The following is a 72,089-nucleotide window of genomic DNA, read 5'->3' as shown; positions in this document are numbered from 1 at the left end:
ACCGCATTATAGGAAGGATGTGGAAGCTATGGAAAGGGTGCAGAGGAGATTTACTAGGATGTCGCCTGGTATGGAGGGAAGGTCTTACGAGGAAAGGCTGAGGGACTTGAGGTTGTTTTCATTGGAGAGAAGGAGGAGGAGAGGTGACTTAATAGAGACATATAAGATAATCAGAGGGTTAGATCGGGTGGATAGTGAGACTCTTTTTCCTCGGATGGTGATGGCAAACACGAGGGGACATAGCTTCAAGTTGAGGGGTGATAGATATAGGACAGATGTGAGAGGTAGTTTCTTTACTCAGAGAGTATTAAGGGCGTGGAACGCCCTGCCTGCAGCAGTAGTAGATTCGCCAACTTTAAGGGCATTTAAGTGGTCATTGGATAGATATATGGATGAAAATGGAATAGTGTAGGTCAGATGGTTTCACAGGTCGGCACAACATCGAGGGCCGAAGGGCCTGTACTGCGCTGTAATGTTCTAATTCTAAAAAAATAACTCCTGCAGTGATGCCCTGGAGCTCAGATGATTGACCTCCAACAACCACAAGCATCTGCATTTGTGCTAGACATGACCCCACACAGCGGAGAGTTTTCCCCCGATTCCCATTGACGTCAGTTTTGCAAGGCTCCTTGATTCCATACTCGGTCAAATGCTGAGGATAGCTGTAGGCTGCAGGAAGATATTTATAACCTGTTCAGATGGGCAGAAAAGTGGAAAATAGAGTTCGGCTTGGAGAAGTGTGAGCTGATGCATTTGGGGATGTCAAACAAGGCAAAGAAATACTGGGAAAATGGAAAAATATTGAGAAGTGGCGAGGAAGTGAGAGACCTTGGAGTGAATGTCCACAGGTCCCTGTAGGTAGGAGGACAGTTCAATAAGTTGTTTAAGAAGGCAAATGGAATCCTTTCCTCTATTAGCCGAGGTATAGAATATAAAAGCGGGAGTTTATGCTGGAACTGTATAGCTCATTGGTTAGGCTACAACTTGAGTACTGTGTGCAGTTCTGGTCAACTCATTACAGAAAGGATGTCTTTGCACTCGAGAGGATACAAAAGAGATTTACGAGGATGTTGCCAGGACTTGAAAAATGCAGCTTTGAGGAAAGATTGGATAGGCTGGGTGGTTCTCCTTTGAACAGAGAAAGCTGAGACATATTAGAGGGGAGATTAGGAAGAACCTTTTACATCCAGAGGGTGGAGGAAGTCTGTAACTCACTACCTGAAAGTGACGTTGAACAGAAACCTCAACTCATTCAAAATAAATCTGGATATGTACCTCAAGAGCCATAATGTGCAGTACTACTGACCAAATGCTGCAGGGTGGCACTAGAATATTTGGATCGTTTTTCGTACGGCACAGACACGATAGTTCAAGTGGCCTCTTTCTGTGCCTTAACCTTTCTATGATTCCATGATTATATACACGGCACAAGTCAGGAGTGTGATGGAATACTCTCCACTTGCCTGGATGCATGAAGTTCCAACAACACTAAAGAAGCTCGACACCACCTCGGACAAAGCAACCTGCTTGTCTGGCATCCCATTCACCATCTTCAACATTCAACCTCTTCACCACTGATGCACAGTAGCAGTGTTTACCATCTGCAAGATGCACTGCAGCAACGCACCAAGGTTACTTAGACAGCACCTTCCAAACCCACGGCCTCCACCACCTAGATAGAACAAGGGCAGCAGATACATAGGAACACTACCACCTACAAGTTCCCATCCTGAGCTGGAACTATATCTCCATTCCTTCACTGTTGCTGTATCAAAATCCTGGAAATCCCTTCCGAACAGCACTGTGGGTGTACCTACACCCCAAAGACTGCAAAGGTTCAAGAAGACAGCTCGGTAACACCTTCTGAAGCACAGTTAGGGATGGACAATAATGCTGCCCTTCCCAGTGATGTCCACATTCCACAAACGAAGAAAACAAAATTCCCCTACCTTGCTGTGATTTAGTATTTTGCCTGCGTCTGCAAATGGAGCCATAAAAGTTGCAGGAGGCAATAGAATTCAGAAAACTTATGGATTGTTCAAAACTGATCACAATCACTTTGCCTCAGCTGATTGCTGAAGGGACTTCGATACACAAACAGATGTACATTGCTAAATTGCTGAGCCTGGGCAAAGAGCAAATAATTGTGTTCCTGGATCAAGCAGGAAACTGATTGTGTTACTGAGTCTTCGGATAAGTGATTGTCTTACTGGGTCAGATCGTGATTAATTTTGCTACCGTGTTCTGTGACAATTAATTGTGCTACTGTGGTCTTGACAGGCCTCGATCCACATGGAGACATTTGGGAAACAAGAACCCGGGAGGCGGTGGCGTAGTGGTATTATCACTGGACTAGGAACCCAGAAATCTAGGGTATTGAAGTTGCAATTTGAATTTAATTAATACAAATCTGGAATTAAAAGCTAGTCTAATTATGGCCATGAAACCATTTTCTATTGTTGTAAAAACCCATCTTGTTCATTAATGCCCCTTAGGGAAGGAAACCTGCTGGCCTTACCTGGTCTGGCCTACTTGTAAATCCTTACCCACAGCAATGTGGTTAACACTTATATGCCCTCTGAAATGGCCCAGCAAGCCGCTCAGTTGAACCTAACCGCTATGAAGTCAACAAAAAAGAATGAAGACGGACGGATCACCCGGTATGGACCTAGGCACTGGAAACAACAACGGCAAACCCAACCCTGTCGACCCTGCAAAGTCCTCCTTACTACGATCTGGGGGCTTGTACCAAAGTTGGGAGAGCTGTCCCACAGATTAGTCAAGCAACAGCCTGACATAGTCATACTCACGGAATCATACCTTCCAGACAATGTCCCAGACACTGCAGTCACTATCCCTAGGTATGTCCGGTCCCACCGGCAGGACAGACCCACCAAAGATGACGTGATCGTGGTATACAGTAGGTAGGGAGTTGCCCTGGGAGTCCTGGAGGTCTCATGGCATCAGGTCAAAAATGGGCAAGGTAACCTCCTACTGAGTACCACCTACTGCCCTCCCTCAGCTGATGACTCAGTACTCCTCCATGTTGCACACCACTTGGAGGAAGCACTGAGAGTGGCAAGGGCACAAAATGTACTCTGGGAAGGGGACTTCAATGTCCTTCACCAAGAGTGGCTCGGTAGCACCACTACTGACTGAGCTGGCCGAGTCCTAAATGATATAGCTGCAAGCCTGGGTCTGCGGCAGGTGGTGCGAAAACCAACAAGAGGGAAATACATGCTTGACCTTGTTCTCACCAATCTGCCTGCCGCAGATGCTTCTGTCCATGACAGTATTGGCTGGAGATACCACCGCACAGTGCTTGTGGAGACGAAGTCCCGCCTTCACATTGAGGAATCCGTCCATCGTGTTGTTTGGCACAACCACGTGCTAAATGGGATAGATTTCGAACAGATCTAGAAATGCAAAACTGGGCATATATGAGGCGCTGTGGGCCATCAGCAACAGCAGAATTGTACTCAACCACAATCTGTAACCTCATGAACAGGCATATCCCCCGTTCTACCATTACCATCAAGCCAGGAGACCAACCCTGGCTCAATGAAGAGTGCAGGAGGGCATGCCAGGAGCAGCACCAGGCATACCTCAAAATGAGGTGTCAAACTGGTGAAGCTGCAACTCAGGACTACTTGTATGCCAAACTGCATTAGCAGCATACAATAGACAGAGCTAAGGGATCCAATAACCAACGGATCAGATCTAAGCTCTGCAGTCCTGCCACATCCAGCCATGAATTGTGGTGGACAATTAAACAACTAACTGGAGGAGGTGGCTCCACAAATATCCCCATCCTCAAAGATGGGGGAGCCCAGCACATCAGTGCGAAAGATAAGGCTGAAGATTTTGCGACAATCTTCAGCCAGAAGTGCCGAGTTGATGAACAATCTTGGCCTCCTCCTGAAGTCCCCAGAATCACAGATGCCAGACTGCAGCCAATTCGATTTATTCCGCGTGATATCAAGAAACGACTGAAGGCACTGGATACTGCAAAAGCCATGGGTCCTGACAATATTTCAGCAATAATACTGAAGACCTGTGCTCCAGAACTTGCCGCGCCCCTAGCCAAGCTGCTCCAGTGTAGCTGCAACACTGGCATCTATCCGGCAATGTGGAAAATTGCCCCGGTATGTCCTGTACACAAAAAGCAGGACAAGTCCAAACCTGGCCAATTACCGCCCCATCAGTCTATTCTCAATCATCAGCAAAGTGATGGAAGGTGTCATAAACAGTGCCATCAAGGAGCACTTGCTTGCCAATAACCTGTTCAGAGATACCCAGTTTGAAATCCGACCGGGCCACTCAGCACCTGACCTCATTGCAGCCTTGGTTCAAACGTGGACAAAACAGTTGAACTCAAGAGGTCAGGTGAGAGTGACTGCCCTTGATATCAAGGCAGCATTTGACCGAATATGGAATCAAGGAGCCCTTGCAAAACTGGAGTCAATGGGAATCAGGGGGGAGATTCTCTGCAGGTTAGGCTTATACCTCGCGCAAAGGAAGATGGCTATGGTTGTTGGCGGTCAATCATCTGAGCTCCAGTACATCACTGCAGGAGTTCCTCAGGGTAGTGTCCTCGGCCCAGCCACCTTCAGCTGCTTCATAAATGACCTTTCAATCATAAGGTCAGAAGTGAGGATGTTCACTGATGATTGCCCAATGTTCAGCATCATTCGCGACTTCTCAAAAACTGAAGCAGTCCATGTAGAAATGCAACAAGACCTGGACAATATCCAGGCTTGGGCTGATAAGTGGCAAGTAACATTTGCGCCACACAGGTGACAGGCAATGACCATCTCCAACAAGAGCCAGAGAATCTAACCATCTGCCCTTGACATTTAATGGCATTTAATGGCGGCACAGTGGCGCAGTGGTTAGCACTGCAGCCTCACAGCTCCAGGGACCCGGGTTCGATTCCGGGTACTGCCTGTGTGGAGTTTGCAGGTTCTCCCTGTGTCTGCGTGGGTTTTCTCCGGGTACTCCGGTTTCCTCCCACAAGCCAAAAGACTTGCAGGTTGGAAGGTAAATTGGCTATTATAAATTGTCACTAGTATATGTAGGTGGTAGGGAAATATAGGGACAGGTGGGGATGTTTGGTAGGAATTTGGGATTAGTGTAGGATTAGTATAAATGGGTGGTTGATGGTCGGCACAGACTCGGTGGGCCGAAGGGCCTGTTTCAGTGCTGTATCTCTAATCTAATCTAATCTACCATCACTGAATCCCCCACTGTCAAGATCATAGGTGCTACCATTGACCAGAACCTGAACTGGAGCAGCCATATAAATTCAGTGTCTGCAAGAGCAGGTCAGATACTCGGAATCCTGAGGCGAGTAACTCACCTCCTGACTCCCCAAAGCTTGTCCACCATCTACAAGGCACAATTCAGGAGTGTGATGGAATACGCTCCACCTACCTGGATTGGTGCAGCTCAGCACTCAAGAAGCTCGACACCATCCAGGACAAAGCAGCCCGTTTGGTTGACACACCATCCACAAACATTCAGTCCCTCCACACCTGACGCACAGTGGCAGCCGTGTGTACCATGCACAAGATGCACTGCAGCAACGCACCAAGGCTCCAGAGACAGCACCTTCCAAACCCACAAACTCTCCCACTGCGAAGGACAAGAGCAGCAGATGAATAGGAACATCACCACCTGCAAGTTCCCTTCCACGTCACACAGTATCCTGACTTGGAACTATATTGCCGTTCCTTCACTTTCGCTGGGTCAAAATTATGGACCTCTCTTCCTAACAGCACTGTGGGTGTACCTACCTCACATGGACTGCAGCGGTTCAAGAAGGAAGCTCACCACCACCTTCTCAAGGGCAATTAGGGATGAGCAATAAAAGCAGGCATAGCCAGTGATGCACACTTCCCATGAATGAATAAAAAAAGGCAAAAAGCAATGTCGAAAACCAATGCTGTGATGATGCAACAAATACTTTATATAAGCTGGCCTCCTCACAAGCAAAAACACGGAGAAGAAACCAATGAGAAGACATCAAGAAGACATCAGGTCTGTGGACAAGTAGGAAGAGACATCAGGCTGGTCACCTATTGTCACAGAAATATCCCATCACCAGCAGACCGACTGAGTGTGTGGTAGATTTATATAAAATTAGATATCAATTGAACTAATGAAATCGGTGCAGTCACGATTTATTCCCCCGCATCTCAGCAGTACGTCTGGTGTACAAGAACAGCTGAGCTGTGTTGGCCTACAGCATGGAGCCAGAGGCCAGCCGGAGTGGGGCAAAACCATCTGCCTGGGAGCAGGGAGGAGCCGGTGTGAAAGGGATAGGAGCCAGGGCAGCTGTAGGGGCAGTCTGGGCAGGGGTGGGCATAACCCGGGGTGAAGCTGAGCTGCTGGAGTGATTCCTGGGGGTGCCAGGGGGAGCCAGGAGTGGTGCCGGGGGTGGGGCTGGTCAAGAATGGTGCCACAAGTGCTGGTGGGAGCCAGCGGGGTGTCGGGTGGTGGTTGTAATTGGCAGGAGGGTGTTACAAGTGTGCTGGGTGGAGCCAGGGAGGAGCCGGGTTAGTTAAATTGCTGGATTTGCAGGGGGGGAAGCAGGAGTGGGAGTTACGTGGCCGGGGTGGGGTCCAGGGAAATGGAGTTGCTGGGGGGCTGCCCAGAATGGGAGGAGCCAGGGGAACTGAAGGAATATTTCAACACTTCTGTTACTCTGTGTGTAAAAATGTACTCCAGAGCAGGTTCTGCACCGTCTGGTATCAACCCCAAAATATGAGTAACTGCCGGGCAATCAGTCCCAGTTCCTGATTTACTGGTACTTTCCCCTTTAGAACACGGCCCAGTGGAACGAACAGCGTGCTCTCCACCGAACCATTTGATACACACTGCAAGTTCCAGTTTTCAGCACCAGTGCAGTTTCTGGAATCTGTTGTGCCATTGTCGCACACATTAGTAGCAGAATTTTCAGCATTCACCACAATTGGGTCCACAAGATCCACATCAATATTTATTTGACATGTTTGTCAAGAGTAAGATGGTTCATTCTGCCCGGGAGCTCTCATTGACCGAGGAAGTGCAATCTTTCAGAAAGATCTTCATGAGTATGAAGAGAGGTCCAGGCAGCTGCTGGAAATCAGTAATACTTCAGAGACTGGGGACCAAGCAGACAATGGGGTGAGGAAAGGTGAGTGTCACCAGCAGCATGTTTAAACCATGTTTGAGCTTTCGAGCTTCCATGATATGACAACTGAGCATAACTCATGTAAATGTTTTCTTCTGAAAGGTGCACTGCTGTCAGTGGACACACCGGCTGGAGATGGTGGAGCGTCAGTGGCAGCAGCCGATGGTGTGGAAAGGGGACCTGGAGAAAGCAGTCAGCCGCAGGTCACAGAGGAAAATGAGGCATTAAATGAGACTGAGATGGAAGGAGAGGGGCATCCAGACGATCAGGACGGTGTGCACCATGGGTGAGAGGGCAGGTAATGTGGCACTGTTACACCTATCCTCACATTGCACCTTCAGGATGCTGTTGTGGGCGGCTGGGAACATGAGTCGATACTCAGACCATCACCTCTCCTTCCCCTGACACCCCTTGCTCTGAGAGTGCCATAGAGAAATGCTATCCAGGCAGTCATGAAGATCAGGCCCTGGGGTTACAGGGAGGATGTGTGATAGAGCAGTACATACTGTCAGGTGCTGAAGAAACTCCAAAAGTTCAAGCACTTATTTTCCAGTCTTCATAGACACTTGGAGCACATCAGACTCATTTTGAGATTTCAGAGTAAGATGGGTTCATTGCAGGAGTGAGGGAAGTACTGGAGTCTCAATATGACAGGCAGCTGGATTCTCTGGACTTGATCAGGCAGGAGATGACAAACCCGTGACAGGAGGTGAGGGACATGAAGACAGGTCTTTGTCAGGAGGGAAGGAGTTGAAACAAGGCTTTGTCAGGAGGTGAGGGTGTTGAAGACAAGGCATGTCAGGAGGTGAATGAGCTAAAGACAAGTCTTTGTCAGGAGGTGAGGGAGTTGAAGATAAGGCTTTGCCAGGAAGTGAAGGGGTAGAATACAAGTCTTTGTCAGAAATGTGAGGGAGTTGAAGACAAGGCTTTGTTAGGAAGTGAGGGAGTTGAAGACAAGGATTTGTCTAGAGGTGAGGGAGTTGAAGACAAGTCTTTGTCAGGAGTGAGGGATTTGAAGACAACGCTTTGTCAGGAGGTGAGGGAGTTGAAGACAAGGCTATGTCAGGAGGTGAATGAGTTGAAGACAAGTTTTTGTCGGGAGGTGAGGGAGTTGAAGACATGTCTTTGTCAGGAGGTGAGGTGCTGAAGACAAGGCTTTGTCAGGAGGTGAGGGAGTTGAAGACAAGGCTTTGTCAGGAGGTGAGGGAGTTGAAGACATGTCTTTGTCAGGAGGTGAGGTGCTGAAGGCAAGGCTTTGTCAGGAGGTGAGGGAGTTGAAGACAAGTCTTTGCCAGGAGGTGAATGAGTTGAAGACAGGTAATTGTCATGAGGTGAGGGATTGGAAGACAGGGCTTTGTCAGTCGGTGAGGGAGTTGAAGACACGCCAATGTCAGGAGGAGAATGAGTTGAAGCCAAGCCTTTGTCAGGAGGTGAGGGAGATGAAGACAAGTCTTTGACCGGAGGTGAGGGAGTTAAAGACAAGGCTTTGTCAGGAGTTGAGGAACCTGAAGACAAGTCTTTGTCAGGAGTTGAAGGAGTTGAATACAAGGCTTCATCTGGAGGTGAGGGAGATGAAGACGAGGCTTAGTCAGCAGGTGAGTTAGTTGAAAGCAAGGCTCAGTCAGAAGGTGAGGGAGTTGAAGACAAGGATTAGTCAGGAGGTGAGGGAATTGAAGACAATGCTTTGTCAGGAGGTGAGGGTGTTGAAGACAAGGCTTTGTCAGGAGGTGAAAGAGTTGAAGACAAATCTTTGTCAGGAGGAGAGGGAGTTTAAGACAAGTCTTTGTCAAGGGTGAGGGTATTGAAGACAACGCATTGTGAGGAGGTGAGGGTGTTGAAGACAAGTCTTTGCCAGGAGGTGTGGGATTTGAAGACAGGACTTTGTCAGGTGGTGAGGGAGTTGAAGACAAGTCTTTTCAGGAGGTGAGGGACTTGAAGACAAGGCTTTGTCTGGAAGTGAGGGAGTTGAAGACAAGGCTTTGTCAAAGGTGAGAGAATTGAAGACGAGGCATTCTGAGGAGGTGAGGGTGTTGAAGACAAGTCTTTGTCAGGAGGTGAGGTTGTTAAAGGCAAGGCATTGTCAGGAGGTGAGGGATTTGAAGACACAGCTTTGTCAGAGCCTTGGGGAGTTGAAGTCAAGCCTTGCAAGGAGGTGTGGGAGTTGAAGGCAAGCCTTTGTCAGGAAGAGAGGGAGTTGAAGGCAGCTCATTGTCAGAAGGTGAGGGAGTTGAAGACAATGTTGTCAGGAGGTGAGGGAGTTGGATACATGGATTTCTCTGGTGGTGAGGGAATTGAAGTCAAGTCTTTGTCAGGAGGTGAGGGAGGTGAAGACAAGGCTTTTTCAGGAGGTGAGGGAGTTGAAGACATGGCTTTGTTATGAGGTGAGGGAGTTGAAGACACGTCTTTGTCAGGAGGTGAGGTAGTTGAAGACAAGGCTTTGTCAGGCGGTGAAAGAGATGAAGCCAAGGATTTGTCTGGAGGTGAGGGAGTTGAAGATAAGGCTTTGTCATGAAGTGACGGACTTGAATACAAGGCTTTGTCTGGAGGTGAGGGAGTTGAAAACAAGGCTTTGTCAGAAGGTGAGGGAATAGAAGACAAGGCTATGTCAGGAGGTGAGGGAGTTGAAGACAAGTCTTTGTCAGAAAGGTGAGGGAGTTGAAGACAAGGGTTTGTTAGGAGCTGAGGGAGTTGAAGACAAGTCTTTGTCAGGAGGTGAGGGAGTTGAAGACCAGGATTTGTCTCGAGGTGAGGGAGTTGAAGACAAGTATTTCTCAGGAGGTGAATGGGCTGAAGACAAGTCTTTGTCAGGAGTTGAGGGATTTGAAGACAAGTCTTTGTCAGTAGGTGGGGGAGATGAAGGCAAGGCTTTGTCAGGAGGTGAGGGAGTTGAAGACAAGGCTGTGTCAGGAGGTGAATGAGTTGAAGACATGTCATTGTTGGGAGGTGAAGGAGTAGAAGACATGGCTTTGTCAGAAGGTCAGGGAGTTGAAGACAAGTCTTTGTCAGGAGGTGAGGCAGTTGAAGACATGTCTTTGTCAGGAACTGAGGTGCTGAAGACAAGGCTTTGTCAGGAGGTGAGAGAGTTGATGACAAGGCTTTGTCAGGAGGTGAGGGAGGTGAAGACAAGTCTTTGTCAGGAGGTGAGGACGTTGAAGACAAGGCTTTGTCAGGAGGTGAGGGAGATGAAGACAAGTCTTTGACCGGAGGTGAGGGAGGTCAAGACATGTCTTTGTCAGGAGGTAAATGATTTGAAGACAAAGCTTTGTCAGGAGGTGAGGGAGTTGAAGACGAGGCATTATCAGGAGGTGCGGGTGTTGAAGACAGGTCTTTGTCACGAGGTGAGGATGTTGAAGGCATGTCTTTGTCAGGAGGAGAATGAGTTGAAGACAAGGCTCTGTCAGGAGGTGAGTCAGTTGAAGACAAGTCTTTGTCAGGAGATGAGGGAGTTAAAGACAAGGCTTTGTTAGGAGTTGGGGAACATGAAGACAAGTCTTTGTCAGGAGGTGAATGAGTTGAAGACAAGTCTTTGTCAGGAGGTGAGGGAGTAGAAGACAAGGCTTTGTCAGAAGGTCAGGGAGTTGAAGACAAGTCTTTGTCAGGAGGTGGGGCAACTGAAGACATGTCTTTGTCAGGAGGTGAGGTGCTGAAGACAAGGCTTTGTCAGGAGGTGAGGGAGTTGAAGACAAGGCTTTATGAGGAGGTGAGGGAGTTGAAGACAAGTCTTTTTCAGGAGGTGAGGACGTTGAAGAAAAGGCTTGGTCAGGAGGTGTGGGAGTTGAAGACAAGTCTTTGCCAGGAGGTGAATGAGTTGAAGACAGGTAATTGTCATGAGGTGTGGGATTTGAAGACAGGGCTTTGTCAGTAGGTGAGGGAGTTGAAGACAAGTCAATGTCAGGAGGTGAATGAGTTGAAGACTGGCCTTTGTCAGGAGGTGAGGGCGATGAGGACATGTCTTTGTTAGGAGGTGAAGGAGTTGAAGGCAAGGCTTTATCTGAAGGTGAGGGAGTTGAAGACTAGGCTTTGTCAGCAGGTTAGGTAGTTGAAGGCCAGGCTTTGTCAGAAGGATTAGTCAGGAGGTGAGGGAGTTGAAGACAATGCTTTGTCAGGAGGTGAGGGTGTTAAAGACAAGGCTTTGTCAGGAGTTGGGGAACATGAAGACAAGTCTTTGTCAGGAGGTGAATGAGTTGAAGACAAGTCTTTGTTGGGAGGTGAGGGAGTAGAAGACAAGGCTTTGTCAGAAGGTCAGGGAGTTGAAGACATGTCTTTGTCAGGAGGAGAGGGTGTTGAAGACAAGTCTTTGTCAAAGGTGAGGGAATTGAAGCCAACGCATTGTGAGGAGGTGAGGGTGTTGAAGACAAGTCTTTGCCAGGAGGTGTGGGATTTGTAAACAGGGCTTTGTCAGGTGGTGAGGGAGTTGAAGCCAAGTCTTTGTCAGGAGTTGAGGGATTTGAAGACAAGTCTTTGTCAGTAGGTGAGGGGGTTGAAGACAAGGCTATGTCAGGAGGTGAATGAGTTGAAGACAACGCTTTGTCAGAAGGTGAGGGAGTTGAAGACAAGGATTTGTCAGGAGGTGAGGGAGTTGAAGACAAGGCATTGTCAGTCGGTGAAAGAGTCGAAGACAAGACTTGGTCAGGAGGTGAGGGAGTTGAAGACAAGGCTTTGTCAGGAAGTGATGGACTTGTATCCTAGGCTTTGTCTGGACGTGAGGGAGTTGAAGACAAGGCTTTGTCAGGAGTTGAGGTGGTTGAAAACAAGGCTTTGTCAGAAGGTGAGGAATTTGAAGGCAAGGCTTTGTCAGTAGGTGACGGTATAAAGACAAGGCTTTGTCAGGAGGTAAATGAGCTGAAGACAGGTAATTGCCATTCGGTGATGCATTTGAAGACAGGGCTTTGCAGGTAGGTGAGGGAGTTGAAGACAAGTCTTTTACAGGAGGTGAGGGAGTTGAAGACAAGGCTTTGTCAGGAGTTGAGGAACTTGTAGACAAGTCTTTGGCAGGAGAAAGGCGACCGACCTGACACTTCAACTATCCTTCTCTCGCCACAGATGCTGCCTGTCCTGCTGAGTATTTCTAGAATTTTCTGCTTTTATTTAAGAGTTGCTGCTGTAAGAGATGCATTGCTCCTTTAAGAAGAGCATTGCCACGAACAGAGGGGCTGCCACTAACAGAGGGGTGGACTAACTTGAGGAGGGGCGTTGCTTCTTTTTGAAGTGCATTGGCATTTTAAGAGGAACATTGCCGCATTAAGAGGAACTCAGGATGTTTGAGCGGGCCCCAGTATTTCTGGTGCAGCAATTATAGAGAAAGAGGAAGCGATAAGATATTGGGGTGAGAGTGAAATTGCTGTGTCTTTGTGTTTATTTTAAGCTGAATTCAGTACACATGAAGACTCCAGGAACCTGCCTGCACCTTCAGACTATCAGAGGATACATGGCACAGGGAGATGTTTAAACTCAGACACTACCCAATACTGCATAAGAAAGAGAAACTCATATTTCAGTCCCCGAAGAACAAAGACCTTTTCACCAGCCCTCTCACCCATTCCCCCATCAGGACATCCCAAAAACCCCCTCACCCCACTCGCCAGGATATCCCAAAGACTTTTTCACCAGACAGGCCCACACAGGATATTCCAATGATCCTTTCACCCTTCCTCCTCAGGGCATCACATAAATTCTTTAAGTGCACCCCTCAAAAGGGTAGCGCTCCCTCATTACTGCCCCTCCAGCAGTTCAGCACGATCTCAGTACCTCCCCTCGCCCCGAATGCACACCGCACCCAAGGTACTGCACCTCCGACAGTGCAACTCTCCCTCAGTTCACCCCCGATAATGCAGCGCTCCCTCAATGCTGCCTCTCTGACAGTGCAGCACTCTCTCAGTAGCACCACCCACCCCACCACCACTGACAGTGCAGCTGCCCCTCAGTCCTGGTAACTCGAGCCGGTGTTGGTGGAGGAGTGTGTGCTGGACAGGCGGGGCGTCTGTTTGGGATTTTGTACCTGGAACCCCCGAGCTGCTGATTCAGATGAGAGAGATCCCATACTTTGAAGTCGATCGATCTGGCTTCCATTTGCTCCCTGCACAGAGGGAGCTGATAACAATATTGTCGAACACGGAGACCAGGAAATGACTTGGCTCCATCCATCCAAGCAGACATAAAGAGAGATGCAAGAGAGAGAGTGGGATTGACCAAAGCGATCAGGTGGGGGAATAGGAGGGAGACAGACTCAATAAATTATCCCCCAAATTTAGTAAAATCATAATAATCAATTTGCACAAGACGACTTTCAGCATCTGAAGCATTTTACTTTTGTAAGAAGATTTTTTTTTCTTTCTCAGCAGATGTAAGGAACTGAGAACTGAACCAGTGGCAGTGGAGGAGATTTCTGTGGCTGCTGATTATTTCCCTGTCCTGCAGGGGCACACTGTCTCTCCTCCAGCCCCTCCCCCATTTCGGGGGATATTTTCGGATCCCCTGTGGTTCCTGGTGTTCTTGAGTTGATGGAAATCTGGGCAATAATATTACATTTACGAGCTGGAAGCATTGGAACGCGCCTCTGGGCTGCTCTCAATTGTTTCGTTTATTAATTAGTTGAATAATTGATTTAACCGGATACTTCACCACGATCTTGAATTGTTCTCTGAACTTGGACTGAGTTACCCCATAAATAAATGTGTTTGTGCAGCAACTTAAAACCTGCAGCAAATCTCCAACTTCTTCAAAAATATATTCAAAATCATTGTAATTCCCAGGATCTGCCCCTGTAATATTATAATATAAGAAATCTATAACAATAATCGACCACAGAAGTATGAAGCTGCCGGATATGGTGAAGAGTAAAATCACAGACTTTCTTCTGCTCTCCATCTCTGGGTCACTGCAATTCTCTCCCTTGCTCTGACCCCTCAGTCCCTTACGGACTCGACTGGCCACTAAAATGCATCTGACTGTCATAGCGTTGAACAAAAGAATTAAAACAAATGGGAGCAATGGGGTTAAAATCTTATCAAACCAGTCAAATCCCACCCATCCAGGCTCAGTATAGCAGCTTGGTTTCACAATGCAGCCCCACGGTATACTGTCAATTATCTCCCCAGGTTCGGATACAAAATATAAAGGGACATTTTCTAAACAGAGCAGAATGCAGGTTGTTGCTAGAACCACAGCCGCTGTTTTTTCGGTGCAATATCTAGTTTTCAGCTTCTGGCAACAAATGGCCACAAATCGATCAACGGAGAAAGTGACGGTGAACCAGACAGAACAGTCTGTGGCTGCACCATTCAGGACATCGATAACACTGCAAACAGGGGTGATGTTCAGGAAAGTTTCTGGGAAATAATAATAACTGATACGCCTTAGTATGACATCATTGATAATAACCAGTAGATCCGCCGTTGCCATGGCCACCAGGTAGCGAGTGGTGCAGGTGGAGAGTCCGCACTTCCCCCGGGACAGGATCACAATCGCCAGCAAATTCACTGTCAGAAAGAGTAGGGAAAAGAGACAGGAAATTACTGACCAAACATTATCCCTGTCTGACCCACACATTCAGGGCAGGATTTTAGCAACAAAAATGGTTTGGTTGGCGTTGGGTCAGAGGTGAAAATTTAAAAATCCGAACCCATACCAAAAACCCACTTCCACTTTAACCGAGTTCGGACAGAGAGTGGAGCGGACAACAGCTCCCCGGAGGCGGTTTGGTAAAATAAATATTTTAATGAGTCCGGAAGACTCTGATCTAATCTTTTTTCCATGTTTAACTGTGTCCGGCCGAGTTTCACGAGCCTCAAAAAAGCAGCAGCTTAAGGTTGATGAAGACAGTTTCAGGGTGATGATACGTGCTTAATGCTTGTGGGCCAGGAAGAGGCAGAACATTCCAACATTACAGCGCAGTACAGGCCCTTCAGCCCTCGATGTTGCGCCGACCTGTGAAAGCATCTGACCTACACTATTCCATTTTCATCCATATGTCTATCCAATGACCACTTAAATGCCCTTAAAGTTGGTGAGTCTACTACTGTTGCAGGCAGGGGGTTCCACGCCCCAACTACTCTCTGAGTAAAGAAACTACCTCTAACATCGGTCCTATATCTATCACCCCTCAACTTAAAGCTATGTCCCCTTGTGTTTGCCATCACCATCCGAGGAAAAAGACTCTCACTATCCACCCTATCTAACCCTCTGATTATCTTATATGTCTCTATTAAGTCACCTCTCCTCCTCCTTCTCTCCAACGAAAACAACCTCAAGTCCCTCAGCCTTTCCTTGTAAGACCTTCCCTCCATACCAGGCAACATCCCAGTAAATCTCCTCTGCACCCTTTCCAAAGCTTCCACATCTTTCCTATAATGCGGTGACCAGAACTGCACGCAATACTCCAGGTGCGGCCTCACCAGAGTTTTGTACAGCAGCAGCATGACCTCGTGGCTCCGAAACTCGATCCCCCTACTAATAAAAGCTAACACACCATATGCCTTCTTAACAGCCCTATTAACCTGGGTAGCAACTTTCAGGGATTTGTGTACCTGGACACCAAGATCTCTCTGCTCATCTACACTACCAAGAATCTTCCCATTAGCCCAGTACTCTGCATTCCTGTTACTCCTTCCAAAGTGAATCACCTCACACTTTTCCGCATTAAACTCCATTTGCCATCTCTCAGCCCAGCTCTGCAACCTTTCTATGCCCCTCTGTACCCTACAACATCCTTCGGCACTTTCCACAACTCCACCGACCTTCGTGTCATCCGCAAATTTACTAACCCACACTTCTACACCCTCATCCAGGTCATTTATAAAAATGACAGAAAGCAGTGGCCCCAAAACAGATCCTTGCGGTACACCACTAATAACTAAACTCCAGGATGAACATTTGCCATCAACCACCACCCTCTGTCTTCTTTCAGCTAGCCAATTTCTGATCCAAAGCTCTAAATCACCTTCAGAGTTCATCCCTTGACCCCACCACCACGCACCAAACCTCCCCCCCCCAAAAAACTCCCCATCATCAGAATATCAGACACCCCATGCAAAACCCCCCAGGATCCAGGATCAGACCTGCGTCCTGGGATCAGACACTACACCCACCCCCCCACCTACCATTTCCGACCAACACAGATCACACACTCACTCCAGGATCAGACATCTCCCATCCCAGCGTTAGTCATCGCTTCTCTCCCACCCGGATCAGTTATTTTCCCAGAATCCGTCCACCCACATCCCAGCATCAGACCGCAGTGCCCTCACCCAGATCGGACACTTTCTCCAGAATCTGGACTCAGCCAAGGATCAGATTCTCCCAGGGTCTGGAAAGAGAATCACCGGCTCCTGCTAACCTTCACTGGACTCCTACCCATCTGACTGGCAGCCAAGCCTGTGAATCAGTTTGATTTCAGACTAGGGGACCTTTCAGTGATAAAAGATGCAGTTTGTGGAGTTGAAACAGCACAGCATGCCCTGCAAAAGCTAGATGTCCCGTCCCCTTGCTGATCCCTTCACCCCGCTGCTGTTAATCTCTAGCCCTAAAGAATGGCGCAAAAACTATATACTCAGACTGCAGTAAGTCTGATAGAAACAGGAGAATGTTGAAAATACTCAGCAGGTCAGGCAGTATCTGTGGAGAGAGAAACAGAGCTCACATTTAAGGTCAATAACCTTTTTATCTGAACTGTAAGATATTAGAGTTTAACAGTTTTAAAGCATTGATAGAGCCAATGAAATAAGAGATTTCGAGGGAGAAAAGAGACAAGGGGAAGGTCTGTGATCGGGTGGAGGGTAGGAGTGATTCAATGAAAGTGTACAGGAAATTCCATCGTGAGCAGTGTATAGAATTACTGACTTAGCAGAAGTACAAGCGAGGTTTAGAAAAGGCTATGAGCCCTGATAACATCATGGCTGTAGTAATGAAGTCTGATGCTCCAGAACTAGCTGCGCCTCTAGTCAAGCTGTTCCATAAGAACTACAGCGTTGGTATCTACCTGACAATGTGGAACATTACCCAGGTATATCTTTTCCACAAACAGCTGGACAAATTCTTTCAGGCCAATTATCACTCCATCAGCAACTCTCAACATCAGCAAAGTGATGGAGGTGTCATCGAAAGTGCGATGAAGTGATATTTACTCAGCATCAACACGTTGCTCAGTTTTGGATACGCCCGGGCCACTTGGCTCCTGACCTCATTACAGCCTTGGTCCAAACATGGATAAAGGAGTTGCATTCCTGAGCACCATCACCTGCAAAGTCCCCCCCAAGCCGCACACCATCCTGACTTTGAACTACATTACTGTTCCTTCACTGTCGCTGGGTCAAAATCCTGGAACTCCTTTCCTCGGAACACTGTGAGTATACCTACATCACACAGATGGCAGTGGTTCAAGAAGGTGGTTCACTATTATCATCCAGAAAGCCAGTAGATGAAGGATCGTGTTCGGGCTAATCTTTACTCAGTCTGAAATGTCCATACAGAGTAGAAAAGTACAAGCAAACACCTCCTAACTAAACCACTAAGCCAATAAGCGCCTTTTTATAACAGCATCGAAAACTCCAATTAATGCCCTCCAACTGCATGTAATTAAACACAATGGGCATAACATTAGCACTCCCATTACCATCTCAATGGAAATTAGGAGTGGGTAATAAATACTGGCCTTGCCAGTGATGCTCACATCAATGCATGAATATTATAGAAAAATTCGCTATTTCACCTGGACAAAGTGTTTGGGGTTGTCGCAGTCGGAGAGCTTATAGTAGATATTGGTGGACAGCCAATCCTGTGGAAAGGAGGGAAATAAGTCGAGAAAGGGAAGGGAAGTGTCACAGACCAACCATGTGAAGATGATGAAAGGGGGAAGATTCGAAGTAAAGTTAATAAAACATTTCCAGTTCAGGATGAAAGAAGGAAATGGCGCCAGGCCAGTCATCAAAGTCCCAGAAAAAAATAATTACAAAGGAGGGAGCTGAGTAGGACTAGAGCAAAGAATTGTGCATGTATTCTAAACAAAGGCAGCATAGCTAGGACCCATGCAGGCTCCAATGGCGACAGCATTTGAGCGTGGAGTATCCCAATGTTTATACCCGAGATCCACAAACCTAGACTTTACAACACAGTCCCTGCACAGCCATCAGGATCAGGAACATGCAAGGATTTTCATTCCCAGACCAGAGCCGGTGAGGAAGAGAGGAATGCCAGCATGAATGAAGAGTGAATGAAACTAAAAGCAATTACAAATGTGGCCCTTTGAATGTCCCAGCAGGAAAGGGTGCGGTGAAACTGGCCGGGCAATGACCTCATTGTGTCTGTCAGGCAAGATCCCATCCACTGTGATTTTAAGCACAGCTCGGGTGATCGAGATCTCTGGTGGGGGGTGGGGTGGGGTGTAGGGGAGGGGGAGAGGAAATAAATTGTCAAATAATAATTGAATAAATTCAACAAAAATTTCAAGACATTTAAGGTAGAAAATGAAATATTTGATAAAGTAAGCAAAGGCAGGGTAAAATCTGTCATTGATGATCTTTCATGGGATGTGGGTGCCGCTGGCAGGGCCATCGTTTTTTGTGGATCCCTAATTAACGATGGAGTGGCTTGCTCGGATATTTCAAAGGGCAGTTAAGAGTCAAGCACATTGCTGTGGAATTGGAGTCACATGTAGGTCAGACCAGGTAAGGATGCCAGATTTCCTTCCCAAAAGGACACTGGTGAACCAGAATTGTATTTTTTTTAACAGCAATCGATGATAGTTTCATAGCACCATTATTGAGACTAGCTTTCAATTCCAGAGGTTTAGATGGATTACATCCACACATACTAAAATTAGAAAGCGAAAGGATAGGAGTATCTGTTCATTAATAATCAACAAAATAAAGTGAAGTGACAGAGAGCTAATTTTATCTTTGTATTTAAAACAGAAGATAGGCTAAGTCCAAAAAACTATAGACCAGTTAGCATAACGTTAGTGATAGGAAAGATAATGGAATACTTATTGAAATATATAATAGATAAACATTTAGAAGAACATTATATAATAAAGAGTAGTCAGCACAGATCACAGATTTCAAAAGGAAGGTCATACTTTACCAAGCTTCTTGAACATTTTGCTTACTATCAGAAACAGTAGATAAGACAAACTGAGTAGGTGTAATATTCTTTGATTGCATAAAGTCCTTCGATAAGATACCACACAGCAGACTCATGACTAATCTCAGAGCAAGTGAAGGTAGGCAGCAGTAACTGAATGGACAGCAAGCTGACTACAAAAACAGAAAACAGGGAGTCGCGCTTAAAGCTTCTTACTCTGGTTCGTGGAAGGTGCTCAAGGATGTTCCCCAAGCATTGGCCCTGGGGCCACATTTATTCACCAAATATATAATTAATAGGAACTCAGGAAGCAGAAGCATAAATTCAAAATTTGCAGACAAGTCTAAATTGAAAGTACAGCTAAGACTGATAAAGAATGCGACAGCATATCTGAATGCATCAATAAACTCACACATTGGACATTTAAACACAGTAATTATACACGGTGTTTTTGAGAGCACACCAGGAGCACTGTCTACAGTCTCATTCCCTTAGGAACGATACACTTGCCTTAGAGGGGTGCAACACAAGTTCACAAGATTGATTCCTGGGATGAGAGGATTGTCCGATGAGGAGAGATTAAGTAGAATGGGTCTATGTTCTCTGGCAATTAGAAGAATGTCAAGTGATGTCATTGACACATTGAAGATTCTGTGATGGCTGGTAAGGGTAGATGAGAGCTTGTTTCCCCTGGATGAAGAATCTGGAACTAGAGGGCTTACTCTCAGGACAAGCGGTCAGCCATTTCAGACTGTGATGAGGGGCGGCACAGTGGCGCAGTGGTTAGCACCGCAGCCTCACAGCTCCAGGGACCCGGGTTCAATTCCGGGTACTGCCTGTGTGGAGTTTGCAAGTTCTCCCTGTGTCTGTGTGGGTTTTCTCCGGTTGCTCCGGTTTCTTCCCACAAGCCAAAAGACTTATCCAGGTTGATAGGTAAATTGGCCATTATAAATTGTCACTAGTATAGGTAGGGAAATATAGGGACAGGTGGGGATGTTTGGTAGGAATATGGGATTAGTGTAGGATTAGTATAAATGGGTGTTTGATGTTCCGCACAGACTCGGTGGGCCAAAGCGCCTGTTTCAGTGCTGTATCTCTAATCTACTCTAAAAAAAATCTTCACGAAGACGTTTGTGAATCTTTGTAATTCTCCAACCCAGAGAGTATTGGGTGCTCAGTCGTTCAGTATATTCAAGTTCGATAGATTATTGGATAGAAGAGAAGGTCGGGTTGAAGTCATGGATCAGCCATGATCTTGTTGAATTGTGGATCAGACTCGAGGGGCCGAATGGACTCCTCCAGCTCCTTTCTTATGTTTCATTCTTATGTAATACATTATGAGCAAAAAATTCTGGATTCTATTCTGTAAGTACATTTATACAGTCAGTAAATAAGAAAATGCAATATGCAACAAAACATACCGAGGACCTGATATTGATATTCACACTCGGCCAGTACAATAAAACTCTCACAATCTGACAACTTCCTAATAACACCTTCAACTCACATTTCCTCATCAGGATTTCACTGGAAGATCACAGTTCATTCTGATGAATTACTTACACCACTGTTAAACTCGCTCTCTCTCATTTCTCGCATAAATTCTCCATCTCCTGGTTTTCCTCCTCTATCTCTTGGTTTTCCTCCTCTATCTCTTTCTATCGAGCCTCTCTGTTTCGCTCTGCACTCGTGCACAAAGTGCACAAAGACATAGTCGTCACCATCCTTCTGTATGGCGCAGATTCATGAGTAATATAACGCCATCCTGCATGCCTTCTCGCGCACTTCCATTAGCACTGCCTTCGCAATATTCTCAAGATCCGCTGGCAGGACCGTATCACAAACATTAAAGTCCTGGAAACAGCCAACATCACCAGCATCGAGGCCATCCTCCTGCAATGACAACCGCGTTGGGAGGGTCACATTGCCCGGATGGATGACAATCGCCAGCCCAAGATTGTGTTGTATGGACAGCTGACCACGTGTAAAAGGAACAGTGGGACCCCATGCAAAAGTGTTAAGGTAACCCTCAAGAAGTCCATCTCTGTTTTCCACATCGAACATCGTCAGTGGGAAACACAGGCCAGAGTTGCTATATCAGACACCTTTAAGACTGAGCGAAGAATCAGATGAAAGAGAAAAGGAGGAGAAGGATAGATCCAGTTGCCCCCCAGTAGTGACTACACATTCACTTCTACCTGCTGTAGGAGAATTTGCTGGTCATGGACAGGCCTGACCAGCCCCCAGCGGGCCTGCAAGCAATCATTACAATCTTCCCAAAATCTTCGTCTGCGAAGAAATACTAAGAGCAGACTCATACTCTCTTTCTCAGTGATCATTTTCCCATCTCATTCAATCTCAATATTCCGAGCCTGCATTCTGTTCAGCAGCCCTGTTTTCAATGATTCTACTCTCAGAGTCAGTTTGTTCAACGGTGAAACCTCTGTATATAGGTTACTGTTTCTACAGATCACACAAATCTCTCCCTGTTCAGCTACACTGTTTACTTCATCAACAATGCTGGAATAAAGAGAATCGAAAGCCTCTTCCAGGTACACATCACAATCATTGATATTCCTTCTCCTGCGATTATAAAGTACAGTGATAGATGGTGAGATTGTTTATTTCATAAAACACCATCACTGCTATTACTTGCAATCTACTGAGAAGTAGAAGGATTCACGATTCCAATAGATGCAGTGTAAACTGATACTAAAAAGATACGTGTCGATGTGATATTCTATGTAGTCCAGTGACAGCAAATTCATCCACAGTGAAGCAGAGAAGGAGATGTGAAAGAGTCAGCAGCAAACTCAGTTCAGCAGCTAGACCGCTGAAACATGATCAGACACACACAGAATGAAGTAACACTTTTTGACAGTGATAAGCAATAAATATATTAAACTGAACCATGTTATTGGGGACGGAGGACATTGCACTGCCTCCTTGTAACACTGGGACCTTGAGCTACCTCATTCACAATTGCTTAGCACGCATTCAGACAAATATTCTAGGACAGGTTAGTTCCACAAACTGAAACTGTTAACAGGTGATGATGGTATGATTCATGCTCTTCACCCAGACACCTGATTCCAGTACATACAGTACACAGAATAATACACTAACATTACCCAGGTGGGATAAACAAAGGGTATTACAGACACAATGCTGCTGTTGCAAGACTGAAAGAGCAGAGACTGAGAACTTCCCATAATTCAACTGCTGTAACAGAATGCGTGGTTGTGCCAAACACACAGTGGGAGATAATACAGAGTATAGCAGCACAATTGACACTGATTGCACCATTAAACTCTGAGATGACGGCTTACCAGGAACTGCAACAGCTGCCAGAAAAGGATAGTAAATGTCTTCTATCTTTTGGATTACCGCGTGTCCCATATCTGTCAGAAGTCGTGATTGTGTTGGTCTGGAACCTAAATCTCAGTTAGGCACTCTGAGCTCATCCAGTCCAATGGGTCCTGATTTATACACGGGTTAAGTCTCCATTGACACAGTTATACCCCTGATCATAGCTATTAGTTACACTCACTTGAACAGACACATTACATCAGCACTTTTGACTCCGATGTAAATAATGTGGTGGATAAAACACAAAATCTCAAAGTCCACTCTCAGGAATAAAGCTGAAAACTGTATTCAGACAGGACTGGTCCCACAATGAGTAACTTAATTTACAGTTTTCATATGATTGTATTTATCACGTGCACTCTTGTCGATTCAATAATATACACGAAGATAAAAATTAGGAGCAGGAGTCGGCCACCATGCACCTCTGATCTGATTGCAACCTCAACTCCACATTCCCGCCTACCCCCGATAACCTTTCACCCCTTGCTCATCAAGAATCTATCTACCTCTCCCTTAAAAATATTCAAACACTCTGCTTCCACTGCCTTTTGAGCAACGGATTTCCAAAGACTCACGACCTTCTGAGAGAGAAAATAAAATCTGCTCTCCATCTTAAATGGGCGACCCCTTATTTTTAAACAGTGACCCCTAGTTCTACATTCTCCCACAAGTGGAAACATCCTTCCTACATCCATCCAGTCAAGGCCCCTCAGGATGTTGTATGTTTCAATCAACCCGCCTTTTACTCTTCTAAACTCCAGCAGATACAAGCCTCGCCTGTCCAACCTTTCCTCATTAGACAACGCGCCCCTTCCAGGTATTAGGCCAGTAAACCTTCTCTGAACTGCGTCTAACGCATTTACATACTTCCTTAAATAAGAAGACCAATACTGTACAGAATACTCCAGATGTGGTCTCACCAATACCCTGTGAATGAAGCATAACCTCTCCACTTCTGTATTTAGTTCTATAGCATTCTATTTGATTTCCTAATTGGTTGCTGTACATTAGTATTAACCTTTAACTGATTCATGCACTGCGACCCACAGATCCATCTGCATCTCAGAGTTCTGCAATCTCTCACCTTTTAGATAATATGCTTACGTTTTATTCTTCCTGCCAAAATGGACAATTTCATATTTTCCCCCCAATACCATTTGCCACATGTTTGCCCACTCACTTAACCTATCTGTATCGATTTGTCGCCTCATGTCCTCTTCGAAACTTTACTTTCCGACCTACCGTTGTGTCACCAGCAAATTTAGCAATCATACCTTCTGTCCATCCAAGTCACTTATATAAATTGTATAAAGTTGAGTCCCCTGCACTAATCCCTGTGGAACACCACTCATTACATCGTTCCAACCATTTATGCCTGCTCTTTGTTTCCTGTTAGCCAGCCAACCTTCTAACCATGTCAATGTGCTATCCCCTACACCATAAGTTTTCACTTTCTGCAATAACCTTTGATGTGACACCTTATCAACTGCCTTCTGAAAATCTAAGTACTGTACATCCACAGGTTCCCCTTTAGCCACAGCACATATCACTTCTTCAAATAACTCCAATAAATTGGGTAAACATGATTTCCCTTTCACAAAACCATACTGACTGACGGATTGCATTGAACGTTCCTAAATACCCTACTATAACGTCTTTAATAATAGTTTGTAACATTTTTCCCATGACCGGCCTGTAGTTTCCTGCTTTCTGTCTCCTTCCCATTTTAAATAAAAGAGATGCAATTGCTATTTTCCAATCTCATGGAACTTTCACCAAACGTAGGGAATTTTGTGACATTAAAACCAACGCATTAACTATCTCACTAGCCACTTTTTAATTCCCTAGAATGCAGTCCATCAGGGCCTGGGGATTTTTCAGCACGCAGCTCCAACAAGTTGCTTAGTACCACTTCCCTGGCGATTGTAATATTCTTGGGTTTCTCGCTCCCTCCCATTTCCTGATTTACAACTATTTATGGCATGTTACTTGTATGCTCTGTAGTGAAGCTGGATGCAACATACCTGATCAATTCATCTGTCATCTCCTTATTTCCCCTTAATATTTCTAGAGTGCTCATTTTCTATAGGACCAACGCTCACTTTGTTGACTCTTATCTTTAAAAAAAAATCTAAGAAACTCTTACTGTCTACATAGATACGTATATATTTCCAGCTAGCTATCTATCGTACGCTAATATTTCCCTCTTACTAATCTTTTAGTCATTTTCTTTGCTCTTTTTGCATTCTGTCCAAAGTTATGATCTGCCTCCCATCTTTGCACAATTATATGCTTTTTCTTTAAGTTCGAGAATATCTTTAACTATATTTTTCAATTCACCCCAGACAGTGGATCCTTCCTTGGAATATTTATTTCTCATTGGAATGCATCGATTCTGTGTATTCTGAAATATCCCTTTGCATGGCTGCCACTGCATCTCTGCTGACCTATCCCTTAACCTAATTTGCCAGTTCTTTTGTTAACTCTGCTCTGCTTTAATGCCATCAGAATTGCCCTTATCTAAGATGAAAATGCAAGTTTTATACACACCCTTCTGTTCCTTAAGCTGAATGTAAAATTCAGCCATATTACGATCACTGTTGCGCAGGGGCATCTTCACTATGAAGTCATTAATTAACCCCATCTCATTGTACAATACCAGGTCTAGTAGAGCCTGCTCTCTGGTTGACTCCAGAACGTGCTGCTCTAAGAAACTATCCTGACAAAATTCTGTGAACTCATCTCGGTTACCTTTGTCCATCTGCTTTTTTCCCGCAGTATATATATAGATTAAAACCCCCCATGACTGTTGCGGTACCTTTCTAAGAAGCTTCCATTATTTCTTCCGTTATACCCGCCTTACCTGTGGTCACTGGTATGGGGCCTGTACACCACTCCCACAAGTGACCTTTTGTCTTTATCATTTCTCATCTCGACACAAACCTATCCACATCCTGCGTTCCTGATCTTCGTACATCCCCCTCTATTGTGCTAATACCATCATTCAATAACAGAGCTACCCCTCCACCTTTTCCTGACTTCTTGACCTTCCTAAATGTCATGCACACTCCAGAATTCAGGTCTATGTCATCCTGCAGCCATGTTGGTTCCAATGTTGGCCAAATGGGTACGGCATGCCCAAGAGTGTAATATGGGTGTGCAAGAGCATAATACGTATGCCCAACTGTGTGGTAGGAAATGGCAAGAGTATACTGGGGGATACCAAGAGTGTGCTAGGGGATGGCAAGTGTGTGATAGGAATGCCCAAGTACAGGTGCTCAGGAATGTGAAGGATGTGCCCAATGATGTGCTAAGGGTGGTGAAGAGTGTGCTGGGGATGGTAAGTGAGTGCTGGGAGGTAGGCAAGAGAGTAATGGGGGTGCCCAGAGGTGTGACAGATGAACACCAGCGTGTGATAGGGGTGCCCAAAAGGTTGCTAGCGGTGCCCAGCCATGTGCTTGAGGATGGCAAGAGTGCGTGAAAAGATGGCAAGAAAGTGATTGGTGCACCTAAGAGTGTGCTAAGGATGACGAAGAGAGTGATCGGTGTGCTGAAGTGTAGGTCAGGAATGTCCAAGAGTGTGATAAGGTATGGCAAGAGAGTGATAGGGGATGACTGGATAGGGATAGGGGATGGCAAGAGAGTGAAAGGGGATGGCAAGAGATTGATAGGGGATGACAAGACTTTGATAGGGTTGCCAAGAGAGTGCCAGGGGTACCCAAAAGTAGGTGAGGAAATGGCAAGATTTTGTGAGGGGTGCTCAAGAGTGTGTCCCTGGACCATATCCCCACCACCAAACATCAAGCCACTGTTCACAGAACTGTCACTGACCTCATCTCCTCTGACGATCTTCCCTATGCAGCTTCCAATCTCATTGTCCCGCAACACTGGACAGCCCGTTTCTACCTCCTTCTTATAATCCACAAACAGGAGGACGACTCTTCTGATGCCCTGTATCATTTTGGCAATTTCCAGTTTCCTGGTCCAAACTGCCTCCTCTTCATTATGGACGTCCAGTCTCTCGACACCTCCATCCTCCATCAGGACGGTTTGACGGCTCTCTGCTTCTTCCTTGAAAAGAGGCCCAACCAGCCCTCATCCACAAACACCACCGCCCCCCCCCCCCCCCACCTGGCTGAAATTGTTCTCATATTGAACAACCTCTACTTCAACTGCAATCACTTCCTCCAAATAAGAGGTGTTGCTATGCATACCCGCTTGTGACCTAGTTATGCCTGTCTTTATGTGGGATATGCCGAACATTCCTTGTTCCAGTCCTATTCAAGCCCCCTCCCACAACTCTTTTTCTGGTGCATTGATATCTGTATCAGTGCCGCTTCCCGCTCCTGCCCTGAACTTGAAAGCTTTATTCAATTTGCTTCCAATATCCACCCCTCCCTCAACTTTACCTGGTTCATCTTCGACACTTCCTCGACTTCTCTGTGTCCATCTCTGGGGATAGCCTGTCTATTAATATTCATTAAAAGCCCACCTACTCCCACAGCTGCCTCGACTACACTTCTTCACACCCTGCCTTCTGTAAGCACTCCATTCCATTCTCCCACTTTCTCTGTCCCTGACGCATCTGTTCTCATGATCCAACCTTCCACAACAGCACCTTTGATGTGTCTTCATTTTTACTAAACTGGCCTTTTTTACGATTTAATTTTATAACCTTGTAACTGCTTTTCAGGTAGTCAGAGCTGCTCATTATTCTGCCATTAGCACTCTCTCTGGACTAATGCTTTGTCTTTCGTCACTGGCATTAACACAATGTTTGCCTTTGTCCCAGGACAGTTTGTTATTGAATCTCTCCTACCCTATTAAACACCTTCCCCATTGTTCTCTCCGCCCTTCCCGCATCCCCTCCCCCTGCCCCATCACTTGTTTAAAACCTAATTATTTTCTAACTTTGGCCAGTTCCGATGAAAGGTCACTGACCTGAAACGTTACCTTTGCTTCTCTTTCCACAGATGCTGCCAGACCTGCTGAGTATTTTCAGCACTTTTTGCTTTAGTTTCAGACTTCCAGCAGCTGCAGTATTTTGCGTTTATCTCCCTTGTCTCTTCCGGTGTTTTGGGGTCAGAATATTAAACATAACTTCCCATGTCTCAATTGTGTTACCAGGTCAGGATATTAAACACCATCTTGGTTGTCTCAGTGAGTGTTACTGGGTCAGGCAATTCAGCACCATCTCCCTTGGCCCTTCCTGTGGCCCCCTGTTCATGATATTTAACACTGTCTCCCGTGTCTCGGTCCGTGTTACTGGGTCAGGATAGGAAACACCGACTACCTTTTCTCAGTTGACTTTATAGGGTCAATTTATTCAACACAATCTCCCTTGTCTCAGTCAGCATTATCGTGTTCAGATATTAAATACCTCTTGTCTGTCTTGTCATAGCCAGTGTTATCGTGTCAGCGCATGTCAGGCAGGCTCCCTTGTCTCGGTCACTGTTACTGGGTCAGAATATGAAACACAGTCTGCATGGTCCCGGTTGGCATTGCTCAGTCATGATATTCAACACCATCTCCATGTTCCTGGTGGGTATTTCCAGGTCAGGATATTAAACACTTCTCCTTTGTCTCGGTCAGGGTTACAACGTCAGGGTATATAATACAGTCGTCCTACCCTTGGTCGGTGTACCCTGCTCAGGATATAAAACACAATCTCCCTTTATCAGTCGGTGTTCCCTGGTCAGCATGCGAAACACCAGCTCCCTTACCATGGTTGGTGTTACTGGGTCAGCATATTAAACGCCATCTCCCTTGGATTTGTCAGTGTTACCAGTTCAGGCTATTAAACACTGCTTCCCATGTATCGGTCCGTTTTACCATGTCAGATTATAAAGCCCCAGTCCCCTTGTCTCTGTCGGTGTTACGGTCAGGATATTAAGCTCAATGTCCCGTGCCTGCGTTGGTGTTACCAAATCAGCATATATAATGCAGGCTGCCTTGTCTCTTTCGGTAAGGTTATAAAACACGTCTCCATTGTCTCGTTCAGTGCTACCAGTTCAGGATATTAAACACTGTTTCCCTTGTCTTGGTCATCATGACTGGCTCATAATATTGACCACTGTTTCCCTTGTCTTGGTCATCATGACTGGGTCATAATATAAAACGCCATTTTCCTTGTCTCTGTCTGTGTTAATGGGTCAGGATATTGAACACCAAGGCTCTTCTGTCGGACAGTGTAGCATAATACACTTAACAGCATATTAAATACCATCTCCCTTATCTTTGTCAAAGTTGCCAGTTCAGCATATATAATGCAGGCTGCCTTTTCTGGGTTTGTGTTACTGGGTCAGGACATTAAACGCCATTTCCCTTGTCTCACTCGGTATTAGCAGGTCAGGATATTAAACACTTTTTCGATTGTCTTGGTCACTTTTACCACTTCAGGATATTAAACATCATCTATGTTTTCTTAGTTCTTGTTACTGGGTCAGGATATTAAACAGCGTCTCCCTTGTCTCGCTTAGTGCTACGTGGTCTGGATATTAAATACTGTCTCCATTGTAATGCTTGTGATATCGGCTTAGCACATTAAACATCGATTCCCGTGTCTCGGTCAGTCCTAACAAGTCAGAATATTAATCACTGTCTCCCTAGCATCAGTTGGGATTAACGGGTGAGGGTGTTATATATCATCTCCCTTGTCTCTGTTGGTGTTAGTGGTTCAGTATATCAAACACAATGCCCTAATCTCTTTCAGTATTACCGGGTCAGGAGATTAAACGCTGTCGATCTTTTCTCAGTTAATGGTACCAGGCCAGTGTATATAACGCAGGCTTCTTTGCATCGGTCAGTTTTCTGGGTCAGGATATTAAACACTGTCTCCCTTGTCACGGTAAGCATTTCTGCATCAGCATATTGAACACCGCCTCCCATTTCTCGGTCACTGTTACAAGGTCAGTGGATATAATGCACGGAAAAGCTGCAAGGTGATTGGTTGGTGAGTCACTGCTGTTAGGGAATTGCTCTAAATAGCTAACTTAGTAACTAAGGTAAGAAAGCATTAAAGCTTTTTTTCCATCTATAGTAAGTACCGTTTTTTAGGGAGAAGTGTAGTAGTGAGGACCACAGAAGAAGGGCACGAGAGTAATTGATATTATTTGATATTAAGCATCTTCCAAAAGGTTTAATTCAAAGGGTTAAGTCATGGCAAGACAGCTGAAAGCTGTGGTGTGCTCCTCATGCTCTATGTGGGAAACCGGGAACAATTCCAGTGCCCGGGACCAGCATGCATGCAGGAAGTGTCTCCAGCTGCAGCTCCTGGAAGCCCAGTTTCAGAGCTGGAGCGGCAGCTGGGGACACTGTGGAACATCCACGAGCTGGAGTGTATCGTGGATAGGCCGTATAGACAGGTGGTCACACCGCAGGCTGAGACTCCACAGACTGCAAGGGAATGGGTGACCATCAGGCAGAGCAAGAGGTCCTGGCAGGCAGGCAGTGCAGAAATCTTCTGTGGCTATTCCCCTGCTAAACAGATATACTGCTTTGGATACAGTTGGGGGGAATCGCCTCTCAGTGGAAAGCAGCAACAGCACAATTCGTTGCACCACGGTTGGCTCTGCTGCAAAGGGATATCGGGGATACAATTGTAAGGGGGATAGATAGGCATTTCTGTGGCCGCAAAAGAGGCTCCATGATGTTATGTTGCCTCCCTGGTACCAGGGTCAAGGATGTCTCAGAGCAGTTACAAGACATTCTGAAGGGGGAGGGTGAACAGTCAATGGACGTGGTACACATTGGTACAAACAACAAAGATAAAAAAAAAGGATGAGGTCCCAAAAGCAGAAAAAAGGGAGTTAGGAAGAAAGTTGAAAAGTAGGACCTCTAAGGTAGTAATCTCAGGATTACGACCAGTGTCACGTTCTAGGAAGAGTAGAAATAACAGAATATATCGGATGAATACGTAGCTGAAGAGATGGAGTGAGGGCGAGGGAATTAGATTCCTGGGATATTGGGACCCGTTCTGGGGGAGGTGGCACAGTGCAAATTGGACGGGTTACACCTGGGCAGGACCGGGACTGATGTCCTCGGTTTGCCAGAGTGGTTGGGGAGGGATTAAACTAAAATGCCAGTGGGATGGGAACCTTTGCAAGGAGTCAGAGGAAGGGAATCAAAGACCAGAACAAAAGACAGTAAGGGGAATAAGTAAAGTGATAGACAGAAAAAGCAAGGGCCAGAATTAAACAGGGTCACAGTGAAAAATAGTGGGAAGGGGCCAAGTAATGTAAAAAAAGGCAAGCCTTAAGGCTTTTTGCCTTAACACGCAGAGCATTCACAGCAAAGTGGATGAATTAATCACACAAATAGATGTATACGGGTCTGATATTGTCGGGATTACGAAGACATGGCATCAGGGTGACCAAGGATGGGAAATGAACATCCAAGGGTATTCAGCATCTAGGAAGGACGGGAAAAACGCATAAGACGGTGGATTGCTGGTTAAAGAGAAAATTAACGCAACAGTGAGTAAAGATATTAGCTCTGAAGTTGTGGAATCTGTATGGGTAGAGCTGAGAAACACTAAGGGGCAAAAAACTTTAGTGGTGGTTGTATATAAACTCCCAAACTGTAATGGTGATGTTGGGAGTGGCATTAAACGGGAAATTAGAGATGCATGCGATAATATGTAATCATGGGTCACATTAATCTGCATATAGATTGGGCAAATCAAATTAGTCACAACACCGTAGAGGAGGAATTCTTTGAGTGTATACGGGATGGTTTTCTAGACCAATACGTTGAGGAACCAACTGGGTGTTGTGTTATGTGAGAGGAATTATTGACAATCTGGTTGTGCGCGAGCCCTTGGGGATGAGCGACCATAATATGATAGAATTCTTCATCAAGGTGGGGAGTGACGTAGTTGATTCTCAGACTAGGGCCCAGAATCTGAGTAAAGGAAACTATGAAGGTGTGAGGCGTGAGTTGGCTATGATGGATTGGGAAACGTTATTTCAAGGAATGACGGCGGAAACGCAATGGAAACATTTAAAGAGTGCATAGATGAACTGCAACAATTGTTTATTCCTGATTGGCGCAATAATAAAACGGGAAAGGTAGCCATACCATGGCTTACTAGATCCAAGGAAGAGGCATATAAATCGCCAGAAAAAAACATCAGACCTGAGGATTGGGAGCAGTTTAGAATTCAGCAAAGGAGGATCAAGGGATTGATTAAGAAGGGGAAAATAGAGTACGAGAGCAAGCTTGCAGGGAACATAAAAACTGACTGTAAAAGTTTCTATAGGTATGTGAAGAGAAAATGATTGGTGAAGACAAATGTAGGTCCCATACAGTCAGAAACAGGGGAATTTATTATGGGGAACAAAGAAATGGCTGACCAACTAAATGCATTCTTTGGTTCTGTCTTCACAAAGGAGGACACAAATATCATATCAGAAATGTTGGGGAACACAGGGTTTAGTGAGAGAGAGGAACTGAAAGAAATCAATATGAGTGGAGAAATGTTGTTGGGGAAATTCATGGTATTGAAGGCCGATAAATACCCAGGGCCTGATGGGATGCATCCCAAAGTACTTAAGGAAGTGGTCCTAGAAATACTGGATGCATTGGTGGTCATCGACCAAGATTCTATAAGACTCTGGAACAGTTCCTACAGATTGGAGGGTAGGTAATGTAACCCCACTATTTAAAATGGGAGGTGGAGAGAAAGCAGAGAATTATAGACCAGGCAGTCTGGCGTCGGTAGTGGGGAAAATTCTCTAGTCCATTATCAAACATTTACGGCACAGCACTTAGAGAACAGTGGTAGAATCGGAATCAGCATGCATTTACAAAAGGGAAATCATGCTTTAAAAATCTAATAGAATTCTTCGAGGATGCAACTAGTAGAGTGGATGAGGTAGAGCCAGTGGATGTGGTTTATTTGGACTTTCAGAAGGCTTTCAAGTAAGTCTAACATAAGAGATTAGCATGTAAATGTAAAGCGCAGGGGATTGGGGATAATGTATTGCGATGTATAGGAAATTGATTGGCGAGAGGAAGAAAAGAGGAGGGATAAATGGGTATTTTTAATAATGGCAGGCAGTAACTAGTGGGGTACCGCAGGGAAGTGTGCTAGGACCCTAGCTATTACTCACAATATCTATTAATGTTTTAGATGAGGGAACTAAATGTATTATTTCAAAATTTGGAGATGACACAAAACTAGGTGGGAGGTGAGTTGTGAGGAGGGTGCAGAAAGGCTTCAGCATGATTTGGCAAGTTGATTGAGTGGGTAAATGCATGGAAGATGTAGTATGATGTGGATAAATGTGAGATTATCCACTTTGGTAGCAAAAACAGGAAGGCGGATTATGATTTGAATGGCTATAAACTGAGAGACGGGAATATGCAACGAGACCTGGGTGTTCTTGTACACCAGTTGCTGAAGGAAAGCATGCAGGTCCAGCAGGCTGTAAAAAGGCAAATGGTATGTTGGCCTTCATAGCGAGAGGATTCGAGTACAAGAGCAGGGATGTCCTGCTGCAATGATACAGGGCCTTGGTGAATCTACACTTGGAACATTGTGTGCAGTTTTGATCTCCTTATCTGAGGAAGGATGTTCTTGCTATAGAGGGAGTGCAGTGAAGGTTTGCAGAATGCTTCCTGGGATGGAAGGACTGATGTATGAGGAGAGATTGAGTCAGTTAGGATTATATTCGCTGGAGTTCAGAAGAGTGAGGGGGGATCTCAAAGAAATCGATAAAATTCTAACAGGACTTGACAGGGTAGATGCATGAAGGATGTTCCCGATGGTGGGGGAGTCCAGCACCAGGCTCCATAGTCTAAGGATATGGGGTAAACCATTCAGGACTGAGATGAGGAGAAATGTCTTCACCCAAAGAGTGGTGAACATGGGAATTCGCTATCACAGAAAGCATTTGAGGCCAAAACATCGCATGTTTTCAAGAAGGGATTAGATATAACTCTTGGGTTTAAAGGGATCAAAGGATATGGGGCAAAAGCGGGAGCAGGTTACTGAGTTGGATGATCAGCCATGATCATAGTGAATGGCGGAGCAGGCTCAAAAGGCCTATTTTCTAAGCTTCTATGTTTCTCAGCTCCTTTGTCTTGGTTGGTGTTACTGTGTCAGGATATTAAACACCATCTAGATTGTTTCGGTTGTTATTCCGCATCTTAGTTTTTTAGTTTTTTTTAGTTTTAGAGATACAGCACTGAAACAGGCCCTTCGGCCCACCGAGTCTGTGCCGACTATCAACCACCCATTTATACTAATCCTAAATTAATTCCATATTCCTACCACATCCCCACCTGTCCCTATATTTCCCTACCACCTACCTATGCTAGGGGCAATTTGTAATGGCCAATTTACCTATCAACCTATCTGGGTATTAAGCACCATCTCCCTTGTCTCGGTCTGTGTTACCGGTTCGGGACATTAAAATCAATCTCCATTGTCTCGGTCGGTGATACCGGGGCATGATATTAAACACTGACTCCCTTGTCTTGGTCAGTGTTATGGGGTCATGATATTAAACGCCATCTCTGTCGTCTCAGTTGTTGTTAAGGGGCGAGGATGCTAAACACCGTCGCCCTTGTCTCAGTTGGTACTATCAGGTCAGCATATTATACACTATCTCACTTTTCTTAATCAGTGTTACAGGTTCAGGATATTGAACACCATCTTCACCATCTCAGTCGGTGTTATCAGTTCAGGATATTAAACACTGCACCCCTTATCTTGGTTGGTGTTACTGGATCAGAATTTAGAACCTTATTGCCCTTGATCAGTGGGTGTTATACCATGTCTATATTAAACACCGATGCCCTCATGTTGGGTGGTGTTACCGGGTCAGGATATTAAGCACCATCTCCCTTGTCTCAGTCTGTGTTACCGGTTCGGGACATTAAAATCAATCTCCATTGTCTCGGTCGGTGATACCGGGGCATGATATTAAACACTGACTCCCTTGTCTTGGTCAGTGTTATGGGGTCATGATATTAAACGCCATCTCTGTCGTCTCAGTTGTTGTTAAGGGGCGAGGATGCTAAACACCGTCGCCCTTGTCTCAGTTGGTACTATCAGGTCAGCATATTATACACTATCTCACTTTTCTTAATCAGTGTTACAGGTTCAGGATATTGAACACCATCTTCACCATCTCAGTCGGTGTTATCAGTTCAGGATATTAAACACTGCACCCCTTATCTTGGTTGGTGTTACTGGATCAGAATTTAGAACCTTATTGCCCTTGATCAGTGGGTGTTATACCATGTCTATATTAAACACCGATGCCCTCATGTTGGGTGGTGTTACCGGGTCAGGATATTAAGCACCATCTCCATCGTCTCAGTCAATGTTAACATGTCAGTATATTAATCATCGTGCCCCTTGCCATGGTCTGCGTTGCTGGTCAGCAAATTAAATACCACCTCCCTTTTCACAGTTAGCTTTTCCAGGTCAGTTTATTAACCACCTCCTCCCTTGCGTCGTTCAGCATTAACCTGTCAGAAAATTAAACTCCGTCTCCTTTCTCTTAGACTCTGTTTGCGCATCAGGTTATAAATCGGCATCTTCCTTGTCTCTATCAGTGTTACCGGGTAAGGATATTAAACATTGTCTCCCTTGTCTCAGTTGGTGTTACGGTGTCAGCATATAAAACTCCGTCTCTATTGCTTCAGTCACTGTTACCGTGTCAGGATTTGAAAGACGTACTTCCTTGTCTTAGTTGGTATTAAAAGGTCAGGGCATATAACGCAGGCTCACTTGTCTTGGTCGACATTACCAGGCCAACATATTAAACACCGTCTCCCTTTCCTCGGTTGGCTTTATCAGGTCAGTTTATTAAACATGATCTCCCTTGTCTCGCTCAGCATTAACTGGTCAGAATATTAAACTCTGTTTCCTTTCTCTCATCTGTGATAGCACATCAGGATATTAATCAGCATCTCCCTTGTCTTAGTCAGTGTTACCGGGTCAGGCTATTCCACACCTTTCACATTGTCTTGGTCAGAGCTATCAGGTCAGGATTAAACATCATCGTTCTTGTCCTAGTCACTGTTACTGGGCAAGTGTACTAAACACCGGCTCCCTTGCCTCAGTTGGTATTAACGCCAATGTATATAACACAAGCTTCTTTGCTTTGCTGGGTGTTACTGGGTTGGTATAATATACACCATCTCTTTTGTCTTGTTCAGATTTCCTGGGTCAGGATATTAAACACTATATCCCTTGTCTCAGTTGTTTTTACCAGGTCTGAACATAAAACCGTATTGCCCTCGATCCGTCAATCTTACTGGGTCAATATATTAAACACTGACACCCTTGTGTCGGTCAGCGTTACCGGGTCCAGATATTAAACTTGGTCTCCATGCTCCAGGTTGATGTTCCAAGTCAGGATATTAATCACTGTCCCCGTTGCCGTGGTTGGCGTTGCTGGGTCAGGATATTAAACACCGACTCCCTTGTGTCCATTGGTGTACCCGCTCTAAGGTATTTAAACACCATCTCCCTTGTCTCGCTTGGCATTAACAGGTGTCAACATTGAACACTGTCTCCTCTCAGTCTGTGTTAGTACATCAGGAAATAAATCAGTGTCTTCCTTGACTCGGTCAGTTGTACCGGAGCAGGCTATTGCACTCGATTTATCTGATCTCCTTCAGTGTTCCTGAGCCAGGATATTGAACACTGTCCACCTTGTCTCGGTCGGTTTTTTGGTACCCCATGCACAACATTCACAACATACACTCCCTCCACCACCGACGCACAGTAGCAGCAGTGTGTACCATCTATAAGATGCACTGCAGCAACACACCAAGGCTCCTTAGAGAGTACCTTCCAAACCAGAGACCTCTACCACCTGGAAGGACAAGGGCAGAAGATGCATAGAAACATCACCACCTGCAAGTTCCCCTCCAAGTCACACACCATTTTGACATGGAACTAAATCACCTTCCTTCACAGTTGCTGACTGCACTGTGGGTGTACCTGCCCCACAAGTACGACAGTCGTTCAGGAAGGTAGCTCACCAACAGCTTCTCAAGGGTAATTAGGAATGGCAGTAATAAGGGCCTAGCCAGTGACACCTGTATACCATGAACAACTTAAAAAATATATTTTCCTTTTGTCAGTCAGTGTTACCAGGAAGAATATCATATTGATTGCCAATGTCTGTTTTGGTGATAACGGTTCAGGAAATTAAACACCAACTCCATGGTCCCAGTCAGTATTACCAGCTCAGAACAGCAACCACAGAATTCCTTGTCTCGGTCGGAATGACCAGGTGAGCAAATTAAACATGTTTCTCTTGTCTCAGTTGGTATTACCAGGTCAGGATATTTAACACTGTTTCCCTTGTCTCCATCGGTGTTACCAGATCAGGATATTAAACACTGTCTCCCTTGTCTCGGGCGGTATTACCAGGTCAGGATATTAAACAATGTCTCCCTTGTCTCGGTCGGTATTACCAGATCAGGATATTAAACACTTTCTCCCTTATCTCTGCCAGTGTTATCACATCTGGAAAGTACAGAAACACAGAATTGATACAGTGCAGAAGGAGGCCATTCGGCCCATCATGAATGCACCAGCTCTCTAAAAGAGCAACCCCTCCGTTCCATTCCAACACCTTCTCCCCATAAACCTGCAATCTTTCTTTTCATATTCCCTTTTGAATGGTGCAATTGAACCTGCCTCCACCACGTTCTCAGGCAGCGCACTCCAGACCTTAATTACTCACTGCGTGAAAGGTGTTCCGCATGTCACTTATGCTTCTCTTACCAAATTTCACGAGTGGGAACAGTTTCTCTCTATCTACTCTGTCCAGACCCCTCATAATTTTGAATAGCTCTATCAAATCAGCTCTCAGCCTTCACTTCTGCAAGGAAAACAGTCCTAACTTCTCCAATCTATCTTCATAATTGAACTTCCTCATCCCTGGAACTATTCTTGTGAATCTTTTCTGTACTCGCTCCAAAGCCCTCATGTTTTTCCTAAAGTCCGGCACCCAGAATTGGATGCAATACTCCAGCTGAGGCCGAACTAGTGCCTTATACAAGTTCAACATAGCTGACTTGCTCTTGTACTCTATGCCCCTATTAATAAAGCCCAGGATACTGTATACTTTATTAACTGCTCTCTCAACCTGTCCTGCCACCATCAATGACTTATGCACATACATACTTGGGTCCCTCTGCTTCTGCACCCTTTTAGAATTGTACCCTTTATCCTAGCTTGTCTCTCCATGTTCTTCCTACTAAAATGAATCTCTTCACATTTCCCTGCATAGACCTTCATCTGCCACCTGTTTGCCACCAACGTGTCTAAATCCTTTTGAAGTTCTACACTATCCTCCTCACAGTTCACAATGCTTCCAAGTTTCGTATCACCTGCAAGTGTCGAAATTGTGCCCTGTACACCAAGGTCTACGTCATTAATATATGTCAGGAAAAGCAAGGGCCCCAGCTCAAATCCCTGGGGAACTCCACTATAAGCCTTCCTCCAGCTGGAGAAACAATCATTAACCCCTGCCCTTTGTTCCCTGTCACTCAGCCAATTTCATATTCATGTTGCTACTGTCCCTTTTATTCCATGAGCTTCAAATTTGCTCACAAGTCTGTTGTGTGGCACTGCATCAAACGCCTTTTGAAAGTCCGTGTACATCACATCAACAGCAATACCCTCATCAACGTCTATGTTACCTCCTCAGCAAGTTAGTTAAACATGATTTTCCCTTACAAAATCCATGCTGGTTTTCCTTAATTAAAGTGTATTTGCTCATGTGGCTATTAATTTGGTCCCGAATAATTTTTTCTACTGGTTTTCCCACCGAAGTTAAACTGACTGGCCTGTGGTAAATGGGCTTATCTTCACACCATTTCGTGATCAAGGATGCAATATTTGTAATTCTCCATTTCTCTGGCACCACCCCCGAGTATAAGGAAGACTGAGAAATTATGGCCACTGCCTATGCAATTTCCACCCTTACTTTCCTCAGTATCTTTTGATGCATCTCATCCGGCCCTGGTGCTTTATTCATTTTAAGAGCAGATAGCCTATCTAATATATTCTCTTGATCAATTGTAAACCACTCTAGTGTCTGACTTACCTCCTCTTTCATCATTGCCTCGGTTGCATCTTCTTCTTTGGTAAAGACAGATGCAAAGCATTCATTTACGACCTCGGCTATGCCCTCTGCCTCCATGTGCAAATCCCCTTTCTGGCCCCTAATCGGCTCCACTCCTCCTTTTCCAGACTTGTATTATTTATACACCTATTGAAATCTTTGGGGTTTCCTTTAACGCTAGCTGCCAGTCTCTTTTCATGACGGTTCTTTGTTTCTCTTATTTGCTTTTTCAATTTCCCTCTGGACATTCCATATTAAGCCTGGTTCTCAATAGTATTTTCTACCTGGAATCTGTCATAAGCACACCTTTTCTTCTTTATCTTAATCTGTACTTCTTTTTGTCATCCAGGGAGCTCTGGATTTGTTTGCTCTACTTTTCCTCTTCGAGGGGACATACCTCGACTGTGCCCGAACGATCTTTTCGTTGAACGTATCGCATTGTCCCTCTACCGGTTTCACTGCCAGCTTTTGACTCCAATTTATTCACACCTGCTCCAGTATTGCCCCATTGAAGTTAGCTTTCCCCCGTTAATTATTCTTACACTGGATTTTTCTTTGTCCTTTTCCATTGTCAGTCTAAAACTTATGATGCAATGATCACTGTATCCTAAATGCTCTCCTATTGATACTTGATCCACTTGGCCCACCTCATTTCCAAGAACCAGGTGTAGCACTGCCTCCTTTCTCGTTGGACTAGCAACATACTATTGTAGAATTTTTCTGAACAGACTGTAGGAACTCTTGCCCCACACTACCCTCTACACTGCTATTTTCCCAGTCTATGCTTGGATAATGAAACGCCCCCATTAAAACTACCCTACAATCTTGGCACGTCTCTGTAATTTCCTTGCAAATTTGACCTTCGATTTGCTTCCCACTAGCTGCTGGCCTATAGACAACACCGAGAAATGTAATTGCACCTTCTTTGTTCCTTACCTCCAGCCAAATTGATTCTGTCCTCAACCCCTCTGGGACATCCTTTTTCTCCAGCTCTGCAATGGGCTCCTTAATCAATCCTGCCACTCCTCCCCTTTCCAGCTTTCCTGTGTTTCCTGAACACCTTGTATACGTAAATATTTAACACCCACTCCTGCCATTCTTTGAGCCAGGACTCTGTTATATTTCCACATGGCAATCTGCGCCTGTACCTCACCAATCCTATGAAACACACTCTCTGCATTCACATACACACACATTAACCCTGATTCAGACTTTATTACTTTCTCCACTAATCTGACCCGACCTAATAATGTACTATTCCTTACTCTCGTGCTAGCTATCTCCCCCAGTATTCTGTGCACATTGGTATTCCTCTCAATACTTGCTCCTGGTTCCCACACCCCAGGCAAGTTACCAGTTTTACTTCCCTCCAATTTGGTCTCCCTCTCATGTTTTGAACGCCTGCCAATTTAGCTTAAACCCTCCCCAACAGCACTAGAAAATCTCCCTGTGATGATATTCGTCCCAGTCCTGCTAAGATGCAACACGTCCATTTTGTACAGTTGCCCCAAAACTAGTCCCAATGCCTAAGAAATCTGACGCCCTCCCTCATACAACAGTTCTCCAGCCACGGGTTCAATCACTCTATTCTCCGATTCCTATGCTCACTTGCACGTGGGACTGGGAGTAAGCCTGGGATTACTGCTTTTGAGGTCCTGCTTTTTAATCTCCTTCCTCGCTCCCTAACATGTGCTTTCAGGACCTCATCCACCTTCCTACCTATGTCATTGGTGCCAATGTGGACCACGACTTCTGGCTGTTCACCTTCCCCCAGAAGAATGTCTTGCAGCTACCCCGTGACATCCTTGACCCTGGCAACAGGGAGGCAATACACCTTCTTGCAGTCACTTTCACTGCCACAGAAACGCCTGTCTGTTCCCCTAAGTAATGAATCCCCTATCAATACTGATCTTCCACTCCTCTTCCTCCCCTCCTGTGAAGCTGAGACACCTATGGTGCCACAATCCTGGCTCTGACTGCACTCCTCTGAGGAACCATCACCCTCACCAGTATCTAAATTGGAAAACCAAGTGAGATAGAGTCATAGAGTCGCAGAGTTATACAGCACAGAAACAGGCCCTTTGGTCCAGCGTGTCTATGTCAGCCATGAAGCACCGAACTATTCTAATCCCATTTTACAGCACTTGGCACATAGCCTTGCATGCGATGGCATTTCAGGTGTTCATCTAAATGCTTCTTAAATGTTGTGAGGGTTCCTGCCTCTACTACCTCTTCATGCAGTGCCTTCCAAATTCCAAACACCCTCTAAGTGACAAATAATTTCCTCAAATCTCCTCTAAACCTCCTGCCCCTCACCTTAAATCTCTATTTCTTGGTTATTGACCCCTCCACCAAGTGAAAAAAGTTTCTTCCTATCTAACCTATCAATGCCCCTCATGATTTTGTATACCTTAATCATGCACCACTCAGTCTTCTGTGCTCCAAGGAAAACAACACTAGCTTTTTCAGTCTCGCTTCATAGCTGAAATGCTCCAGCCTAGGCAACATCCTGCTGAATCTCCACTGCACCCTCTCCAGTGCAATCACATCCTTCCTATCGTGTGGTGACCAGAACTGTATTCAGTACTCCAGCTGTGGCCTAACTACCGTTTTATACATCTCCATCATAACCTCCCTGCTCTTATAGTCAATGCCTCGGCTAATAAAGCCAAGTAACCCAGACGCCTTCCTAAGCACTTTGATGCTGCCTTCAGTGATGAAAGGACATATACACCAAGATATCTCTGACACTCTGACACAAGAAAAGAACTGTTTACAGCATTTGAAACCTGCATGGGATAAGTATGCTAATCTGAGATACGAAGAGTCAGACGATTGAGAAACAGGGCAAGGAATTAAACAAAGACTTTTAGTCTCTTCAACAAAGGAATGTTTTTAAGAGCAGGTTTTAAACTTATTTGTACTGTGATCACCTTCACGACAACTTTAATTTAGTTTTACTCCCTAAGGTCCTACCATCCATTGTATATTCCTTTGCCTTGCTCATCCTTCCAAAATGCATCACCTCACACTTCTCAGGATTAAATTCAATTTGCCACTGCTCTGCTTATCTTACCAGCCCATCTATATCGTCCTGTAATCTCAGGCTTCCCTTCGCACTATTTACAACACCACCAATTTTCGTGTCATCTGCCAAATTACTGGTCATACCTCCTATATTCACGTCTAAATCATTAATGTACATTACAAATAGCAAGTGTCCCAGCACCCATCCCTGTAGTAAACTAATAGTCACAGGCTTCCACTCGCAAAAACAGCCCACAACCATGACCTTCTACCTCCTGCCACAAAGGCAATTTGGGAACCAATTTACCAAATTCTGCTGGATCCCAGCGGTTCTTAACTTCTTAACCAATCTCCCATGCGGGACTTATAAAAAGCCTTTCTGAAGTCCATGTAGACTATATCAACTGCTTTATCTTCATCTACACATCTAGTCAACAACTTGAAAAAATAAATCCAGTTGATTAGACACGATCTCCACCTGACAAAGCCATGCTGACGATCTCTGATTAATCCCTACCTCTTTAAGTGGAGATCAATCATGTCCCTCAGAATTTTTTCCAATAGTTTCCCAACCACTGGTGTTAGACTCACTGGCCGATAATTACCTGGTTTATCCCTGCTAGCCTTCTTGAATAATGGTACCACATTCGCTGTCCTCCAGTCCTCTGGATCATATCAGTGGACTCCTGCACTACCTGCCTGGTTCCCTTAGACTGCCTGATGGTTACCCATTCCTTATCTATCTGCATGCTCCTAACCTGTGGTGTGACCACCGCCCTAAACGTGCTACCGATGTAATCCTCCACGTCGGGATGCACAAAAGTGACCCCAGCTGCCGCTCGAGTTCCGAGACCCAAAGCTCAAGCTTCTGCAGCTGGTGACACTTTCTCCAGATGTGCTTGTCAAGGACACATGGTGAGTCCATGACTTCCAACATGCCACAGATTGTACATAAATTAAACATTGTCTCGGTTGGTATTACCATTTGAGGATATTAAAAATTGTCTCCACTGTCTCGATTGATGTTTATGGCTCAGAATGTGAAGCCCATTGCCTTTGTCTCGGTCGGCATTGCTGCCACGGTATATTAATCACCGATGCTCATGCCTTAATTAGTGTTACCGGGTCTGGATATTAAACACCGTCACCTTGTCTCAGTCTGTGTTACCAGGTGAGAGGATATAACGCAGGCTGCCTTGTTTCTGTCAGTGTGACCGGGTCAGGATATATATTAGCATCTCACTTTTCTCGGTCAGTGTTTCCGGTTTCAGCGACAAAACACCGTCTACCTAATCTCTGCTGTCATTACATGATCAGGATATTAAGCACTCTCTCTTTTATCTCAGTCGGTGTTACCATGTCTGGATATTAAACACCGTCTCCATTGTCTCACTCTGCCTTTTTCGGGTTAGGATAGTAAACACTGTCCCAACTCTCAGTCTTTATTACCGGGTCAGGATGTTGTAAACCATCTCCCCTGTCTGAGTCAGTGATACCGGGTCAAGTTACGAAATACTGTCTCCCTTGTCTCTGTCAGAGTTACTGCCTCAGCATATTAAACACAGTCTTCCTTGGCTCGGTCGGATTTACCGGGTCTTGATATGAAACACTGCCTTCCCTGTCTCAGTCAGAGTTACCACGTCAAGAAAGTGTTAAAAGGTCAGGATATGAAACACCATCTCCTATATCTCCGTCGATGTTACTACATCAATATATTAAACACCGCCTCCCTCTTCACGAGGGTGTCAGTGGGTCAGGATATGAAACACCTTCTCCCGTGTCTCACACAGCATTATCAATTCAGGATATTAAGCACCTTCTCCCTTGTCTCAGTCGGTATTAATGGATCAGAATATTCAACACGGTCTCCTTTGTCTTGGTCAGTGCTACCAAGTCATGATGTTAAACACTGTCTCCCTTAACACAGTCGGCATAACTGGGTCAGGATGTCAAAGACTGTCGACTTTCTCTCGGTCGGTGCTATTGGGTCAGGATATTTAACACCATCTCCTTTGTCTCAATGGGTGTTACCTGGTCAGGATATTCAACACCATCTCTCTTGTCACATCCGGTGTGCCCGGGTCACGAGAATTTAGATCATCTCCTGTGTGTCGGTCGCGTTACCAGGTTAAACACCATCACCCTTGTCTCAGTTGGTATTATCAGGTCAGGATATAAAACCGTCTCCAGTGTCTCCAACACATTACCGTCTCAGGATAGTAAACACTGTAGCCTGTTTCACCAGGTCAAGATATTAAACACCATCTTCTTTGCCTCGGTTGGCGTTTAAAGGATATTAAACACCGCCTCCCATGTCTTGGCCGATGCAACTGGCTCCGGATATTAAACACATTCTCCCTTGTCTCCGTCGCGGTTCCCTGGTCAGGATAGCAAACATATTCTCCCTTGACTCAGCTGGGATTACTAGATTCGGATATTAAACACCTTCTCCCATGTCTCACTCAGCATTATGAGGTTAGGATATTAGGCACTGTCTCTTTTCTCTCAGTTGGTGCTACCATGTCAAAATAATGAACTCCTTCTCGCTTTTCTTGTCCAATGCTTTCGGCTCTGGATATTAAACACAGTATGCGTTTTCAAGGAGGAGGTGTTATCAATTTTGGAAAGTGTGAAAATAGATAAGTCCCCTGGGCCAGATGGGATTTATCCTAGGATTCCCTGGGAAGCGAGGGAGGAGATTGCAGAGCCTTTGTCCTTGATCTTTATGTCGTCATTGTCGACAGGAATAGTGCCGGAAGACTGGAGGATAGCAAATGTTGTCCCCTTGTTCAAGAAGGGGAGTAGAGACAGCCCTGGTAATTATAGACCTGTGAGCCTTACTTCGGTTGTGGGTAAAATGTTGGAAAAGGTTATAAGAGACAGGATTTATAATCATCTTGAAAAGAATAAGTTCATTAGCGATAGTCAGCACGGTTTTGTGACGGGTAGGTCGTGCCTCACAAACCTTATTGAGTTTTTCGAGAAGGTGACCAAACAGGTGGATGAGGGTAAAGCAGTGGATGTGGTGTATATGGATTTAAGTAAGGCGTTTGAAAAGGTTCCTCATGGTAGGCTATTGCAGAAAATACGGAAGTATGGGGTTGAAGGTGATTTAGAGCTTTGGATCAGAAATTGGCTAGCTGAAAGACACAGAGGGTGGTGGTTGATGGCAAATGTTCATCCTGGAGTTTAGTTACTAGTGGTGTACCGCAAGGATCTGTTTTGGGGCCACTGCTGTTTGTCATTTTTATAAATGACCTGGAAGAGGGTGTAGAAGGGTGGGTTAGTAAATTTACGGATGACACGAAGGTCGGTGGAGTTGTGGATAGTGCCGAAGAATGTTGTAGGGTACAGAGGGACATAGATAGGCTGCAGAGCTGGGCTGAGAGATGGCAAATGGAGTTTAATGCGGAGAAGTGTGAGGTGATTCACTTTGGAAGGAGTAACAGCAATGCAGAGTACTGGGCTAATGGGAATATTCTTGGTAGTGTAGATGAACAGAGAGATCTTGGTGTCCAGGTGCATAAGTCCCTGAAGGTTGCTACCCAGGTTAATAGGGCTGTTAAGAAGGCATATGGTGTGTTAGCTTTTATTAGTAGGGGAATCGAGTTTCGGAGCCACGAGGTCATGCTGCAGCTGTACAAAACTCTGGTGAGACCGCATCTGGAGTATTGCGTGCAGTTCTGGTCACTGCATTACAGGAAGGATGTGGAAGCTATGGAAAGGGTGCAGAGGAGATTTACTAGGATGTTGCCTGGTATGGAGGGAAGGTCTTTCGAGGAAAGGCTGAGGGACTTGAGGTTGTTTTCGTTGGAGAGAAGGAGGAGGAGAGGTGACTTAATAGAGACATATAAGATAATCAGAGAGTTAGATAGGGTGGATAGAGAGAGTCTTTTTCCTCGGATGGTGATGGCAAACACGAGGGAACATAGCTTTAAGTTGAGGGGTGATAGATATACGACAGATGTCAGAGGTAGTTTCTTTTCTCAGAGAGTAGTCTGGGCGTGGTATGCCCTGCCGGCAACAATAGTAGACTCACCAACTTTAAGGGCATTTAAGTGGTCATTGGATAGACATATGGATGAAAATGGAATAGTGTAGGTCAGATGGTTTCACAGGTCGGCGCAACATCGAGGGCCGAAGGGCCTGTACTGCGCAGTAATGTTCTACTTCTAATTCTAATTCTAATACCCTAGTTCACTTCAGCTGGCTCAGCTTTCATGCCTACATAGTTGCCCTTATTTAGGTTTAAAACACGAAACCTCGACTCACTCTTCTCTTTCAAACTGCCTGAAGATGTGTTAGATGCAGGAACCCTCACAACATCTACGATGAGCAATTGAAACGCCACAGCAGACAAGGCTATGGGCCAAGTGTTGGAAAATGTGATTAGAATACTTGATGATTGGCACAGACACAATAGGCCGAAGAGCCTGTTTCACTGTTGTGTAACTCTATGAACCTATCACTCTATCACCCCTTCAGGTACTGTCTGCCAGATTCCAAGCACCCTCTGAGTGAAAAAATAAAATCTCAAATCCCCTCTAGACTTCCAGCCCCTTATTATAAAGCTCTGCCCCATGGTTATCGATCCCGCTGCTAAGGGAAACATGTTTATTCCTATCTCACCTATCAAAGCCCCTCATAATTTTGTATGCTTCAATCAGGTCACCCCTCAGCCTTCTCTGCTTAAAGGAAAATAACCCTAGCCTTTTCAGTCTCTCTTCTTAGCTGAAATGCTCCAGCATAGGCAACATCCTGGTGAATCTCCTGTGCACCCTATCCAGTGCATTCACATTCTTCCTATCGTGTGGTGCCCAGAACTGTAAACAATACTCCAGCTGCGGCCTTATCAGCATTTTATACAGCTCCATCACTGCCTCCCTGCTCTTATATTCTATGCCTCGGCTAATAAAAGCAATTATCCCAGACGCCTTACTAACCACCTTATCTACCTGTGCCTTCAATGATCTATGGCCAAGTACACCAAGGTCCCTCTGACACTCTGTACTTCCTAGGGTCCTACCATCCATTGTATTTTTCCTTAACTTGTTAGACCTGCCAAAGTGCATCACCTCAGACCTCTCATGATCAAATTCCATTTGCCACTGCTCCACACATCTTACCAGCCTATCCATTTCATCCTGTAAGCTAAGGCTTTCCTCCTCACTATGTATGACACCACGAATTTTCTTTTCATCAAACTTGCTGATCATACCTCCTATATTCACGTCTAAATCATTAACTTACACTACAGCAAAGGCCCCAGCTCCGAACCCACTGGTAACAGGCTACGACTCTCAAAAACAGCCCTCGATCATCACACTCTGCCTCCTGCCACTAAGCCAATTTTGGATCCAATTTGCCAAATTTCCCTGGGCCCTTTGGGCTCTTACTTTCTTAACCAATCTCCCATGTGGGAACCTTATCAAAAGCCTTACTGAAGTTCATGTAAGCTACATCATCTGACTTACCCTCCTCTACACATCTAGCCACCTCCTCGAACAATTCAATCAAGTTTGTTAGACACAATCTCCTCCTAACAAAGCGATACTGACTATGCCTGATTAATTCCTGCCTCTCCAAGTGGAGTTAATCCTGTCCCTCAGAATTTTTTCCAATAGTTTCCCTGCCACTGATGTTAGACTCACTCTCATGTAATTACCTGTTTTATGCCTGCTACCCCTCTTTAATAATGGTACCACATTTGCTGTCCTCCAATCCACTGGTACCTCTACTGCAACCAGAGTGGATTGGTGCATTTGTATCAGAGCGCCTGCTCTCTCCCCCTTGCCTCACATGAGAGTCTGGAATACTTCTCATCTGGGCCTGGGGATTTATCCAATTTGAATCCCGCTAAAACATCTAATACCTCCTCCCCTTCAATGCTACTGTGTTGTAGTATATCATACTCTGCCTCCCAGATCTCTACACCGACATCGTCCTTCTCCATAGCGAACACAGATGAAAAGTAATCATTTGAAACCTCACCTATATCCTCCGGCTCCAAAGATTGCCACTTTGCTCCCAATTGGTTCCAATTCTTTCTCTGGTTATCCTCTTGCCCTTTAATATACTTATTAAACGCTTTATGGTTTTTCCTTATCTTGCTCGCCAGTGTTTTTCATGTTCCCTCTTCAGTCTCCTCATTACTTTTTTAAGTACCTCCCTGCACTTTCTATACTCCTCTCGGGCCTCCACTGTTTTCATCACTTTGAGCCATAAGCCTACTTTTTTTCCTTATCCAATCCTCTATAGCTCTTGACATCATTTTGTTCCCAGGATTAGTTGGTCCTGACCTTCACCTTTTCAGGAACATGTTAGCCCTGAACTCTCACTATTTCCTTTTTGAAAGTCTCCCACTGGTCTGATGTAGACGTTCCTACAAGTAGCTCCTTCCAGTCCATTTTGGCCAGACCCTGTTTCAATATATTGAAATCGGCCTTCCCGTAATTCAGTACTTTTTTTTCCAGTCCCTCTTTGTCCATTTCCATAACTACCTTAAATCTTACTGAATAATGGCCACTATCCCCGAAATGCTCCCTTACTGACACTTCTACCACTTGTCCGGTTTCATTCCCTAGGATTCGGTTCAATGCTGCCCCTTCTCCTGTAGATGTCAGAGACTTGGACAATCTGCAGCAGGTGCCTGAAAGCACTGGGGAATTACCGCCAGAGGTGCCTCCGCAAGATCCTCCAAATCCAGTGGCAAGAAATGTGATCCCAAGGCAACGTGCCCAGCATTGTGGTGCTAATCCCAAAACCAGCTTGTCAGGGCAGACATGTCATTCGCATGTCTGACACCAGACTCCAAAAGCAGCTGTTTTACTCAGAACTTGGCCGCGGTTGGAGACTCCCAGGAAGACAGCGGGAATACTTTGGAGATGTCCTCAAAGTATCCCTGAACAGATAAAACATCCCCATACTCTCATGGATGCCCTGGCTCACGACAATCATAGCTGAGAAAGCTCATTTGGGAAGGCATCGTACACCTTAAGGGACTTCGTCAGGAACATGTGGAGGTGAAGTTGAGGCGAACGAGGGAGCGCACAAACCTCTAACCTACCCGTCTACCTGACAGTTCAAGCAGAACCTGCCCCTCGTGGCAGAGTCTGCCGATCAAACATTGGACTTATCAGCCACCTTAAAATCCACTGAACCATCTATGGAAGCAAATCATCCTCAATCTCGTGGGACTGCCTAAGAAGACGAAGTAGGGATCAGTAGCATAGCATAATGGAGGTTTACCATACAGAAAGAAACCACCTGGCCCATCACATCTGTGCCAGACAAAAAAACGATCCGCCTGTTCTAACTCCATTTTAATGCATTTGGAACGTAACCCTGCAGATTATGGCACTTGAGGTGCACATCCATTCTCCTTTTCAATAAGTTGAGGATGTCTGCCTCAACTACCCTTTCAGGTATTGAGTTCCAGACCCCACCACCCTCTGGGTGAAAAAGTTTTTCCTTATCTCCCCTCTACTTTTTCTACCAATCACTTTAAGTCTATGCCCCCTCATCACTACACCTCTGTTAAGGTGAATAGGCCCTTCATCTGCACTCTATCCAGGCCCCTCACAATTTTGTGCATTTCAATCATATATCTACTCAGCCTTCTCTGTTACAAGGAGAACAACTCCAGGCTATCAAATCTTTCCTCATAGCTGCACTTTTCCAGTCCTGGCAACATCCTCATAAATCTCCTCTGTCCCCTCTGTAGTAAAATTAGATCATTTCTGTAATGAGGTGACCATAACTGCACAGTACTCAAGTTGTGGCCTAACCAATGTGTTATACAGTTCCAGCATAACCTTTCTGCTCTTACAATTCTATACCACGCCTAACAAAGAAAGGATTCCATATGCCTTCTTAACCACCTTATCGACCTGTCCTCTACCTTCAGAGATCTGTGAAGATTCACTCCAAGGTCCCTTACTTCCTGTACACTTATCAGCATTTTCCCATTAATCGTGTTTTCATTTCTCCTCCCCAAATGCATCACCTCACACTTCTCCAGGTTGAATTCCTTTTGCTGCTTTTCTGCCCATCTGACCAGCCCATCAACATCTTCCAGAAGCCTACAACTATCCTCTTCGCTAACTACCACACGGCCAATCTATGGGTCATGTGCAAACATCTTGATCATGCCCCCTACATTTACGTCAACATCGTTAATATGTACCACAACGACCAGAGGATCTAGTATTGAGCCCCGAGGAACGCCACTGGAAGCAGCCTTCTAGTCGCTCGAACACCCGTCAACAATTACCCTTTGTTTCCTAACACTGAGCCAATTTTGTATCCACTTTGCTACATTTCCCTGGATCCCATGGGATTTTATTTTATTAACCAGTCTGCCATTTGGTAACTTGTCAAAAGTCTTGCTAAAATCCATGCAGACCACATCAAATGCACTACCCTCATCTATCTTCCTTGTTGCTGCTTCAAAAAATTCGAAATAATTGACCAGACAAGATCTTCCCTTAAAAAATCCATGCTGACTTTCCTGAATTAACCTGTGCCTCTCTAAATGACATTTTATCCTGTCTCTCAGAATAGATTCCAATAATTTGCCCACTACTGAGGTTTTACTGACTGGCCTGTAATTATTCAGTCTATTCGCCGCTCTCTTTTTAAACAGAAGTACATCATTAGCAGTTCTCCAATCCTAAAGCATCATACCTCTATCCAGTGAGGACTGGAAAATTATGGTCATACCTTCTGCTATGTCCTCTCTTGCTTCTTTTAACAGCCTCGGGTTCATTTCATCTAGCCCTGGTGATTCGCCAACTTTCAAGAATGCTAGTCCCATTAAAACTTCCTCTCTCCCTAAATTTATTGCAACCAATACTTCACACTGTTCCTCCTTAACTGCCATATCTGCATCCTCCCCCTCTGTTGTGAAGACAGACGCAAAGTATTCATTAAGAACCTTACTAACATCTTCCACCCCTACACATATGTTACCTTTTTGGTCTGTCAATGGGCCCTACTCTCTCCTTAGTTATCCTCTTACTGTTAATATATTGATAAAACATCTTTGGATTCACCTTGACTTTGCTTGCCAATATTCTTTCATGCCCTCCCTTTGCTTTCCTCATTTCTGTTTTGATTTCATCCCTCCACTTTTTATACTCCTCTCAGTTTTCTGCAGTATTGAGTTCTCGGTGTCGGACATCAGTTCTCCTTTTCTGCCTTATCTTACCCTGTAGGCTCCTTGACATCCATGGGGTCCGAGATTTGACCGTCTCATCTTTTTTCTTTTTGGGAACATGTTTACTCTGAACCCCTTGAATCTCCCCTTTGAATGCCTCCCACTGTTCTGACACTGATTTACCTTCAAGTAGCTTTTTCCACTCCACTTTCGCTAAGTCACTCCTCAGTTTAGCAAAATTGTCCTTGTCCCAGTTGTGAACTGTGCCTCCTGTTCTATCTCTATCCTTAAACATAATTATGTTAAAACTGACTGAATTATGATTACTGCCACCAAAATGCTCTCCCACTGCCACTCTTGCCACCTGCCCATCTTCCTTTCCTAAAACTAAGCCGAAAGCTGCACCTTCCCTTGTTGAACTTGCTACATACTGGGCAAAAAAAATTCTCCTGAATGCGCCTCAAAAAATCTGCTCCCTTAATTCCTTTCACACTAAAACTATCTCAGTTAATCTTGGGGTAGTTAAAATCCCGTACTATTACTGCCCTATTGTTCTTGCACTTTTCAGAGATTTGCCTACATATCTGTTCTTCCCTCTCACTGCGACTGTTTGGGGGTCTATAATACACTTCCAGCAGTGTGATTGCTCTTTTGTGTTCCTTAATTCAATCTGTATAAACTCAGTGGATGAACCTTCCAACATATCAGCCCTCCTCACAGCTGTAATTGTTTCTTTTGTCAAAATTGCCACTCCCCCTTCTTTCTTATACCCCTCCATTTACACAGCATGAAAACCCTGTAACCAGGAAAGTTGAACTGTCCCTCCCTAAGCCATGTTTCTGTCATATCTATGACATCATACAGCCACGTGTATACCTGTGCCCTCAGCTCATCTGCTTTATTTGCTATACTCCTCGTTCTCACAGTCAGAATATTTAAAAAGTCTCTTATCAGTGTGAACAAGTTGGTGCGCCAGGAGGTTGGATGACCGAGTGAATCCATTTCCAGGCATGCAGCAGGTGAACGGCCAGTGTGTCTGTGTTGATATGTTTCCAGCTCAGATGGGTAACTGAATTCCTTCCAACATTCCACACATTTCCACGATTTCTTCGTGATGCGTGTGTCTCCCTGTCTCCAGCTTCGACAATCAGCTGATTCCTCCACCAAGCAGAAAACACACGTTGTCTCCACTTTAAACGGTGCGATGTTTTTCCAAGGTGTTTAAATGATTAAAGTTCATTCCACAGTCAGTTTACTGGAATACAACACTCGACTGTATGTGTCAAAATGCTTTACCAGTCACAAAGATGTTCGAAATCCTTTCCCACAGAGAGAACAGACAAACGTTTCACCTCCAGCATTTGCAGACTGATAATATTCAGGCCTGATGAATTGAATAACTCAGTCAGATCTTGACGGGATGTTTGGTTTGAGTTTCTCATCTGCAAATCTTCCCCTTCTAATACCCTGAAAAAGGAGATTATATGGAATACACAGAACACAAACAGGCCACTCGCTCCAACTAGTCTGTGCTGCTGCTTACACTACATGTATCTGCTCCAATTTCATCTACCTCGTTTCAACCTTTCAGCAGACTTTTTTGTTCCCTTTTCTCTCACGTTTTCATTGAGTTTCCTTTTCAATGGATCTCAGTCATTTCCCTCAAGCAGTTTCACATTCTTCCCAATCTCTCTGATAAAGGGTCACTGACACGAAACGTTAACTCTGCTTCTCCCTCCACAGATGCTGCCAGACCTGCTGAGCATTTCCAGCATTGCTTGCTTGTGTTAATGAAATCTCTCTTTATTTCCCTATTGGATTTATTAGTTACTGTATTCATGGCCCCTAGATTTGGATTCACTCACATGTGGAGACATTCTCTCCCACCCATTGTTAATTTTAAAGAGCTCTGCCATGTCACCGCTGAACCTTCTGTTTTCTGAAAAAGGCTCCACCCTGTTCAATCTTTCCCACTCGCTGTAATCTCTCAGTTTACTGAATCCATCACTTTCCCTCACCAAGACTTGTAGAGGATGGTGGCCAGTGCCCCCGCTCCCCCGGGCCTGTCACCGTGGGGTAAATCCTGGGCCTGGTGCCTAAGGCCTACCCCCTGGAGTCTCTGAAGCTTCCCAGCCCACTCACGGCTCCAAATACTCCCCTGTACCCAGCTCTGTGCCTGCGCGTTGGGCTCTTGTAGTATGAATAGGGCAGATTCACTTGCACGTGGAATTGTGGGTAACAGTCCCGCCATTGAAGGTCCTACTGGCAGGCTCAGAGATATCGGCCACTTTGCAACAGGAGACAAATGGGTACAAATGAACTTACATGAGCATTAAAATCTACCTGCCTAATATTTTGCCGGACAAGAATGGAGAATAAGGTCCATCCCAGCTTGCAAAAGATAGATTATTTTTGAGCAAAACAAGTAATTGTGATAAATGTATGCAAAATTCTGATGAAAGGTTTCTGAACTGAAACGTTAATTTTGCTTCTCTCTCAATAGTTGCTGCCAGACCTGCTGAGTATTTCCATCATTTTTTTTTTGTTTTTGTTTCAGATTTCCAGCATCTGCAGTATTTTGCTTCTATATACTTTAAAGATGTTTAATTGACTGAAAAGCGATTTGGAACGCCCTGAGGTCTGGAAAGGTGCAGCATAAATGAACGTTTTTTGGTATTCCAGCAGCTTCATGCTCATTTCTACTGACAACCATCTTTTATATGTTAAATATTCCTGGATACAAGGTATTCAGGAAAGATAGGAAAGGGATGAAAAGTGGGAGGGGTGGCTGTATTTTTTAAGGAGGCCATTGGAATGATGGAGAATAGGGATGCCCCAGAGGGGTCGACGGCAGAATCAATTTGGATAAAGCTAAGGAACAAAAAAAGATGCAATAACATTTCTTTGTGTTGTCGAGATGCCACCGGCTAGTGGGAAGGGTGTAGGAAAAGATTTGCAGGGAAAATACAGAGAGGTGAAAAAAATTATAGGATAGTTATAATGGAGGACTTTAATTATCCAAACACAAACTGGGATAATAGTGCAAAAGGGCAGTGACGGGCAAGAGTTCCTAGAGCGTGTTCTGGAACATTTTCAACAACAGCATGTTGCTAGTCTAAGGAGAAATGAGGCACTTCTAGATTTTTTTTGGAAATGAGCTGGCCCAGTGGATCAAGTATCAGTGGAGAGCATTTAGGGGATAGTGGTAATTTTATCATCAGGTTTAGCCTGATCTTGGAAAAGAACAAAGAGCAATCCATGGCAAGAATAATTAATCGGGAGAAGGCTAAATTCAATGCGGTAGGAATGGAGCTGGGGCGAATAAATTGGCATCAAACTCTGGCAGGAAAACTGGTAGATGAACAATGGGCTACTTTCAAAGAAGAGATAGTTCGGGCACAATCAAGGTCTGTTCCATCGAAGGAGAAAAGTGGGGCAAACAAATACAGAGCTCCATGGATAGCAAAAGAGGTAGAGATTAAGATAAAGAAGAAAACGTGTGCTTATGACACATGCCACATAGGAAATGCTATTGAGTACTAGGCTGATTATGAAAGGTCCAGAGGAGAAGTGAAAAACGCAAATAAGAGAAGCAAAGAGAGAGCATGAAAAGAGACTGGCAACTAGCATTAAAGGAAATTCCAAAGTTTTCTACAGACATATAAATATTAAAAGGGTGGTAAAGGGAGGAGTGGGGCTTATTAGGGACTAGAAAGAGGATTTACACATGGAAGGCAATGTTGATAGAGGAGGTAAGTCTGACACTGGAGGGGTTTAAAATTGATAAAGAGGAAGATTTAGATAGGCTGTTTGCACTTAAAGTGGATAAAGCACCAGGGCCGAATGAGATATATACAAGGATACTGAGGGACGTGAGGATGGAAATCGCAGAGGCACTAGCCATAATTTTTCAGTCTTCCTTAGACTCAGGCGTTGTGTCAGAGGACTGGAGAATTAGAAACGTTTCAACCTTGTTCAAAGAAGGGTGTAAAGATAAGACCAACATCTATAGGCCAGTGAATTTAACATCGATGGTAGGAAAACTTGTAGAAAAAAATAATTGGGGTAAAATCAATAGTCACGTGGAAAAATGCGAGTTAATAAGGAAAGCCAGGGTGGATTTCTTAAGGGAGAATCACGTTTAACTGACTTGCTGGAATTTTTTGAAGAGGTAACGTAGAGGGTTGATGAGGGCAATGCTGATGACGTGGTATACATGGACTTTCAAAAGGCATTTGATACAGAGCCACACAACAGACTTGTGAGTAAACCTGTCGCTACTGGAATAAAATGGACAGTGGCAATATGGATAGGAAATTGACTGAATGACAGGAAACAGAGAGTACTGGTGGTTGTTTTTTGTACCAGATCAAGGTTTGTAGTGGACTTCCACAGGGATCAGTGCTGGAACCCTCCTTGCTTTTCCTGATACACATGAATGACCTGGACCTTGTTGTACAGGGCACAATTTCAAAATTTGCGGATAATATGAAACTTGGAAGCATTGTGAACCTTGAAAAGGATAATGTAGAACTTGAAACGGAGATAGGCAAGTTGATGGAATGGTCAGACAGGTGACAGATGAAGTTCAATGCAGAGAAATGCGAAGTGATTCATTTCGGCAGGAACAACATGGAGAGACAATATATAATAAAGGGTGCAATTCTAAAGGGTGTGCAGGAGCAGTGGGACCTAGGTGTATTTCTTTATAAGTCATTGAAGGTGGCAGGACAGGTTGAGAGAGCGGTTAATAAAGCATACCGTATCCTGAGCTTTATGAATGAGACATAGAGTACAAGAGCTAGGAAGTTATGTTGAATTTGCACAACCATTAGTTCGGCCTCAGCTGGAGTATAGCATCGAATACTGGGTGCTGCACTTTTGGAACGGCGTGAGGGCATTGGAGAGAGTGCAGAAAAGATTCATTATAATGGTTCCGGGGATGAGGAACTTCAGTTATGTAGATAGCTTGGAGAAGTTAGGATTGTTTTCTTTGGGGAACAGAAGGATGCGAGGTGATTTGATGGAGGTATTCAAAATCATAAGGGGTCTGGACAGAGTAGATAAAGAGAAACTGCTTCCACTTGTGAAAGGATCAAGAACGAAAGGGCACAGATTTAAAATAATTGGCAAGGGAAGCAAAAGTGACATGAGGAAAAACGTTTTCACGCAGTGAGTGGTTAAGGTCTGGAATGCACTGTCTGAGAACGTGGTGGAGGCAAGCTCAATTGAAGCATTCAAAAGAGAATTAGACACTTATATGAAAAGGAAGAATGTGCAGGGTTCCGGGGAGAAAGAAGAGGAATGGAATTGAGGGAATTACTCTTCCACCGAGCCAGTGCGACACGATGGGCCGAATGACCTCCTTCTGCGCTGAACTATTGTGTGATTCACTGAACTACATTGGAATAAATCATCAGACTGTGCATCGTTCTATAATCTGCTGCTCTTCTTTGATCTGTGAGCTGTGGAAAGATCTGGAAAAATCTAGATCTAGATGTCTCTCAAACTTAGCTTCAAATTTCTAAACTGATCTTGGCACCAAGAAGATGCTTTTACTCTGGTCCACACCAGCTGTACAGTAAGATCCAACTTCAGTCTCTATTATGCTGTTCTTTTACAATATCTAAAGTACCTTTGATCAGTTTACTGCCCTTTCCCCTCACTGCTATGACTGAGCGATTTCTGTCTCCTGTTGAACCTGTCACTGAGGCACTCATTACACTGGAATTTCAGCTTCATTATTTTCCTGGCTAACCATACCAATCTCGTTCACGTCCAACTCACCCCTCCTACTGTCTCATCACCCTTCCCACCCAGTGTGCCCACTGCGGGCTAATTGTATCAATCCCTTTCACTTTCAACTCACCCCTCCTACAATGGTGCTTGATAAAATGCCCCATAATATGCTTGTCAGCTAAGTCAAAGGCCATGGAATAAAAGGGACAGTGGCAGCATGTACACAAACCTATCTGAGTGATGTGAAAGGGAGAGTAGAATCAGAGAGTCATAAAGTCATAACTTCATTTAAGGCACTGAAGAAGGCCATTCAGCCCATTAATTCGATGCTGGCTCGCTACAGATCTAAGAGCTATGCTGTCAGTCCCACTGCTCTGCTTCATCCCCGTAGCACTGCAAGTCTAATTCTTTCAGGTGTCCATACAACTGTCTCCCCTTCCACCACACTCGTGGGCATCAAGATGCACGTCATTATCACCTGCTGTGTAAAAAAAGGGCCGCCTCATATCCCGCCCACATCTTTTTCCCAACACTTCCAATCTGTGCTCCCAACTCCTTTTCCTTGTCTAACCTATCTCAGGCTTTCATAATCATTCGACGCCAAATGAGGATTTTGAATCCATCTGTTGGAAACCTGATTTTTTTAAAGGAGAAAATAGAACTGATGAGGTCACTTTCAGCAGCAAAAATGGCCAATGCAATTTACATCGAAACACCTTACATGCCAAGGTATCGAGGCAGAGACGCATGTCTGAATAATCTTCATCCAGAACAATGGTGTGAGAAGTTGAGTGAGCTACCTGGTCTCACCTTCATTAGCAGGACATCTTGGAACATTATTACTGGTGGAGCCAAACCCAGCAAGGGGTAAACACTGAAACAATGAGATCCGAGTCAGACTGAAATTCTTAGACTTGGAACCCCTTAACGTGCAAATGAGAGAATATACTGCGACATTATGTGACCAACCCTTCATCTGAATGAAAACTTGCAGTTTCTTCTTGCTATGGCAGACAATTTACTGAGTTTTCCACCAGTGCAGGACCCAGGAGGTCTCCCTCCCTTTCTCTCTCCACGTGATCTGGGACTCTGATTTTGAAGTACTCCTTCAGTACTGATCCTCCAACATTTCAGCATTCCCTCAAGACTAACCCCCCATCTGTGCAGGGTTCTTTCAGTACTGACCCTCTGACAGTCCGGCACTCCCACAGGACTGACCCTCCAACAGTGCAGCTCTCTCGCAGTAATGACCCTCCGACAATGCAGTGCTCCCTCAGTATGACCCTTCGGTAGTGTCATATTCCCTCAGTACAGACTCTTGACAGCACAGCACTCCCTCAATACTGCTGCTCTGACAGTATATCGATCTCTCAGCACTACCGGTCCGGTAGTGCAGGGCACCCTCAGTAATGACCATCCAACAATGCAGTGCTCCTCAGTACTGATCCTGCGGCATTGCATTGCTCCAACAGTGCAGCATTCCCTGCGTACTGCCGCCTGAAATTGCAGCGCTCCCTCAGTACTGACCATCTGACAGTGCAGTGCTCAACAAGTACTGACCGTCCGGCGGTGCAGTACTCCCTCAGATTACCGCTCCGACAGTGCAGTGTTCGCTCAGTACTGATCCCCCGACAGTGCAGAGCTCCCTCAGTACTGACCCACCAACATTTTAGCACTCCATCAGAAGTGACCATCTGACAGTGCCGCGCTTGGTAAGTACTGCCCCTCCGACAGTGCAGCGCTCCCTCCGTGCTACCCCTCTGACAGTGCATCGATCTGTCAGCATTACCCATCTGACAGTGCAGGACATGCTCTGCACAGACCCTCCAACAGTGCAGCGGTCCCTCAGTACTGCCCCCACCTCCGAAACTGCAGTGCTTCCTCAGTACTGACCCTCCAACTGTGCACCAATCCCTCAGTACTTAACCTCCGATAGTGCAGTGCACCTTCAGTACCGACACTCCAACATTTCAGCACTCTCTGAGTACTGTCCCTCTGTGTGCACAGAACTCCCTCAGTAACGACAGTCCGGCAGTGCAGCATTCCCCCAGTACTACACCTGTAATAGTCTGTCACTCACTCAATACTGCCTCTGCGACAGTGCAGGTCTCCTTCATTACTTCTCCGCCAACAGTGCAGCGCTCCATCAGTACTATCCCTCAGACAGTGCAGCATATCCTCAGAACTGACCCTCCTACAATGCAGCACTCCCTCAGTGCTACTGATCTGACAGTGAAATTGAAACATAGAAAATTGGAGCAGGTGATGGCCATTCGGCTCTTCGAGTCTGCTCCGACATTCCTTATGATCATGGCTGACCTTCCAACTCAGTAACCTGTTCCTGCTCACCCCCCTTATCCTTGGATCCCTTTTGCTCCAAAAGCTATATCTAACTCCTTCTTGAAGACATACAACGTTTGGATCTCAACTGCTTTCTGCGGTAACGAATTCCACAGGCTCACCAGTCTCTGGGCGAAGAACTTTCTCCTCATCTCAGTCCTGAAAGGTTTACCCCGTATCCTTAGGCTATGACCCCTGGTTCTGGACTCCCACACCAGTACCGGCCCTCTGCCAGTGCAGCACTCCCTCAGTACTGCCCCACTCTCACTGCAGCGCTCCCTCAGTGTAATCCCTTCTCTAGGGCAGCATTCCATCAGCATTGCTCCTCCAACAGAACAGCGCTCCCTCAGCAGTGTCCGTCCGACATTGCAGCAGTACCTCACTACTGCCCCCCAAAGAGGGCAACCTCGCTCAGAACTGCCTCTCTGTGCAGCGCTCCTGCAGCAGTGGCCCGTCGGAATTGCAGCATTCCTTCAGTGTAATCCCTCCTAAAATGCAGGACTCCGTCAGCGCTGCCCCTTTGAGGGTGCAGCGCTCTCTCAGTACTGCCCCTCGATAAGTGCAGAACTCCCTCAATGCTGACCCTACAACAGATCAGCTGTCACTTCGTACTGACTGTGTGACAATGCAGCACTCCCTCAGTACTGTCCGTCCAACGCTGCAGCTCTTCCTCAGTACCGATGCATCGACAGTGCAGTGCTCCCTCAGTACTGACCCCCTTACAGTTCAACATTCCCTCAGCACTGTCCCCAAGTGAGTGCAGCGTCCCCTCTGTACCGACCCGCTGGCTGTGCTGTGTTCTCTCAGTACCAATGCTCCAACATTCCAGTGCTTACTCAGTACTGAACATCTGACAGTGCAACGCTCTGTCAGTACTGCCCCTCTGAGAGTGCAGCGCTCCTTCAGTACTGACCTCTGGCTGTGCTGTGCTTCCTCAGTACTGACGCTGCAACAGTCCAGTGCTCCCTCAGTACTGACCATCTGAGAGTGCAGCGCTTCCGCAGTACTGACCCTCCGGCTGTACAGCGCACTCCCATTACTGAAACTTCGAAAATGCAGCGCTCACTCAATGTTCACAAAATTGAAGGACTTGGAGGATGATGAGTCTAGGTAAGGCTGTGTAGATAGTCTGGGTCATGTCGATATCGAAAAGGAGGAGGCGTTGGGCATCTTGAAAAACATTAAGGTAGATAAGTCCCCAGGGTCTGATGGGATCTACCCCAGAATACTGAAGATGGCAAGGGAGGAAATTGCTGGTGTCTTGACAGAAATCTGTGTATCCTCATTGGCTACAGGTGAGGTCCCAAAGGACTGGAGAATAGCCAGTGTTGTTCCTTTGTTTAAGAAGTGTAGCCAGGATAATCCAGGAAGTTACAGGCCGGTGAGCCTTATGTCAGTGGTAGGGAATTTATTGGAGAGGCTTCTTCGGGACAGGGTTTACTCCCATTTGGAAACAAATGGACTTATTACTGAGAGGCAGGATGGTTTTGTGAAGGGGAGGTCGTGTCTCACTAACTTGATCGAGTATTTTGAGGAAGTGACAAAGATGATTGATGAAGGAAGGGCAGTGGATGTTGTCTACATGGACTTCAGTAAAGCTTTGACAAGGTTCCTCATGGCAGGCTTGTGCAAAAGATGAAGTCACATGGCATCGGAGGTGAGCTGGCAAGATGGATACATAACTGGCTTGGTCATAGAAGACAGAGTGTAGCAGTGGAAGGGAGCTTTTCTGAATGGAGGGATGTGGCCAGTGGTTTTCCGCAGGGATCAGTGCTGGGACGTTTGCAATATATAAATCATTAGGAGGAAAATGTAGCTTGTTTGATTAGTACGTTTGCGGATGACACAAAGGTTGGAGGAGTTGCGGACAGTGATGAGGATTGTCAGAGGATACAGCAGGATATAGATCGGTTGGAGACTTGGTCAGAGAAATGGCAGATAGAGTTTAATCTGGACAAAAGTGAGGTAATGCATATTGGAAGGTCTAATGCAGATGGGAAGTATAAAGTAAATGGCAGAACCCTTAGGAGTATTGGCAGGCCGAGAGATCTGGGCATACAGGTCCACAGATCACTGTAAGTGGCAATGCAGGTGGATCAGGTAGACAAGAAGGCATACGGCGTGCCTGCCTTCATCGGTCGGGGCACTGAGTATAAAAATTGGCAAGTCATGCTGCAGCTGTACAGAACCTTAGTTAGGCCACACTTGGAATATTGCATACAATTATGGTCGCCACACTTCCAGAAGGATGTGGAGGCTTTGGAGAGGGTACAGAAGAGGTTTACCAGGATGTTGCCTGGTTTGGAGGGTATTAGCTATGTGGAGAGGTTGGACAAACTCTGATTGTTTTCACTGGAATGACGGAGGTGGAGGGCCCACATGATAGAGGTTTAGAAAGTTATAAGTGTCTTGGTCAGAGTGGATAATCAGAATCTCTTTCTCAGGGTGGAAGAGTCAGTTACTTGGGGACATAGGTTTAAGGTACGAGGGGAAAAGTTTACAGGGGGTGTGTTTTTTACGCAGAGGGTAGTGAGTGCCTCGAATTTGCAGTCCGGGGAGGTGGTGGAAGCAGGTACGATAGCGGCATTAAAGAGGCACCTTGACAAATACAGGAATAGGATGGGATTAGAGGAATATGGTCACCGGAAGTGCAGAAGGTTTTGATTTAGACAGGCATCATTATCGGCGAAGGCTTGGAGGGCCTAATGTCCTGTTCCTGTGCTGTACTGTTCTTTGATCTTTGTTCTTTGACCATCTGACAGTGCAGGGCTCTCATTAATGAACCAGCGACAGTGCAGCCTTCCCACAGTGCTACCCGTCTCACACCCTCAATTCTGCCCCTCCAACAGTGCTGTCCTCCCTTAACACTAACCTTAAGACAGTGTGGCGGTCCCTCAGTACTGCACCTCTGAGTGTGCAGCACTCTGTCAGTACTCGTGCTGATTAATTGCATCATTCCCTCAAAACTGACCCTCTGACAGTGCAGCGCTCCCTCAGTACTGACCCTCTGACAGTGCAGCGCTCTCTCACTGCTGACCCTCTGACAGTGCAGCGCTCCCTCAGTACTATGCCTATGACAGTTCGGAGCTGCCACAGTGTAGGCCTTCCGAAAATGCAGCCCACCCTCAGTACTGAACCTCCAACGGTTCAGTGCTCCTTCAATACTGATGCTCCAACATTTCACATTTCCAGCAGTACTGACCCTCTGACAGTGCAGCACTCCCTCAGTATTGATCCTACGACTGTACAGCACTCCCTCAGTACCGACTCTCCGACAGTGCAGTTCTACCTCAGTATTGAACATCTGACAGTTCACTGCTCCCTCAGTACTGTCCCTGTCAGCATGCAACTCTCCCTTAGTACTGCCCGCAGTGCATTGCTGTCTCAGTACTGACCCTCCAACAGATCAGCCGTCACTCAGTATTGACCATCTGACAGTGCAGTGCTCCCTCAGTAATGACTGTCCGGCACTGCAGTGCTTCCTCAGTACCGATGCTCTGACATTGCAGCGCTCCCTCAGTACTGACCTTCCGACAGTGCAGCACACCCTCATACTGACCCTCCGGCATTGCAGCATTCCCGCAGTATTACGTCTCCAATCGTGCATTACACCCTAAATACTGATCCTCCGACAGTGCAGTACACGCTTACTACTGACGTTACGAAACTGCGACGCTTATTCAGTCTGACCTTCCGACAATGCAGCCCTTCCTCAGTACTGTCCCTCCGACGGTGCAGCACTCCCTCAGTACTGCCCCTTCGACAGTGCAATGCTCTCTCATTCCTTCCCCTCGAACAGTGCTGTGCTCCCTCAGTACTGATGCTCCGATAGTTCGGTGTTCGTTCACTACTGATCCCCCAACATTTCAGAAGTCCCTCAGGGCAGATCCTCTGACAGTGCAAAACACATTCAGTACTGACCCTCGGTCGGGGCTGCACTTCCTCAGTACTGATCATCCGAGGGTGCAGTGCTCTTTCGATACTGACCCTCTGACATTTCATCATTTTCTCAATACAGGACCTCCGACAATGCGGTGCTCCCTCACTACTGCCCCTCCAAATGTGCAGTGCCTCTTCAGTATTGACCCTCCAACGTATCAGACGTCCCTCAGTACCGACTTGCTGACAGTGCAGCGCTCCCTCAGTACAGATCCTCCAACTGTGCAGCGCTCCAGCAGTACAGAACCGCTGTCCATGCATCATTCCCTCAGTATTGACCTTCAGAGTTGTTCAGGGATCTCTCAGTCATGCCCATCTAACAGTGTAGCGCTCCATCAGTACTGATCATCCGACAGTGCAGACTCCTTCAGTATTGACCCTACAATATTTCAGCAGTCCCTCAGTACTGAACCCCTGATAATGCAGCGCTCGCTCAGTACTGATGCTCCTAATGTGCAGCCATCCCTCAGTACTGGCCCTCAGACAGTGCAGTGCTCTCTCAGCACTCAGTAACGAGGCAATGACTTTTGTTTGGGCGGGTGGCGATTTTGCGACTGGAACCCCGTATCTGCTGAGTCAGTGGTTAGAGACCATCCCCCGCCACTCTTACCCATCCTACAGTGTCGTCCGACCTCGATTCCTGATGAGTGGGAACCGAAAACAATATCAGCTAACATGGCGAACAGGGAAGGACTCGAACACTTCCATCTGAGCAGCTGTCAAACTGAGGCACCAGGACTGTTAGCTCCTGTGCCAAGACCGGCCCCCTCTCCCTCAGTCTGAGTACAGTCTCCACGCCTGTGTCCCTCAGCCAGGCTCATCGAGATATCACATCCCCACTCCCATCACCACCTGTCATAGATAGATAGATAGGGAGAGAGAGTGAGAGAGACCACAGCGATGGCGGGGGGAGCTCAACAAAGTGCCCTAAAAATGAATGAAATAATAATAATCCATTCACATATGAAGATTTCCAGCATCTGCAGTATTTTGTTTTAATAAGGGAGGGTTTATTTTTCTTCATGAGCAGATGTCAGTCGTTGATAATTGAACCAGTGGCAGTGGAGGAAAGACTGTGGCCGCTGTTTTCAGCTCTCATCCTGTATGGGGCATTCTAACTCTCCTCTTCCCTCTCCCATGGCCATAAGGTAACGAAAGGTGCAGGTGGAGAGTCCGCACTTTCCCCGGGAGAGGATCACAATCGCCAGTAAATTAACTGTAAGAGAGAGATAGGAAAAGAGGTTTGGAATTGCTGATCAAAAATTTTCCCTGCCTGACCTAGACAGTAAGGAAAGATACAAAAAAACAGCTGGGTTGTGGTCAGATCACAGGTTACAATTTTAAAATCTGAACTCTGACCCCAACCCACTTCCAAGCTGCCCATTTCTGGTTTTAACCGGATTGAGAGGCTGCGGCTGCTGATCTCTGCTTGTTCCAGGTCCCGTTTACCGGGTGGTGGCACCCTTCCACCGCCTTTGTTCAGCGGAGAGTTTCATCTGTTGACTTTTTTAAATTAAAATAAAACCACCCTGTTTGTATTTCAATAATGCAAATCCCCACCAGTACAGTATACTGAAACAGCACTGGCTGTGGGGTGCTCATACCCTACATACAAGCACATGAAATCTATCAGCGGCTTCAAGGCCATGGAGGGAAGTAATAATGGAGTGTGGTTCTTAATCGAAATAACATCTTCAACTAATCCTCATGATGCAAGTCCAATTAGGAATCCACCAACAAACCCCCCAGTGAGGACGATATTCTTCTTCACAAACACAGTCACCTCATCAATTACACCATGTACTTCTGGAGTGACCTTATTCTTGCCAATTTGGGGCAGGCAGAGGAGCTGACAACAGCACCCAGGAGGAGGGTTGGGAATTTAACAATTTCAATGAGTCTGGAAAACCATGAGTTAATCTGTTTACCAGGTTTTGACTGTGTCTGGTCGGGTTTCCCAGGCCTCTGAAAAGCAGCAGCTGACGGCAGATAAGGACAGTTTCAGGGAGACAGTAAGTGTCTTTACAGCACTGCTTGTTGGCTCAGGATAAGGAGGAGTTCATCACTCTGCCCCACTAGCTGCCCATCCATCAGAGAATCAATCACCCCCACACAAAGACCCCTGGACCTCGGATCCGATCCATTCCTCGGAATCATACATCACCTCTCCCCCCCACGCCCCCCACCCTCAACCTAGGACTGACACTCTCTTCCCGGTGGAACCACTTCCATCCTGGGATTGGACACCACACCACCATTCAACTACGTTGGACACTCCCGCTGGAGTTGCGAGTCCGACCAGCCTGGCTCTAACCCCCTCAGGATCTGTAATAAGACTTACCTGCTCCTTCAACCCGCACTGGATTCCTCCCCGTCTATTTGGAAGCCAAGCCTGTCAATTAGGCTCACTTCAGGCTGAGGAACCTGTCAATGATAAAAGAAGCAGACTGTGGGTTAAAACCTCACAGCAGGCTGAGAGAAACCTGGACCTCCGCCCCCTGCCTAAGTAACACATATCCCCCACTCAATGGCAGCCCACTCCACCCCGCCCCCAACCCCACCCCGGTAATATCCAAGCCGAAGGATCAGAACACATATAAAATGCTGAAACTGCCGGAAATATGATAAAAATAGGGGAATGTTGAAAACACTCAGCAAGTCTGGCAGCAGCTGTGGAGAGAGAAACAGAGTTAACGTTTCAGGTCGATAACCTGTCACAAAACTGGCAGACATCAGAGTATAACAGTTTTAAAGTAATGACAGAGCCAGTGAAAAGTGGAATATGGAGGGTGTGGGGTGGGAGTGGGGGGTTGAGGTGGCGAACAAAGGGGAAGGTCTGTGATTGGGTGGAAAGTAGGAGTGATTCAATGACAAAAGGGATGATGCCAAAAGGCGAATGGGACAATAAAGGAAATAGAAGATGGGTCCAGAGGAGGTTTAAATGGTTCTAGTCGAATAACAGAGGGAGAGGGAAGCATGGGAAATCTGGAAAATTGGAGAAAGCTCCAGTAGCCCTGAAGAAAGTGATGGGGAATTATGCGTAGATCCCAGGGGCGTAGACCAGCCTGCCAGCGGTGTATCAATAGGAAATCTTCCATACCATCCAAAGCAACTGTCCACACCGCCTCCCCCGTCACTCCCAGTGATTCCGGTGAACCTGTCCTCCATTAACAGCGCAGGCCGTCCAAGAAAATGGGAACAGTGGTTGTAATCGCAGTGTTGAGTCTGGCAGGCAGCAAACTATCAAACTGAAATGTGCGAATCTCTTCATTATTGAGCTTCAGTGGAAGAGTGCAGCAGGTCGAAGAGAGAGTGGTCAGAATGGGCGTGGAGTGCTGCAATAAAGTGAGACGTGACCAGAAGCTCATGGTCACTCTTGCACATGGAACAAAGTAATCACCCAATTGGCATTTACTCCTCCACCAGTGTACAGGAGACTCCATCGTGGGCAGCAAATTCAGTTTCTAAGCTGGAGGATGTATAAACAAGATAGAACAAAAGCTGTCAACATCTGGTCCTCTGGAGCTCTCCCCAACTCCTGCGAAGCCGTTCCAGTACCGCTATGACACCAGTCTCTCCCCGACAATGTGGAAATTGCACAGTTATGCCCTGTCCACAAACAAGCAGGCAACTCCAAATAGTAACCACGCTGCAGGACGGGGAATGCAAGATGAAATAATAGGGGCTTGTGAGAAAGATACGATGATCATCATATGCGATTTGCATCTACATATGGATAGCACAAATCAGATTGCCAAATTTAGCCTGGATGATGCGTTAATTAAGTGTTTTCGGGACTGTTTCTTGGAGCAGTCCATCCAAAAGCCTACCAGAGAGCAGTCGATACTAGATATGGTACAGTGCAATGAGACAGAATTAATGCCCTCATAAGAAGGCAATCATAATATGATTGAATTTCACATTCTGTTTGAGAGAGAGAAGGGCAAATCTAAATTTAAATAAGGACCGTGATGAGGGCATGAAGACAGACCTGGCTAAAGTAAACTGGCACATTAGGTTAAGGGATAGGTCAGTAGAGATGCAGTGGCAGACATTTATGGAGACATTTCAGCATACTCAGAAACGATACATTCCAGTGAGAAAGAAAGACTCTCAGGGAAGGACACTCCACTTGTGGCTAATTCAGGAAGTTAAAAACATTCTTAAATTAAAAGAAAAGCATATAATTCCACACAGAAGAGTGGCAAGTCAGAAGATTGTTCAGAATAGAAAGAACAGCAAATAATGACTCAAAGGTTAGTAAGGAGGGAGAAATTAGAGAACGAGATAAAGCTAGCGAGAAATATAAAAGCATTTAGTAAGAGTGTCTACAGGGATTTAGAAAGGAAAAGACTAAATAAAGTGAGTGTTATTCCTCTGGAGACAGAGAGAGTCTGCGAATTAATAACGAACAATAAGGAAGTAGTGAAGGAATTGAATAGATATTTTTGCATCTGTCTTCGCTGTAGAGGATGCAAATAACATCACGGAAATAATTGTGAATCAGCATGTAAAAGGGGGAGTGGGGTGGACCTTAAAACATTTACAATCACCAGGCATCAGCTGCAGAGAAAACTGTTAGAACTAAAAGCTGACAAGTCCCCAGGTCCTGATGGACTTCATCCTCGGGTCTTAATAAATTTGACTGCTGCGATAGTACATGTATTAGTTTCAATTTTCCAATGTACACTTGATTCTGGAAAGGTTCAATCAGATTGGAAAATAGGGAATGTGACTCCCGTATTCAAGAAAGGAGGGAGTCAGAAAGCAGGAAACCACAGGCCAGTTAGCTTAACATCTGTCAGAGGGAAAATGTTAGAAACTGTTATTCAGGAGGTTATCGTGGAACACTTAGAAAATCTTCATATAATCAGGCAGAGTCAACATAGTTTTATGAAAGGGGGATCATGTTGGACTAATTTATTGGAGTTCTTTGATGATGGAACAAACCTCGTGGATATGTGGATGTGATGCATTTGACAAGGAGCCACAGCGGAGGTTATTAAACAAATTAAGTACTCATGGTTTAGGGGAACATATTATCATGGATAAAGGACTGGTTGGCTATCAGGAAGAAGAGAGTAGGGATAAATGGGTCTTTTTTCGGGTTGGCAAGCTGTAACTAATGGAATGCCATAGGGATCAGTGCTGGGGCCTTGGCAATTTACAATTTGTATCAATGATTTGGATGAAGGGACCAAATGTATGGTTGGTACATTTGCTAATGACATACAGATAGGTAGGAAAGTAAGTCGTTAAGAGGGCATAAGGAGTATTCAAATGAATATAGATCGGTTAATTGAGTCTGCAAAAACTTATAAAATGGAGTATAATGTGTGAAAGCATGAACTTATCCACTCTGGCTGCAAAAAGAGGAAAGCAGCATATTATTTAAATGGAGAGAGACTGCTGAACTCTGAGGTGCAGAGCGATCTGGGTACCCTGGTACATAAATCACAAAAGGTTATTATGCAGATACAGCAAGTGATTAGGAAGGCAAATGGAATGTTATCGTTTATTGCAAGGAGAATGGAATATACAATTTGGGATGTCTTGCTCGAGCTGTATAGGGTATTGGTGAGAACACAACTGGAGAACTGTGTCCCGTGTTGCTTTCCTATTTAAGAAAGGAGATACATGCATTAGGAGCAGCGCAGAGAAGGTTCACTTGACTGATACCTGCGATGGGGGCTGGGAGGTAGATAATGTTATGAACAAAGGTTGGACAGGTTGGGTCTGAATCTATTGGAGTTCAGAAGAATGAGAGATGATCTTATTGAAACATGTAAGATCTGAGAGGACTTGACAGGGTGAATGCTGACAAGATGTTCCCCCTTGTGGGCGAGACGAGAACTAAGGGGCACAGTTCCAAAAGGAGGGGTCGCACATTTAAGACAGACATGAGGAGATTTATTTTTCTCTCAGAGGGTTATAGGTCTTTAGATATCTCTTCCACAGACAGTGGTGGAGGCAGGGTCATTGAATATTTTAAGGCAGGGTAGATATGTAATTGACTAACAAGGGAGTTAAAAGGTATCGGGGGTAGGTACGAGAGTGGAGTTGAGGCCAAACAGAGATCAGCCATGATATTATGAAAATGCGGAGCAGGCTCAAAGGGGCCGAATGGCCCACACCTGCTTTTATTTCATATGTTTGTCTATTCATACGTCCAAACTGGCCAACTACCGCCCCATCAATTTATTCTCAAAAGTCAGCAGTGATGGAAGGTGTCATTGACAATGCTATCAAGTGACAATTACTCACCAGTAACCTGCTCACTGATGTTCAGTTTGGGATATGCCAGAGCTACTCGGCTTGTAACTTCATTACAGCCTTGGTCCAGACATCGGAAAAAAGCTGATATCAAGGCAGCATTTGACCAAATGCGGCAACAAGGAACCCGAACAACTGGTTGGAGTCATACCTAACACAACGGAAAATGGTTGTGGCAGTTGGAAGACACTAATCTAAGTCCCAGACCATTGCTGCAGGAGGTCCACAGGGACGTGCCTTAGACCCACTCATCTTCAGCTGCTTCATCAATGATTTTCCCTCAATCATGAGATCAGAATTGGGGATTTTGCCGATGATTGTACAGCACCATTTACAACTCCTCAGATACTGAAGAATTCCATGCAGCAAAACGTGGACAACATTCAGGCTTGGGCTGATAAGTGGCAAGTAACATTCCTGCAACACGAGTGCTGGGCGCTCCGATTCCATTAGGGACTATTAACTTTTAAAAAGAGAACGTCGAAATCCCAGTTGCTACTGAACGTTTAACGCTGCACGATTTCATGTATTAAGCAAAGAATATTACTGTACAAGAGTTATGCAAAGCAAAGCACTACTAACGGAACACTAAAATTTCGAAATATGTATTCTTTCAACTTAAAATCTTAACAGAGCATGCCATTGTATACTTTTAACTCTGAATCTCAACAGAACACCCTCGTTTAAATGTTACTTGCATGTCAAGTTTCCAGGATCTTGACATTGTGTCCACTTCTCCTGGGACCAGTCCAAAGCGAACAAAAGCTCTTAAGAATTTACTTCAATTTCTTAGTTTATCAGCTGTCTTCCGAGGTTAGAGATTTCAAAGGAGAAAAAGAATAAAAAACAAAGAACAGTACAGCACAGCACAGGAACAGGCCATTTGGACCTCCAAACCTGCGCCGATCTTGATGCCTGCATAAAGTAGAACCTTCTGCACTTCTGGGGACGGTATCTCTCTATTCCCATCCTATTCATGTATCTGTCAAGATGCCTCTGAAACATCGCTATCGTACCTGCTTCCACCACATCCCCCGGCAGCAAGTTCCAGGCACTCACCACACTCTGTGTAAAAAACTTGCCTCACACATCCCCTCAAAAATCGGCCCCTCACACCTTAAAGCTATGTCCCCTCGTAACCTTATCTTCCACCCTGGGAAAAAGCTTCTGACTATCCACTATTTCCTGGGAATTCTTTCCCTAGCTTCAGGTGGAATTATCATCCAGTTCACCTTCAACACATCATGAATCTGGATTTCCGAGCTTGAGCATGGGCCTGCCTCAAAACAGACACATCCCTGGTTCCTGATGGCTTCTCTGCTCCTGAGTCTAACTGTTTTCAAAGCCAACAGCTTTCCAAAAGCCAGATTGCCTTTGCAATATCCAGCTGGCTGGTGATGTTGTCAGCAAATACCCATCAATTAACACCTGACCTCAAACAGCTTCTTGCTAGGAGCATCTATCTCAACAGTAAGTGGTACATATGGGATCCCAGAAAGCAATTTAAGCTAACTATTTCCAATTCCAAATCTCTCTTTAATTCCTGATGACCACAGGAACAATTGATATTGAAACAATGACAGAGAAAACACTTCTAGACTTATTGGTTCCAAGTGCCCTACTAAATGAGGCCACGTGTGATATTATGGCTTTTACCACTCTAGCACTGACTCTGCAAACATAGAAACACAGAAAATAGGAGCAGGAGCAGGCCATTCGGCCATTCGAGCCTGCTCAACCATTCAAAAAAGCTCATGGATGATCATCTAATTCAGTACCCTGTTCCGAGCTTCTCCCCATAGCCCTTGATCCCTTTGGCATTAAGAAATATATCTATCTCCTCCTTGAATATATTTAATGACTTGATCTCCACTGCCTTCTGTGGTAGAGAATTCCACAGGTTCACTACCATCTGAGAGAAGATATTTCTCCTCATCTCGGTTCTAAATGCCATACCCGTACCCTGAGACTGTGCCCCCTGTTTCTGGACACCCCAGCCATCAGGAACATCCTCCCTGTATTTAGAATATAAACGCTGCAGATGCTGGAAATATGAAATAAAAACAAGAACTGCTGGAAACACTCAGCAGGTCTGGCAGCATCTGAGGAGAGAGAAACAGAGTTAACATTTCAGGGCAGTGACCCTTCATCAGAAATGGAAAATATGAGAAATGTAATAGATTTTAAGCAAGTAAAGTGGGGGTGGGGCAACAGATAACAAAAGAGATGCTGTTGATCGGACAAGGTCGCAGAGAATAACTGCCCAGAATGTCATGGCGCAAAGGCAAACAGTATGTTCATGGTGTGCTGAAAGACAAAGTGTCAGACAGAGAGGGTGTTCATTGACAGAGAAAAAGAACAGCCCTGGCCCAAAGCACAAACATGAAAGTAACAGTGGGTAGGCACAGTAGAAACAAGCTAAACATACTAAAATAGAAGAAAAAATAAAATAAAAAAAATAAAAATAAAAAGGGGGGCCCGTCATGCTCTGATATTATTGAACTCAATGTTCAGTCCTGCAGGCTGTAGCATGCCTAATCAGTAAATGAGATGCTGTTCCTCCAGCTTGCTTTGATGTTCACTCGAACACTGCAGCAAGTCCAGGACAGCAATGTGGGCATGAGAGCAGGGGGGCGCATTGAAATGGCAAGCAACAAGAAGCTCGGGGTCATGCTTTCGGACAGGGTGGAGTGTTCCACAGAGCAGAAATCCAGTCTGCGTTTGGTCTCCCCAATGTAGAGGGGATCACATTGTGAGCAGCTAATACAGTATACTACATTGAAAGAAGTGCAAGTAAATTGCTGCTTTACATGAAAGGAATGTTTGGGGCCTTCGATAGTGAGGATAGAGGAGGTAAATGGGCAGATATTACACCACCTAAGATTGCAGAGGAAGG

The 72,089-nt window shown here is 45.4% G+C and overlaps 1 protein-coding gene across 1 annotated transcript; it reads right to left on the bottom strand.

Moving 5' to 3' along the window:
* Positions 1-13,741: 13,741 nt before the first annotated feature.
* LOC137355966 (probable G-protein coupled receptor 139) lies at positions 13,742-24,662 on the bottom strand. The gene is made up of 3 exons (XM_068021668.1): positions 24,608-24,662; positions 22,579-22,650; positions 13,742-14,652 (listed from the first exon to the last, which is right to left on the bottom strand). The coding sequence occupies exons 1-3, from the start codon at positions 24,660-24,662 to the stop codon at positions 13,742-13,744; spliced, it is 1,038 nt and encodes a 345-aa protein (XP_067877769.1).
* Between the last annotated feature and the right edge of the window lie 47,427 nt (positions 24,663-72,089).

This window comes from Heterodontus francisci, chromosome 44 (assembly GCF_036365525.1).
Source record: "Heterodontus francisci isolate sHetFra1 chromosome 44, sHetFra1.hap1, whole genome shotgun sequence".
Lineage (NCBI taxonomy): Eukaryota > Metazoa > Chordata > Chondrichthyes > Heterodontiformes > Heterodontidae > Heterodontus > Heterodontus francisci.
This window is presented reverse-complemented; position numbering and strand designations above follow the sequence as displayed.

Coding starts and splice junctions, on each gene's coding strand:
- LOC137355966 (XM_068021668.1), bottom strand. CDS start 24,662: ATGACAGATGAATTGATCAGGTATGTTGCATCCAGCTTCACTACAGAG. Junction 22,651..24,607: donor CTTCACTACAGAGCATACAA/GTAACATGCCAT, acceptor GACTTCTGACAG/ATATGGGACACGCGGTAATC. Junction 14,653..22,578: donor GGCAGCTGTTGCAGTTCCTG/GTAAGCCGTCAT, acceptor TCTTTCTGACAG/TGAATTTGCTGGCGATTGTG.